Source organism: Odocoileus virginianus, chromosome 15, assembly GCF_023699985.2.
Source record: "Odocoileus virginianus isolate 20LAN1187 ecotype Illinois chromosome 15, Ovbor_1.2, whole genome shotgun sequence".
Taxonomy (NCBI): Eukaryota; Metazoa; Chordata; class Mammalia; order Artiodactyla; family Cervidae; genus Odocoileus; species Odocoileus virginianus.
In genome coordinates this window covers 59,706,264-59,778,352 of record NC_069688.1, presented here as the reverse complement: position 1 = coordinate 59,778,352, position 72,089 = coordinate 59,706,264, and the positions used below count along the sequence as shown (strand labels likewise).

Below are 72,089 nucleotides of genomic sequence, written 5' to 3'. Positions count from 1 at the left end.
AACAGACAAGTTTAGCCTTGGAGAACAAAATGAAGGAGGGCAAAGGCTAACTGAATTCTGCAAAAGAATGCATTGGGCATAGCAAATACCCTTTTCCAACAACACAAGAGATGATTTTACACCTGGAGATCACCAAATGGCCAATACCAAAACCAAGTTGACTGTATTCCTTGTAGCTGAAGATGGAGAAGCTGTATACAATCAGCAAATACAAGACCTGGAGCTGACTGTGGCTCAGATCATCAGCTTCTCATAGCAAAATTCAGGCTTAAACTAAAGAAAGTGGAGAAAATCACTTGGCCATCCAGGTATGACTTAAATCAAATCCCCTATGAATATGCAGTAGAGATAATGAATATGCAGTAGAGATAATGAATAGATTCAATGGATTAGATCTGGTGTCTAGAGTGCCTGAAGAACTATGATGGAGGTCCATGATATTGAACAGGAGGCAGTGAACAAAACTATAGCAAAGGAAAAGAAAGCAAGAAGGCAAAGTGGTTATCTGAGGAGGCCTTATAAATAGCTAAGAAAGAAGAGAAATGAAAAGCAAGGGAGAAAGGGAAATGTTCAGTTCAGTTCAGTCACTCAGTCACGTCCGACTCTTTTCAACTCCATGGACCACAGCATGCCAGGCCTCCCTGTCCATCACCAACTCCTGGATTTTACCCAAATTCATATCCATTGATTCAGTTTTGTCATCCAGTCATCTCATCCTCTGTCACCCCCTTCTCCTCCTGCCCTCAATCTTTTCCAGCATCAGGGTCTTTTCAAGTGAGTCGGTTCTTTGCATCAGGTAGCCAAAGTATTGGAGCTTCAGCTTCAGCATCAGTCCTTCCAAGGAACACCCAGGACTGATCTCCTTTAGAATGGACTGGTTGGATCTCCCTGCAGTCCAAGGGACTCTCAAGAGTCTTCTCCAACACCACAGTTCAAAACATCAATTCTTCAGTGCTCCACTTTCTTTATAGATTACCAAATATTTTTTGATTTTGAAAGAACAACCTGGAGAGAAAAGAAGGCCTTCTTCAATGAACAAGGTATAAAATTAGAGAAAACAACAGAAGGGGAAGCCTAGAGATATCTTCAGGAAAACTGGAGATATCAAGGGAAGATTCTGCCCAAACATGGGCACAATAAAGGATATAAATGGTAGAGACCTGGTAAACTGAAGAGATCAAGAAGAGATCAGGAAGAGATGGAAAGAATACATGGAAGAACTGCACAAAAAAGACCCAAATGTCCCAGATTGCTACAACAGTGTAGCAATCTGGAGCCACATTCTGGAGAGTGAAGTCAAGTGGGCCTTGGAAGCACTGCTGTTAATAAAGCTAGTGGATGCGATGGAATTCCTGTAGAACCATTGAGAAACCTTAAAAGATGATACCATCAAGGTGTTGCATTTAAAATGTCCACAAATCTGGAGGACCCAGCAGTGGTCACAGGACTGGAAAAGACCCATCTTCATTCCAATTCCCAGGAAGGGTGGTACTGAAGAATGTGCTAGCCATCAGATAATTGCACTCATCTCCCATGCCAGTAAGGTCATGCTTAAAATGTTTCATTCTAGGCTTTAGCATCATGTGAACCAAGAACTTCCAGATGCCCAAGCTGGATTTAGAAAAGGAAGAGGAGCCAGAAATCAAATTGCAAACATTCCTGGATCACAGAGAAAGCTAGGGAATTTCAGAAAAACATCTACATCTGTTTCATCGACTACACCAAAGCTTTGACTGTATGGATCATTATAAACTGTGGAAAGCTCTCAAAGAGATGGGAATACCAGACCATCTTACTTGTCTCCTGAGAAACCTGTATGTGAATCAAGAAGAAAAAGTCAGAACTCTGTATGGAACAACTGACTGGTTCATGATTGAGAAAAGATTACAACAGGACTATCTGTTGTCACCCTGTTTCTTTAATCTATATGCTGAGCACATCATGAAAAATGCCAGGCTGGATGAGTCCCAAGCTGGAATCAAGATAGGTAAGAGAAACATCAGCAACCTCGGATATATGGATGATAGCACTCTAATGGCAGAAAGTGAAGAGGGACTAAAGAGCCTTTTGATGAGGGTGAAGGAGGAGAATGAAAGAGCCAGCTTAAAACTAAATATTACAAAAACTAAGATCATGGCATCTGCCCCTTTACTTCATGGCAAATAGAAGGGGAACAGATAGATTTCCTCTTCTCTGGCTCTAAAATCACTGCAGATGGTGACTGCAGCCATAAAATCAGAAGATGTTTGTTTCTTGGCAGGAAAGTTATGACAAACCTAGACAGAGTGTTAAAGAGCAGAGACATTCCTCTGCTGACAAAGGTCCATACAGTCAAGGCTATGGTCTCTCCAGTGGTCACATATGGTTGTGAGAGCTGGACAGTAAAGAAAACAGAGCACCAAAAAATTGATGTCTTTGAACTACAGTGCTGGAGAAGACTCCTGAGAGTCTTCTGGACAGCAAGATGAAACCAGTCAGTCATAAGGGAAGTCAACACTGAAGACTCGTTGGAAAGACTGATGCTGAAGTGGAAACTCCAGTATTTTAATCTTCTGATGTGAACAGCTGACTCACTGGAAAAGATCCTGATGCTGGTAAAGACTGAGGGCAAAAGGAGAAGAGGGTGTCAGAGGATGAGATGGCTGGATGGCATCCCTAGTGCAATGGACATGAACTTGGGCAAACCCCGGGAGATGCTGAGGGACACGGGGCCCTGACTATCCATGGGGCCACAAAGAGTCAGACATGACTCAATGACTGAACAACAACAGCATAATAAAATATATATTACAAGGTCCAATACAGGGAAGCCATGAAATGCATTTCCTTATAAAAGTCAATCCATCTAGGATTCATTTCCATCTACCTGGGATGGAATAGACATGATCTCACCTAAAAGCAAGGTGGGTCGCCAAATGACTTATCACTCCAGTCAGTCTATGCCATTTTTTAAAAAAATTAGCACTTTTAATTTAGTCTTTCCTTGGAAAACAAACAAGAAATAATAAAGCTTTGTCATCCAACTGGCAAAACATTATCTGGAAATGAGGGTGATGCATTATTCTCTTCTCTTCATACTTGATAAAATGTCCATGTTCTCTATTTAGGTGATTTTTTCATAGCAGCTGGGAGAATTATGCAAATGCCAAGCAAATACAGGTGAGATTGTGCCCACAATGAGTATTCCATGGAGAAGTAGGCTTTACTGTCGCTTCCTTAAATGTTAGATATTTTTCAATTTAATACGTAACCTTTTCATTCTCATATTCTTATTATGGTCCGCTAGTTCTCCTATTTGTTATTTTTAAACACAGATTTTACTCAAACATCCTTCAATTCAATAGCTCTGCTTTCACTAAAATTCTCTTAGAGAACCGGGGAAGTTAGCAAATGATTCAAGCAGATGATCTGAATGATGAACATTTGACCTGTGTATTCTAGTCAAAAATCACGAGCTTTGTTCAGCTTTTGTCACAGTTTCAAGGTATTAACATTTTTTTAGACAAAATACCACTTAAGAGCCATGGAATGGAAAAGTAAAAATTATGCACAAAACGCTTCACTGTGCACAAAGAAAAACAAAAAGAACAATCATATTGAGATGAATTAGTGCCTAAAAACTTAAAAGTGAATTAAAATTAAGAGGGATTTGGATTACTTTTCAACTCTGAGGGATCCCTTACCCATCTTCTTCAAACAGAATCTGGTAAAGTGAGAATCTAGACTAGAGTGCACACATGTGGGTGGCATAGGAGCCCCAGGGCACCAGCTCAGCTTGTATTTCCCACTGAGTATGAGTGGGTTATGGGTTGCTGGAAGAGGAGGCAAAAGGTTGCCTTCTGCTTCCCCAGTAACATTCTTTCCTGTCTACTTCTATTGTTGCCTTTATCACCATCACTTCCTAAAACTGAAGTGTCTAATCAAGCTAGCGGTAAAAGACTGAGGCTTGAATCTGACTCAAGCACTTTCTGCTTGTACATCTTTGGACATATTAACTAAGCTTCCTTATGTTTTCTCATTTAAAAAAAAAATGAGGGGACAAAGTGAGGGTACACCTTCTAGGATTGTTGGCATATTTGTGCTGAGTCACGTCCCACTGTTTGCAGCCCCACAGACTAGACTGTAGCCTGCCAGTCTCTTCTGCCCATGGAATTTTCCAGGCTAGAATCCTGGAGTGGGTTGCCCTTTCCTACTCTAGAGGATCTTCCCAACCCAGGGATTAAGCCCGTGTCTCTTGCATCTTCTAAACTGTTGTTGTTCGGGGGTTCAGTGGTGTCCCACTCTTTGCAACCCCATGGAGTACAGCATGTCAGGCCAAGTCATTCATCACCTCCTGGAGTTTACTGAAACTCACCCGTCGAGTCAGTGCTGCCATCCGACCGTCTCATCCTCTGTCGTCCCCTTCTCCTCCTGCCTTCAATCTTTCCCAGCATCAGGGTCTTTTCCAGTGAGTCAGCTCTTTGCATCAGGTGGCCAAAATATTGGAGTTTCAGCTTCAACATCAGTCCTTCCAATGAACATTCAGGTCTAATTTCCTTTAGGATGGACTGGCTGGATCTCCTTGCAGTCCAAGGGACTCTCAAGAGTCTTCTCCAGCACCACAGTTCAAAAGCATCCATTCTTTGGTGCTCAGCCTTCTTTATGGTCCAAATATCACATCCATACATGACTACTGGAAAAACCATAGTTTTGACTATACGAACCTTTGTCAGCAAAGTAATCTCTGCTTTTCAATGTATTGTCTAGGTTTGCCATAGCTTTTCTCCCAAGGAACTAGCATCAGTTTCAATTTTAATTTCTTACATTGGCAGCCAGATTCTTTACTACTAGCGCCCCCTGGGAAGCCCTGTTGGAATAGTTAAGTGAGTTAAAATGTCTAAAATATCTAACTTAGTGTGAGCAGTTGTTAGGTATAAGAAAATGCTAGTTCCTTTCTCCCTAAAGGATACCAGTGCCTGTTCTTGTGAAGACCTCCATTCTCTCCCTTGCAAAATTGTTTCCATTTTATCAATCTAGTCACCTGGGATGCCTTCAATCCTCTATTTTCAGGTCCTTTAATTTCATGCCTGAATTATTTCAGTAGCCTCTTACCTTGCTCTGATCTCCAGGTTCTTCCCCCTCCCATTTCTTTTGTTCACTTTTGCCAAACTAATCTCTCTAAAGCGTCATTTTGACTCTGTCATTCTGCTGCTTTAAAATATTTAAAGAACTTCTAACAGACACGAGGAGCATTGAAAACTGCTCACTGGCATGGCAGACCAGGCCTCAACCTAATATAAACTAGCTGGCATTTGTTCCTTAGTATCTGTTAAGTTCCAGGTGCTTTGCATGCATTTCCTCTAATCCTTACAACAATATGGCAAGACAGGCATTATTACTCCCAATTTATACCAATAGGAAATAGAGGATCAGACAGGTTTTAGTACTGGCCAAAATTCAACAACCACAAGGTAGGGGTGTCTGAACTCACATCTGGTTCTGCTTCCCTGTAAAGTCAGCACATACTACCTCCCACACAATTGTATCCCCGCAGTGGACTGTCTCTAGACCATATTCTTATACTTCACGTGTTTCCAATTATTTGGTTACATGTTGGCATCGGCCATGAGCCGTGGGCTCTTCTCCTGGAGGGACTACGCCCCTTTCTTCTCAGTGTCTCTCAGCAGCCGCCTGGCACAAAAGGGACACCCAGGAAGGAATGTACTTTGAATGACGGGATTAGCAAATCGAAGACAAAAAGAAGGCAGGAGTGGCTTGAAGTGGGAAGGAGCAGCCAGAGTGCGGTGTGGGTGATCTTATTTGGAAATTGAGGCGCACACTCACTAAAAGGTGTGCCGGCAGTGTGGAATATCAGATGAGAGCGTGGAGATGGAAGTGTGCTCATTTCAGCTCCACCTTCGCTCTATTCCACAGCCGTGATAGCTCGCACTACTGTGTTTCAGGCTTTCTTTCACATCTGAAACTATACATTATACATTTTCCCTTGACTTCACGGTGTCGCTTCCCTGATCTCATTTCCCTGATCAGCGAGTGAAGCCAGGCCTCAGGAGTGAAAGCACTGAATCCTGACCAGCAGGCCACCAGGGAACTTCCTACACTATGGATTTTTTTTAATTACACACATTATGAATTTTGCTTCTCCTCATGTTGTATTCTGCACTTAATAGTTGTTGTAGACTTTATATGAACAAGTGACTTTATTACTTAAGGGTGGCTCATAATTACAGCTTTATTTTAGAAAGAAACAATGTTGTCTGCCCAGGGAAACACAAATAAGTTTTTGGTACTCAACTGTGCCACTCAAGGTCTAATTCTGACCATTCACAACATAGTCTCACTTAAAGCTTATTATATAAATATGAGTGTGTGTGATTTAATTCTTCTTGGGTGGCTGAGAAATCATGAGTACATTCATTTCTGCATTTAGGATTTATGGATATGTTTATAAAGAATAATTTCATATCAGAAAACAGGTAGAAAAGAGTCTAAGCAAATCAATTTAATCAGTCCAGTGACTCTCAAATTTGAAAATAAAAGGATAGATAGGCTCAAAACTTAGCTCTAATAAAAGGTAAGCTTACTTCAGGATTTAAAATTTGCAAATAAAGCCTAACCACATACTCATACAACAGTATATTGCTGAATTTGAGCAGTTTCTGTGCAGATGCCTATATTTTTGCATTTTTCTATGATATGAGTTTTCCAAGAACTAGATAATTGGCAGCAAACCCTCTCACTATTATTTGCCTTTCAGCAGCACAATGATTAGTGGAATAAGTTAGGCACAAGTACCCTTGGAAAACCAATTAATACTTTAATACTAGTCAAGAAGAGAATGCTGGCATTAACCTTACCTGAAAAGCAGTTCCCAGGCCTTGTTGATAAGTGTGATGATAAATAAAGGACAAAGAAACAAATGTAAAATAAATAAATAAATAAATAGGTAATGGCAGAAATAGCAATATAGAACTAAAGATTAGATTCAATGTTTATTAGGATTTGGTAATTCAATTTCAGTACTGGCATTTAGATTATTGGTTATTTTACATCGGAAAGAGTAGATAGGGTAAAAACACCACGAAGCAATAATGGCTATTTATCATAATAGTAAAAGTGATTTTATTTATTTTATTAGGCAATTTTCCATTCTCTTTACTAGAGGCAGTGCATGTCTGCATTGCTACATAATTGGTTTCGGCTGCTAGCCATCTGACAAAGTTAATTATTACATGTCTGTGTGGAGGTCCTAGGAGAGGTTCCAATATCTACAAAATTCAGTTTGAAGCAGCTCTATCAGGTAGCAGAGGGAGAATGAAATCTTTTTGCTTCTTTTATGCAAGAAATATGATCAATTTCTACTATAAACATAGTAGAATTTAGCGTTCCATTTAAAATAGTTCCATTTCTCCCTCCAAAAAGATAGGTAACATCTAAGAAATTTTTTTTTAATGCAAGCTGAAATGTTGGTCTTTTAACATGCTAATTTGCAAAAATATTTTCTTATTGGTCTCATATTTTGTGGTGGAAGAACTTGGCTCTTATTCTTGGTACCTACTCTCAATACAATTGTGAGTGTGTGTATTTGTGTGTGTGTGTCAACAAAAGAAATAAGTTTCTAAGTGTAAGCAATTATGGTTGCCAATTAAAAGAAATAAGGAATGTCCTCCTACCAGACAACCCTGGGAAAATAATAATACCACAAATATTTACTTAAGATGACCATATAATTTCTTATTAAATGCAGGCGGTCTTGAGAATAAAAGGAGATACTATTAATACTAGGCTAAAGTGTTAGTCGCTCAGTCATGTCTGACTCTTTGTGACCCCATGGACTGTAGCCTGCCAGGCTCCTCTGTCCATGAAAATTGCTATATTTATTTGTCAACTGATTAAATATTGACAATTTCACTTGGTTCCCCTTATGCTTATTGGGGTGAATTTGGGGCTTCCCTGGTTGCTCAGCTGGTAAAGAATATTCCTGCAAGGCAGGAGACCTGGGTTCAATACTGAGTTGGGAAGATCCCTTGGAGAAGGGAAAGGCTACCCACTCCACTATTCTGGCCTGGAGAATTTCATGGACTATACAGTTCATGGGGTCGCAGAGTCAGACACGACTGAGCAACTTTCCCTTTCCTTCACTATGCTTATTAAAAGACAAAAGAAGAAAACAAAAAAAGCCCTAAGTAAGCTGGAATGTTTATATACCATATATTTCTCTCTAGACATGTTTTGATTCACAAAGCATGACATAGTTCGTATCAGGCACAGAATCATATGACGCTCACTGTGTGTCTGAGAGATACCTGTTACCACTGGGCTCCTCTCTGCAATTACTGTCAGTTTAAAAATGGCAAGCTCGCCTATATTTCTTATCATACTTTTATGCAGTAACAGTTGCAGGTTAAAACAAATAATCTTTCTTTCTTTGCCGGTTGCCTCTCTCTTTGCCTATGTACTACTTTAAATGGTCTTCTTCCTTTCGCTCATACTCTCCCGCAATATATACTGTATCTAGTTCAGCCTTCAGCCATTCTCCATTAAAACGTACATGTCTTCTTGCCACAGGGTCTGGCTAAGTGACTGGCTATGCTTCGCTTAATCACCCAATCTTTTCTGACTCTAACACTCATAGACTGTAGCCCGCAAGGCTTCTCTGTCAATGGGGATTCTCTAGGCAAGAAAACTGGAGTGGGTTGCCATGCCTTCCTCCAGGGGCTCTTCCCAACCCAGGGATCAAAACCCAGGTGTCCCACATTGCAGGTCAATTATTTACCATCTGAGCCACCAGGGAAGTGATTGGCTATACAAACTATTAATTTATACTAAAATGCCAATGAATAATTCAAACCTAATTTGTTGATTTGCCTAGATGACACATTTGCATGTTAAGAGAACACTAATAGCCCAACGCCCAATGACGTTGAACAATTTCATATGCCAGCTACTAAAATATCTTCAGATGGAAGCACGTTTCACTATCTTCATATCAAATCTTATAGACAATTGACTACCAATATATGATGTCAGCCTTGTTCTTTCACGTTCTTTTCAATGCAGCACATAGGTGTGTTGTAGTTCATCCGTCCTAAATAGAGACTCAGCATGCATATCACATTCAGAGTGTCCCTTTAATACCAAAACAAAAATAACTGTTCATCATCATTTAACATGTTGGGCAACAAATTCTATTTCTCTTACCATAGACTATCATGGATGATTTCTATATCATACAAATAATTCCCAAGTGGGACTATATGAAGATGCAATCCAGAAAATTTTAGTTCCTAAAGTAATAAATCAGATGATATATTAGTTTACTAGGGCTGCTGTAACCAAGGTACCACAGACTGGGTGGCTGAAAGAGCATAATTTTTTCTCTTAACTCCAGGGGCTAGAAATCTGATGCAAGGTGTCAACAGAGCTGGTTTCTCTAGGCTTCTCTCCTTGGTCTGTAGATGGCTTTTGTTTCCCCATATTTTTACCTGATCTTCCCTCTGTGTGTGTCAGTGTCTCTCACACTTTTGCTTATAGGCCATCAGTCAGACTGGATAAAAGCTCACCTTAATCACCTTCAGATCAGTTCAGTCTCAGTCTCTCAGTCGTGTCTGACTCTTTGCAACCCCATGAATCGCAGCACGCCAGGCCTCCCTGTCCATCACCAACTCCCGGAGCTTACTCAAATTCATGTCCATCGAGTCACTGATGCCATCCAACCATCTCATCCTCTGTTGTCCCCTTCTCTTCCTGTCCTCAAGCTTTCCCAGCATCAGGGTCTTTTCCAACGAGTCAGCTCTTGGCATCAGGTGGCCAAAGTACTGGACTTTTAGCTTCAGCATCAGTCCTTCCAATGAACACCCAGGACTGATCTCCTTTAGGATGGACTGGTTGGATCTCCTTGCAGTCCAAGGGACTTAATCACCTTATTTTCCCCCAATTGCCTCTTTATAGAGACCCTACCTCCCAACACGTTTACATTGTGAGCTCTGATGGTTGCTATTTCAGCACATACCAAATTGTGTATGGTATGTAACAATTTAGCCTATAACATACGGTATCAAATCTTAATGGTCTTAACTATTCTTTCAAATAAAATCCATAGTTTAGTTTGAAAATTTACCACAATTCATCCCCAAATCTAGTTTTCAAACTAGACAAATCCTCTCTGAAATATTAATAGGCAGAGTTATTTTAAAGCAGCATCACCAGTCAATTCTCAGTGATTGCAAAAGACTCCCTAAGTCTATTTTGATATGTAGCCTCAAGTTTGTTTTACTATGAAAGATTGTTCTAGTAAGCTAATAGCATAATAGCATAAACTCTACATATTCAGTGCATTTTCCAGTTGACATTTGACTCAGGGTAAGAATGGTTGCACAGTAGAATGGAAAGAACTTTGGTAAAAAGGATTTCTAGATTTCAGGGCTCTCTCTAAGGTAATGCTAGTTATAGCCTGACCTGTAACTGACCTAATTTTTAACTTTCTTACTAATAAAATTAGGATAATGTTTCTACTTTGAGTTGTTTTGAAAATTATATTATATTTAATGTACTTGTTTAGATGTCCTTAGAGACTGAATTTCTAGACTTTTCAGGGGTAGCTGCAATGTAGGGAGTATTTTTTTTTTTAATTTTCTTCAGTGTTAAAAATGATAAAATTTAAGACTATTCTATAAGATTTCCATTCTAGTGCAAATGATCTGATATGCATAGTATATGAAATTAAATAATGATTGATTTTTTTTTACCATTTCCCAATAGTAGAAAAATATGAAGCAAGTAGTACACTAATATTAACATTGTATTGGAGTGCTTCAGTTATAAATCAAGTAATAAATGACATAACTAGTAGGCTGAAAAAAATTTCCAAGAAAAAAACCAATATTCCACAGTCCAAATTTAAGTGATAATAATATCAAGATATTTACTAAAAAATGATTTAAAAGCCATTTTGTTGTTCATGTATTACAGCAGTTTATTGAAAACTTTTCCTGTTGCTCATTCTTTGATTAATTCTACCATCTGGAGATACAGCTACAAATGCCCTTCATAATTAACAGATAATCCAAATAAGGGAAATATTTAACATTAAAATAGAAAAAACACTTGATTTCTATTGTTGCTTCAGTCACCAGCAGAGTAAGATTATTGATTACACACACACACACTCAATATTGATGACAGATTCCCAAAGTCTAAAAATGATTAGAAATTAGTTAATACATTATTTCCTTTTGCATCTTCCTCTTGTTCATTGATTCTGAAAACTATAACAAATCTTTTTATTGAACCACTTTATCCTTTGGAGGTTTTGTTTGTCTTCAGTTCTATTTTGGTATTCAAAGAGAATACCTAGCAGCACATGGATTATGAATTCTTGATTTCATTACATATTTATTAAAATCTTACCACGTGCTGTTGTAATTACTACATAACTAAGTTCAATGCAAACACACTGAACTTATTATTTTAAATTTGTTCATAAGTAACTCAGAACATACCTATGTCTATGTTTTTAGTAACAAAACTAGGCTATACATTTCTGTAGGGGGGGTTATACATATATTTGTATTATTGGTCATTACTCTTAAACATGTGGCACTATATTTAAAGGATGATAATTGCTTAAGACAGAATTACACCAAGGAAACAGAAATGCCTGAATCCTTTACCCATTTTTTCTCTTCTCAGTGTATCTGATGAAAATACATTCACAGGTTAATAGGGCAAAACACTTTTTATTATTTGTAAGGGTTTTGGTGTCAAACCATGATAGACCACACATAGAGCTATGCTGGACCCATGAAGAACATCTCTCCCTAAACTAAGTAGGCCTGAAAGTTCAAGGCTCAAAGTAGGGCATGTGCTTTTCTCTCTGTTTTCACATCAGAACCCAAGGTCTTAGATCTCCAGGCAGATCTAAGAACTGCCACCCAGAGAAAAAACCAAAGCAAGGTAGTGGGAGTATTAGATATAAGACAAATATTCCCCCTAATTTCAAGAGAGGAGTTCCTCTAGGCTGCCTGATCTAGATTTTCCAAAGGCAGATAAGATGAACAGAAAGAAAATGACAGTTTTTCAGAAGAATTTACCTAGGAAAAGTGAAAATTCTAGAAGGACCATTATTATCTGTAAATTACATAAGCAAGTGCACTTATAAGCACAGTAGCAAATTTGTTAGTCGCTCAGTCATGTCAGACTCTATGCTACCTTCCTCTGTCCGTGGAATTCTCCAGGCAAGAATACCAATACAAGAAAGTTGTCATTCCCCTCTCCAGGGGATCTTCCCGACCCCAGGACTGAACCCAAGTCTCCTACATTGGAGGCCGATTCTCTGCCCTCTGAGCCAAGAGGGAAGTCCAGTACAAATCCATAGCTGTATACTCTTCCTTAAGAGGGAGTGCTCTCAAGTCCCCAGTAGACATTGCTTGGGAAATACCAAGAGACAAAGAGGAGCTTAGAAGTTCTCCTCTCTGAAGACCAGCAACTATAAAGTCCATACTAATATGGAGGGGAGATTACCTAAACATGATAAGTGAATTTAATTCTGTACTTTCTTGAAGAGCCTTTATAGATCCATGAGTCTTAGAAATGTGTATATCAAGTCTAATTCTTTTATCTTTCAAGATTTATTGCTTGGATGTGCTACAATAATTTAACATTTCCTTGTGTATTCACTTTTTTTTCTGGCACAGCTTGCCAGTTCATTTCCTTGGAAAGATTTGGAAGATTATTCAGAATTTCTCATACTCTCTAGACAGGATAAATAAATTATATGATAGTGCTTTTGTAAAGTTAAAAATGAGAGCCAAATCTTTTTTATATAAGAGCAAATACACTTAAATACCCACCCAAAACTGTAATTTAATGCTCTCTTTAATTTCTAGCTATTCTGATTTAAGATCGAAGAACTTTAGCTCCAGCATAAGTTCTTCTAGTGAATATTCAGAGTTGATCTCCTTTAGAATTGACTGGTTTGATCTCTTTGCTATCCAAGAAATTCTCAAGAGTCTTCTCCAGAACCACAATCCCCAAACATTAATTCTTTAGTGTTCAGCATTCTTGATGGTCCAACTCTTACATCCATACATACTATTGGAAAAATTATAGCTTTGGTTACACACACCTTTGTCTGCTATGTGATGTCTTGGCATTTTAATACCCTGTCTAGATTTGTCAAGGCTTTTCTTCCAAGGAACAAGTGTCTTTTAATTTCATGGCTGCAGTCACTGTCCACAGTGATTTTGGAGGTCAAGAAAAGAAAATCTGCCACTGTTTCCACATTCCCCCCATCGATTTGCTATGAAGTGATGGGACCAAATGCCATGATCTTTGTTTTTTGAATGCTGAGTTTTAAGCCAGCTTTTTCACTCTCCTCTTTTATACTCATCAAGAGGCTCTTTAGTTCCTCTTCACTTTCTGCCTTTAGATGGTATCATCTGCATATCTGAGGTTGTTGCTATTTCATCTAGCAATCTTGATTCCAGCTTGTGAGTCATCTAGCCCTACATTTTGCATGATGTACTCTGTATATAAATTAAATCAAAATACAGCTTCAATGCACTCCTTTCCCAGTTTTGAACTAGTCAGTTGTTCCATGTTCAATTCTAACTGTTTCTTCTTGCCCTGCATATAGGTTTCCCAGGAAACAGGTAAGGTGGTCTGTTATTCCTATCTCTAAGAATTTCCCACAATTTATTGTGGTCCAGACAGTCAAAGGCTTCATTTTCATCAATGAATCAGAAGTAGATCTTTTTTTTTTTTAATTCTCTTGTTTTTTCTGTGATCCAATGGATGTTGACAATTTGATCTCTGATTCTTCTGTCTTTATAAATCCAGCTTGCACATCTGGAAGTTCTTGGTTCATATACTGTTGAAGCCTGGCTTGAAGGATTTAAATTAGTCTTATCAAGAAAGCATTGTTAATTTTTACTGCAAACCAGATCAACTTACTTGAAACATTTCCTTTTAAGATGTAGGTCTTCTCCAAAGGATATTTAATTGAGACTTCTTGAATTAAAAGATGATAATATAAGGCCACTAGCTCAGTCACAGATATGAGCTTTCTAATCTTGTGTTTAGCACTCACTTGATACTATTTTTTGAAGAGAAAGAGGGAAAAAGAGACAGAAAGAGGAAGAGGGTGAATATATCAAGTGTGGATTAGAAATGAAATAGGAAAATCACATGGAGAACTTGAAATGTTATATGTCTCTCTTCCAGGAACTGCATTATACATTCTCATCATCAAAGTTAAGCCTTCTCCAAAAGCAGGGTTTACAACATCTACTTTCTAGACCTTGTTTTCTCTCTACTATGAACTGCATATTTATATCTCCTCAAAAGTTACATTGTAAAGACCTAACCGTCCATGTGAGTGTGCTTGGAGATGGAGCCTTTTACCGAAGTAATTTAGGTTAAGTGTGGTTGTAAGTGTAGGACTTTAGTCTTCCAGGGTGTGTCCTTTAAAAAAAAAAAAAAAGGAAGGAATACTAGAGCTTTCTGTCTCAGCCAAGTAAAGGCACAGCAAGAAGGCTGCCATCTGGAAGCCAGGACTATAGGTCTTATCAGGAAGTGAACTGGCCAGCACCTTGATTTCAGAATTCCCAGCCTCTGGAGTTGTGAGAAATAAATTTTTTTTGTTGAATCCACCCATTTCTTATATTTGGTTATGGTAACCTCAACAGACTAATGCACACTGGTCTTCCAGTTCCAGTATCTCCACTCCAAAATTTTTTCATGGTTTTAACCCTTTTAACATCTCTAACAGATTTACGTCACATCGGTGATCCTGTGTCGTTTTCTTAGGTAACCTGGGTGATGCTACACAGCCTTGTCATACTCCTTTCCCAGTTTTGAACCAGTCTATTGTTCCATGACCGGTTCTAATTGTTGCTTCTTGACATGCATATAGGATTCTCAGGAGACAGGTAAGGTGGTATGGTATTCCCATCTCTTGAAGAATTTTCCAAAGTTTGTTGTGATCCACACAGTCAAAGTCTATAGCGTAGTCAAAGAAACAGAGGGAGATGCTTTTCTGGAATTCCCTTGCTTTCACTATGATCCAATGGATGATAGCAATTTGATTTCTGGTTCCTCTGCCTTTTCTAAATCCAGCTTGTACATCTGGAAGTTCTCAGTTCGCATACTGCTGAAGCCTAACTTAAAGGATTTTTTTTTCATTTATTTTTATTAGTTGGAAGCTAATTACTTTACAATATTGTAGTGGGTTTTGTCATACATTGACATGAATCAGCCATGGATTTACATGTATTCCCCATCCCGATCCCCCCTCCCACTTTCCTCTCTACCCAATCCCTCTGAGTCTTCCTAGTGCACAAGGCCCGAGCCTACTTAAAGGATTTTGAGCATAACCTTGCCATCATGTGAAATGAGTGCAATCATGTGGTAACTTGGGCATTCTTTGGCATTGCCTTTATTTGGGATTGGAATGAAACTGACCTTTTCTAGTTTTGTGGTCACTGCTGAGTTTTCCAGATTTGCTGACATATTGAGTGCACCACTTTGACAGCATCATCTTTTAGGACTTGAAATAGTTCAGCTGGAATTTCATCACCTCCACTAGCTTTGTTTGTAGGAAAGCTTCCTAAAGACCACTTGATTTCACACTCCAGGATATCCGGCTCTAGGTGAATGATCACACCGTTGTGGTTATGCAATTCATTAAGATTTTTTTTTTATAGTTCTTCTATGTATTCTTGCCACCGTAATCTCTTCTGTTTCAGTTATGTTGTTACCACTTATCCTTTATCGTGCCCATCCTTGCATGAAATTTTCCCTTGCTATCTCCAATTTTCTTGAAGAGAATGCTAGTGCTTCCCATTCTATTGTTTTACTTTTTTTTTTTTTTTTTTGCATCGTTCGCTTAGGACGGCCATCTTGTCTCTGCTTGCTGTTCTCTAGAACTCTGCATTCAGTTGGGTATATCTTTTTCTTTCTCCCTCGCCATTTGCTTCTCTCTCCTCAGCTATTTGTAAAGCCTCCTCAGACAACTACTTTGCCTTCTTGCATTTTTTTCTTCTTTTCTTTTGCATGGTTGTGGTCACTGCCTCCTGTACAATGTCTCAAACCCTCATCCATAGTTCCTCAGGCACTCTGTCTACCAGATCTAATCTCTTCAATCTTTTTATCACCTCCAGTATATAATCATAAGGGGTTTGACTGAGGTCATACCTGAATGACTTAGCGGTTTTCCCTACTTTCTTCTATTTAAACCTATACTTTGTAATAAGGAGATCATGATCTGAGCCACAGTCAGCTGCAGGTCTTGTTTTTACAGACTGTAACAGAGATTTCCATCTTTGGCCACAAAAAAATATTATCAATCTGATTTCAGTGTTTCCGCCGGTGATGTCCATGTATGGTCATCTCTTGTATTGTTGGAAGAGACTGTTTGCTATGACCAGTATGTTCTCTTGGCCAAACTCCGCCAGCCTTTGCCCCTTTTCTCTGTTATTAAAATATGTGAGGCCTTCAAGACCTCTTGTCTGCAGTGTTACAGCAGGTTTCTCTCTGGTCTCACGACTTTCACTCTTAACACTTCAAAACCTGTTCTGCACACAACTACCAGAGAGTACATATTTTTTAAATAAGGTTACCTTCCTGCTCTAATCTCTCCAATGCCTTGGCAAATATTCAGAATGAAGACAAACCTAATGGTCAACAATACTCTCTATGATCTGAAAGTGGAAGTAGAACTGTTGGTCGCTCAGTCCTGTCCCATTCTCTGCCACCCCAAGGACCTTAGCCCGCCAGGCACCTCTGTCCACAGAATTCTCTGGGCAAGCATACTGGAGTGGGTTGCCATTCCCCTCTCCAGGGATATGCATCCTAGACACAATTTATTTTGTTTTATCTTTCTTTATAATTCTTTACTACTTTTATAAACTTACTTAAACAATTTTTGCCCAATTCTTGCATTCTCTGTGGTACAAAATGGCAGACACTAAAATAGTTAGGAGAAAATAAAGGTGAACTGCTTCCTCACAATCTTAAAGTGTCATGAAAATTTCCAGACTAAATTCTGCAACTCATCCAAAGTTTTGTTAAATAAATAATTTACTAGAAAGCAAATACCAAAATAATTATAAATTGTTCTGTAAATTAGAGTCCCGGCACTCTGTCTTCTTAAATAATTTGATAGCTACCTTTTATTAAAGGCTCATCTGAGTAGACAGGATGCTTTTAGGCAAAGATAGTGATTCTTTATTTATTTATTTATCTTGTTGTGTTGAGTCTTAGTTGTGGCACTGGGCTTCTCTCTAGTTTTGGCGTGTGGACTCCAGAATGTGTGGGCTCAGTAGCTGTGCCTCTTGGCATAGCTCCTCCAGGGCACATGCGGTCTTAATCCCCTGAACAGGGGTTAAGCCTGCATTCCCTGCCCTGGACGGGGATTCTTAACCCCTAGACAACCATGGAAGTCCCAGGCAAGACTAGTAGACTAGTTCCTCTTTTGATGGAATCAGACAAGTAGAAATCCATCCAATCTGTAGAGCAGAGGACCATTTATGGACCAACTCTTCTCCCTTATCTCTAAAGCAAAGGATATTGGGTTTGCTGGATTCTTATACTGAGTATATAAATGTGGGTGACTCTCTAAAATATTTAACCTATCAAAACATTGTGAATACCTTTAACTTCATCAATAAGAATCCACCATGGTCATTACTAAAGCACTAATTCTGAAGGAGATGGGAATAGCAGACCACCTGACCTGCCTCTTGAGAAACCTGTATGCAGGTCAGGAAACAACAGTTAGAACTGGACATGGAACAACAGACTGGTTCCAAATAGGAAAAGGAGTATGTCAAGGCTGTATATTGTCACCCTGCTTATTTAACTTATATGCAGAGTACATCATGAGAATGCTGGGCTGGAAGAAGCACAAGCTGGAATTAAGATTGCTGGGAGAAATATTAATAACCTCAGATATGCAGTTGACACCACCCTCATGGCAGAAAGTGATGAGGAACTAAAAAGCCTCTTGATGAAAGTGAAAGAGGAGAGTAAAAATGTTGGCTTAAAGCTCAACATTCAGAAAACTAAGATCATGGCATCTGGTCCTATCACCTCATGGGAAATAGATGGGGAGACAGTGGAAACAGTGTCAGACTTTATTTTTGGGGGCTCCAAAATCACTGCAGATGGTGACTGCAGCCATGAAATTAAAAGATGCTTACTCCTTGGAAGGGAAGTTATGACCAACCTAGGTAGCATATTAAAAAGCAGTGACATTACTTTGTCAACAAAGGTCCGTCTGGTCAAAGCTATGGTTTTTCATGTGGTCATGTATGGATGTGAGAGTTGGACTGTGAAGAAAGCTGAGCTGAAAGCTTTTGAACTGTGGTGTTGGAGAAGACTCTTGAGAGTCCCTTGGACTGCAAGGAGATCCAACCAGTCCATCCTGAAGGAGAGAAGTCCTGAGTGTTCACTGGAAGGAGTGATGCTGAAGCTGAAACTCCAATACTTTGGCCACCTCATGCGAAGAGCTGACTCATTGGAAAAGACCCTGATGCTGGGAGGGATTGAGGGGCAGGAGCAGAAGGGGACGACAGAGGATGAGGTGGCTGGATGGCATCACTGACTCGATGGGCATGAGTTTGAGTAAACTCTGGGAGTTGGTGATGGACAGGGAGGCCTGGTGTGCTGCGATTCATGGGGTCGCAAAGAGTCGGACACGGCTGAGAGATTGAACTGAACTGAACTGAAGTCTTTATAAAGGCTTCTTTATATGTCTTTGTAATGAAGTACTATGATGATTATATAATCATATAATCATATAATGATGAGACAGTTGGACAGCACCATTGACTCAATGCACATGAGTTTGAGCAAACTCCAGGAGATGGTGAAGGACAAGGGAGGGAAGCTTGGCATACTGCAGTTCGTGGGATTGGAAAGAGTTGGACACAATTGAGAGAATGAAAAATAACAACAGTTTATAAAGACTTCTGTAACCAAACTCCTGTATTTGCCTCTACAGTTCACTGACAATTCATGAGGTGTAATATTTTAGTTTCAGCAGCTAACTGGTATAGTGTTGAGTTTTGAACAAGGTATCACATATATATTATGGCACTATTTCAACTTTTAAAAATTATAAATATTACAATAACTACATGAGATAATAATATAGATTTATTTCCTTGTTTAGTTTACCACTAAAATAAAAGCTCCTTTAGGAGCAAGCCTTTAGTGGTCCTGTTTATTTTCATTTTCCAAAGAAAGCTGAGCACCGAAGAATTGATGCTTTTGAACTGTGGTGTTAGAGAAGACTCTTGAGAGTCCCTTGGACTGCAAGGAGATCCAACCAGCCCATCTTAAAGGAAATCAGTCCTGAATACTCATTGGAAGGACTGATGCTGAAGCTGAAGTTCCAATACTTTGACCACCTGATGCTAAGAACTGACTCATTTGAAAAGACCTTGATGGTGGGAAAGATTTAGGTGGGAGGGTAAGGGGACAACAGAGGATGAGATGGTTGGATGTCATCACTGACTCTATGGGCATGAGTTTGAGTAAACTCTGGGAGTTGGTGATGGACCGGGAAGCCTGGCGTACTGCAGTCCATGGGGGTGCAAAGAGTCAGACATGACTGAGCAACTGAATTGAACTGAAGGGAATATGTGTAACAGTGGCTGGGCTTCCCTGATAGCTCAGTGGTAAAGAATCCACCTGCAATGCAGAAGACCATGGTTTGATTCCTGGATCAGGAAGATCCTCTGGAGAAGAGATAGGCTACCCACTCCAGTATTCTGGGGCTTCCCTTGTGTCCCCGCTGGTAAAGAATCTTCCTGCAATGTGAGAAACCTGGGTTCAATCCCTGGGTTAGGAAGATCCCCTGGAGAAGGAAATGGCAACCCACTGCAGTATCCTTGCCTGGGAAATACAATGGATGGAGGATCCTGGCAGGCTACAGCCCTTTGGGTCTCAAGAGTCAAACACGACTTAGCTACTAATTCACCACCATCATAACAGTGTGCAGCACATAATGAGGACACAATTTCTTGAAAGAAAGAGTGATAAATTAATGGGTAGATTAGATAATGGAGAAATAGTTTAGGTTAAATTTAAATAAATTCACTTTGTTCTACAGACTCGTCAAATAAATCTTGACAGTTGGTCACCACTTGGGTAAACCTTTACTCTGTATTTTTAAGTTGTTTTTCTTTGCTTTAATTGACCACAGATTCAAAAATTAAAGTATTCTCCTGGAAAGATACTTTTATTTGATCTTATAAAGCTCACAATGAATTTCCTGACCATCTTCTATATTTAAACACTTGCTCTCATATCTCTACTTACTTTTAGAATTGTTTACCTTGAATATTTAGAGCCTAGAAAATAATTTCTTATTTTCAATAATATCACTTTTTAAGAAGTTTTCTTAAATTTATGACCAAGAAGGTTAACTGTTTAGAAAAGATGATTCATAAAATAATATCATTGAATATGATATTGTAGAATTGGTAAAATGCCTTCTTACTGAACAATTGCCTACCTCAACTTTATTCCACTCCAACTTTCTCTCCCCATATTTGCCAAAATTTAATTATGATTAATATAAATTCTAATAACTAGATTTTATTTCAAAGTGTTACTATGCTCAAAATCTGTGTTTATTACCTAAAGAAACTAAAATTACTTCTCTATCCCTTACCTGAACATTATTGATACAATTTTCACATAGCAAGAACAGTATAAGTATACATATAGATTAATTTTCTCACATCATTAGGATTTACTCATTTTATTATAAATTAAGTATTTTTTTTTATTTTAACATTATCCTGAAAGGAAAAGAATGCCCTGTATTTAGCAATCAGGCAATCTAGATACATTCTAAAACTAAAATAAACAGACAGTTGTATTTTTCTTAGTGTCTCATGAATTTCTACCTGGAAAAAAATTTTCTATATTTGATGATGTTATGAATATATATACAATAAACCATTTAAAATATCAGGACTGGTTTCAGCACTTTTGATAATCACTTCCTCTGGTTACACACTATTGGGCTTGGGATTTGTTTCAGGAAGTAGCTTTACCTTCTTTTTTATTTTTAGTTTATTTCTAATTGGAAGATGTTGCCTTACAATGTGTTAGCTTCTACCTTGAAACAATATGAATCAGCCATAAGTATATATATATGTGTATATATATATATATATATATATATATATATATATATCCCTTCACTTTCCTCCCACTCACCCCATCTCACCCTCTAGGTCATCTCAGAGCACTGGGCTAGGCTGCCTGTGTTATATCTCAACTTCCCACTAGCTATCTACTTAACACATAGTAATGGACTTCCCTGGTGGTTCAGTGACAAAGAATTCACCTGCCAATGCAGGAAATGTGACTTTGATCCCTGGGTCAGGAATATCCCTTGGAGAAGAAAATGGCAACCCAGTCCAGAATTCTTGCCTGGGAAATCCCATGGATAGTGGAACCTGGTGGGCTACAGTCCACGGGGTTGCAAAAGAATCAAACACAGCTTGGTGACTAAACAAGAACAATAACAATGATGTATATCTATTTCAATGCCACCTACTCGATTTGTCCAACCCTCACCTTCCCCATTCTGGATACATGTCCTCTCTCTGTCTGGGTCTCTGATCCTTCCTGCAAATCGGTTTATCAGTACCATTTCCTAGATTCCAGATATATGCATTAGTAGACAATATTTGTCTGTCTACTATTATTATTAATAATAATATTTATTTAATATTTATTAATTAAATAAATATTATTAAATATCTGTTATTCAGAGTGGGTTTCCCAGGTGGTGTTAGTGGTAAAGAACCTGCCTGCCAATACAGGAGACATAAAAGACTTGGATTTGAAAGAGAAAAACAAATATCACCTTCCTTTTGATCAAAACCATCCCCAAGAAAAAGAAATGCCAAAAGTCAAAATGATTGACTGAGGAGGTCTTACAAATAGCTGAGAAAAGAAGAGAAAGGCAAAGGAGAAAAGGAAAGATATATGCATCTGAATGCAGCGTTCCAAACAATAGCAAGGAGAGGTGAGAAAGCCTTCTTAAGTCAATAATGGAAAGAAATACAGAAACAATAGGATGGGAAAAAAACAGATATCTCTTCAAGAAAATTAGAGGTACAAGGGAATATTTCATGCTAAGATGGGCATGACAAAGAATAGAAACACCATGGACCTAACAGAAACAGAAGATACTAAGAGGTGCCAAGAATACATAGAAGAACTTTACAAAAAAAGGTCTTCATGATCTGAATAACCAAGATGGTGTGATCACTCACCTAGAGCCAGACAACCTGGTGTTTAAAGTCAAGTGGGCTTTAAGAAGCTTTCCTATGAAGTTAGTGGAGGTGATGGGATTCCAACTGAGCTATTTCACATCCTAAATGATGATGCTGTTAATGTTGCATTCAATACTCCGGCAAATTTGGAAAACTCAGCAGTGGCCACAGGACTGGGAAAGGTCAGTTATCATTCCAATCTCAAAGAAGGGCAATGCCAAAGAATGTCCAAACTACCACATAACTGCACTCATTTCACACGATAGCAAGATCATGCTCAAAATCCTCCAAGCTAGGTTTCAGCAGTATGTGAACTGAGAACTTCCAAATGTCCAAGCAGGATTTAGAAAAGATAGAAGAACCAGAGATCAAATTGCCAACATCCTTTGCATCATAGAAAAAGCAAGAGAATTCCAGAAAACCATTTACTTCTGCTTCATTGACTATGCTAAATCTTTGTGCAGATCACAACAAACTGTGGAAAATTCTTCAAGAGATGGGAGTACCAGACCACCTTACCTGCCTCCTGAGAAACCTGTATGCAGGTCATGAAGCAACAGTTAGAGCTGGACATGGAACAATGGACTTCCTCAAAACTGAGAAAGGAATATGTCAAGGCTGTATATTGTCACTCTATTTATTTAACTTACATGCAGAGTTCATCATGTGAACTGCTGGGCTGGATGAAGCTCAGGCTGGAATCAAGATTGCTGGGTGAATATCAATAACTTCAGATATGAAGATAATGCCACACTAATGGCAGAAAGTAAAGAGGAACTAAAGAACCTCTTGATGAGGGTGAAAGAGGAGAGTGAAAAAAACTGGCTTAAAACTCAACATTCAAAAAATGAAGATCATGGCATCTGGTCCCATCACTTCATGACAAACAGATGGGGAAAAAATGGAAACACTGACAGACTTTATTCTCTTGGGCTCCAAAATCAGTGTAAGACATGTGACTGCAGCTATGAAATTAAGAGTCTTGCTCCTTGGGAGAAAAGCTATGATAAACACATACAGAGCATTAAAAACCAGAGACATCACTTTGCTGACAAAGGTCCATACAGTCAAACCTATGGTTTTTTCAGAAGTCACATATGGATGTGAGAGTTGGACTATATAGAAAACTGAGCACTGAAGAATTGATGGCTTTGAACTGTGGTGCTAGAGAAGACTCTTGAGAGTCCCTTAGACTGCAAGAAGACCAAACTAGTCAATCTTAAAGAAATCAATCCTAAATATTCATTGGAAGGATTGATGCTGAAGCTGAAGCTCCAATCTTTTGGCCACCTGATGCAAATAGCATACCCTTTAGCAAAGACCCTGATGCTAGGAAAGACTGAGGCAGGAGAAGGGAACGAGAGAGGATGAGATGGTTGGATGGCATCACCAACTCGATGGACATGAGTTTGAGCAAGCTCTGGGAGTTGGGGAAGGACAAGGAAGCCTGGCATGCTGCAGTCCATGGCGTCGCAAAGAGTCGGAGACAACTGAGTGACTGAACAACACTCTCATACAAGAATTCCTACAAAACTTAGAGGAAATCAATATGTATACTAAATAGTTTAATTTTTCCAGAATCCAGAAATGAAAAGGAAACTGAGTTTGTAATACATATTAATTAACTGGCTAGTACTAGTTGTGCAATTTTATTTTCAATATAATCTGACATTGTAAGATTTTACTTACTATTTTTAAGCTTATGCTTTACACAATTCACAGAAAGATGCTCTTATTTTTATTGGGTTCTAAAAGAGACAAGATATAATTACCATGAAGCTAATGATATTAAAAGACAATATGAATTTTTAAAATTTAATTATTTTTCTTATTTTTATTGAATTAAAGACTTTTACAACTCTTTATCATTTTAAAACATTTCATACACATATTTCCATATATTCCCATTATAGCATTTTTCCTCCTGCCCCTACGTTTCTGCTCCCTCTCTCCTCTCCCCACTGGTAGCCACTAATTTGTTCTCTATATCTGTGAGCCTGCTTTTGGTTCATTCACCTGTCTATTCTTTAGATTTCACATGTTATCTGCATCATACAGCATTTGTTTTTATCTGTCTGACTTATTCACTCAGCACAGTGCCCTGTTGCTGCAAATGGCAAAGTTTCATCCTTATTGTTATGGCGCAGGAGTTTTCCATTCTCTCTCTCTCTCTCTCTACACACACACACACACACACACACACACACACACATATATATATATACACCACATCTTTATCATTTCATCTGTTGATGGACATTTTAGTTGCTAAGAGATAACATGAATAAAAATCATGAATGAACCTCATAAACATACTGTTGAGCAAAAGAAGGTATATGCAATAACATGTTTGCTATACAATTCCTTTTATATCAAGTTCATTTACATGTAATGTTTAGAAGTTATTATCACAGTAACCTTGGGAAAGAGATTAGTGACTTGAAAGGAACATGAGATCAATCCCAAGATTCTGTTAAAGGTCTGTTTCTTTTTTATGAATGTAAATATGTTTATTTTTTGACTCTTTTTTTAAGTTTATTTTTATATTGGAGTATAGTTGATTAACAATGGTGTGTTAGTTTCAGGTGTATAGCAAAGTGCTTGAGTTATGCATATAAATGTACCTACTCTTAATCTGAATGTAGGCTATAGAGATAGGTTCACTTTGTGAAAATTCATTAAATTTGTGACTTGTACATATCTATAGCTTTTATGATTTTATTGAATATGTATCTTACATTTTTCTAGTAAAAGTTTGACCAAAGAGAGAGGAATAGGAAGTTGGAAGAGCTGTAGAAAACAGTCCGTGGCTTATCACTGGTTGAGTCCTTATCAGGAAAGAAAAGGAGTCTTTTTTCTGTCTTGTTCTGCTGTCCCTGCAGGCATGAGAGCTCCCCTGTCTGGTCTACCGGCTCTACTTAAGTGAGGTTTGTGCTTACCATTTTTTACAACACTAATCCCATTCATGAGAGCTCCATCTTTATGAGTGACACGTAGGCATCTCTTAAAAGCTCCATCTTTTGAGAATTTCATCTCGGGAATTAGGATTTCAACATACATGTTGGGAGTTGGGGACATATTCATGATTATAATTACCAATGCAATTATACAGGAACTCTGAGGCTCAGTCAAATCACTAATTAGATTTTGTTAAGAATATCTATTGAAAACCAAAAAAAATGTAGAATATATAAAATAATAGATTTTATTTGACCCTTTATTTATTGATATATGATATACCTTGTGCTGCATTATGTTTACAATTTTCAGTAAAAACATATTTTAATCATTTTGTGACAGAAATAAAGAATATCACAAAGCTTATCATGACACTACTTGAAAAAGTAAATTGACACTTGGATTTGGCATATTTAGTCAGTTTTTACTTCAGTGCTTAGAAAGAATGGTGTTAATCTCTCTTTTCTTGTCACTGCATGCTATATCAGGAACAGCCAAATTGCTTGTATAAAGTTCAAACTAAATATAAAATCATTTTGTACAGAACATGCCTTTACTCAGTGGTTAGGTGGCATTTTCTAAATGAGCCTTCTAAAAGTACTGGGAAAATTTTCTCCAGAAAGGTCCTTTCCTACCATTTAAAGGTCAGTTTTTCTTGAAAATTTTTCTACAAGAGGGCATTATTTACCTGCAATTGGGCTTTACTATTTCCACCTAAAATAAATGGGTATTTTTATTTATTTATTTTCATCATAAGCTGCATCTGCTCATTACTAAGGAGTGGCTATTAATACAGGGTAGTTTATATTAAAGACATTATGAGGAAAATTAGTTAAAATTAAGATATTAATTTGCTGTAGGAGCACTTTTGATGTTCTAGAATGGGTAAACTTTCTGTCCAGTAGTCTCCCATTATAATCAAGAATGATAATGCAGTTATTAAGAGAATGTAAAGAAGTCAAGAATGAGGAGGGTGAAAAATGAGAGTGAAAAGTCCAGTTTGAAACTCAACATTAAAAATACCAAGATCATGGCATCTGGTCCCATCACTTCATGGTAAATAGAATGGGAAAAAATGGAAGCAGTTACAGATTTTATTTTCTTGGACTCCAAAATCACTGTGGACTGTGGCTGCAGCCATGAAGTTAAAAGACAATTGCTCCTTGGAAGGAAACCTGTGACAAACCTAGACAGCAGATTAAAAAGCAGAGACATCCCTTTACTGATAAAAGTCTGTATAGTCAAAGATATGGCTTTCCAGAAGTCATGTATGGATGTGAAAACTGGACCATAAAGAAGGCTGAGCACTGAAGAATTGATACTTTTGAACTGTGGTACTGGAGAAGACTCTTGAGAATCCCTTGGACTGCAAGGAGATCAAACCACTCAATCCTAAAGTAAATGAACCCTGAATACTCATTGGAATGACTGATGCTGAAGCTGATGGTCCTATATTTTAGCCACCTGATGTGAAGAGTTGACACATTGGAAAAGACCCTGATGCTGGGAAAGATTGAAAGTGAAAGGAGAAGGGGACGACAGAGGATGAGATGGTTGGATAGCATCACTGACTCAACGGCCATGACCTTGAGCAAACCTCATGAGATATCAGAGGACAGGGGAGCTGGAGTGCTGCGGTCCATGGGGTCGCGAAGAGTTGGACATGGCTTGGTAACTGAACAACAGCAGCAAATGGATGGCAGAGTTCTTTGCCAGGCCAGAGCTGGTCTGCAGTCTTGATGCAAACAGGCTGCAACCCTTCCAGCAGCAGGCAGGATAGCTGAGCAGCAGCTGAAGACGGGGTCCCAGTGTGCTGTGGTAGGAGGAGCGCCATCCTGGCTGGGAAATTAGAGGACAGAATGCTCTATACGAGGAGACGCTCTTCTTCCTTCAATGTCCTTCCAGCACCCTCCCCAAAGAAAGGCTGACGTTAGACGAACTTTGGAGAAAAAAAAGCTTCAGAGAACTCAGTCCATTATAAGAAATACGGTCTAATGTTCCCCTCACTTTGACTAACCATTTTTTGCGGGAGTTAAATAGTATTTTTTAAGTTTTTTCTTTTATATTTCAGAGTAGTGGATTTACAATGCTGTATTAATTTCAGGTGCCCAGCAAAGGATTCAGTTACACATATTAACACATATGTCCATTCTTTTTCAGGGTCATTTTACTAAACTTTATATTTTTCTTTATATCTATCTATATATAGATAGATAGATAGTGTTGAAGTATAGTTGACTAGTAATGTTTCAGGGGCACAGCAAGGTGGTTCAGTTATACATATACACAGATATTATTACTGAAATTAGTTTCCTTTATAGGCTATTATGGGATATTGACTATAGTTCCCTGTGCTATACAGTAAAAGCTTGTTACTTGATGCATCTCTACTTTTTCAATTGGAAATATAGAACTTGATTCATATTACATCAAGCAAGTGGAATCAACATGTCATTTTTTTTTAGGCAAAAATTCATAAGTTTTCTAAAATATATATTATGCATATTATTTGCATATATGTATACAAAAGCTTTTCTACTATGCTTGATAAAAGCTTCAGAAAGAGCATAAAAAGAAGAGGAGGTGGAGATACTGGAAAACATAAACTAAATGAAATGGGAGCACTGAATATGAAATAGAAAAAGTGAAACAAATTAGATATAAGTAAAAGATATCATATAGTCCAATAAAACATGACTGCTCTTTAAACACATCTGTAACTCTGGAGGATAAAAAGGCAATACTTGGGCATTTGTAATTTTCAAACAATTTCAATATAACTCTGATATGCATCTGGATTTTAAAAAGTGATTACAGGTTTTTCTATTAAATTGTCGTCCTGGTCCTATAGAGTCTTATTCTTTTTCTGTTGACCAGTCATGATACCATGGCTTGAAGTGAGTAATAGTTACATAATCACAATAGTAAAAGATGCTTATCAGTTTTTACAATGAATAGCCAGATAAAAAATAAAAAATAATTATAATTGCAAGCCATAATGGAAACATGATTAACCTAACAATATAAAATAATCACATGCAATTGGGAGATCAAGCAGAAGCGCAAGTGCACACGTCTTCATCTGCCTAGACAGTCTATGTTTTTTCATTGGTGTATTTAATCCATTTACACTTAAGGTAATTATGGATATAGGAAATCAATCCTGAATATTCATTGGAGGGACTGATGCTGAGACTGAAGCTCCTATACTTTGGCCACATGATGCGAAAAGCTGACTCATTGGAAAAGACCCTGATACTGGGAAAGATTGAGGGTGGAAGGAGAAGAGGACGACAGAGGAGGAGATGGTTGGATAGCATCACCAACTCAATGGACATGAGTTTCAGCAAGCTCTGGGGGTTGGTGATGGACAGAGAAGCCTGGTATGCTGCAGTTCTTGGGGTCAAAAAGAGTCAGACATGACTCAGCGACTGAATAGCAACAACATGATCCTATCACCATTTTCTTAATTGCTTTGGTTTTATCTTCTGCTGGTCTTTTCCTTCCCTTGTGTTGTGTTTCTTGCCTAGAGAAGTTCTTTAGCATTTGCTGTATAGCTGGTTTGGTGGTGCTAAATTCTCTTAACTTTTGCTTGTCTGGAATGCTTTTGATTTCTCCATCAAATCTGAATGAGAGTTTTGCTCGGTAGAGTATTCTTGGTTGTGGGTTCTTCTGTTTCATCACTTTAAATATATCATGCCATTCCCTTCTGGCTTGCAGAATTTCTGTTGAGAAATCTGCTGATAACCTGATCGGAGTTCCCCTGTGTGTTGTCATTTTCCCCTTGTTGCTTTTAATATTTTGTCTTTGTCTTTAATTTTTGTCAGTTTGACTGCTGTGTGTCTCGATGTGTTCCTCCTTGGGTTTATCCTGCCTGGGACTCTCTGTGCTTCCTGGACGTGGTTGAATATTTGCTTTCCCATGTTTGGTGGGAAGTTTCCAACTATCATTTCTTCAAATATTTTCTCAGGTCCTTTCTGTGTCTTTTCTCCTTCTGCGACCCCTATAATGTGAGTGTTGGTGCATTCAATGTTGTCCAAGAGGTCTCAGGCTGTCTTAATTTCTTTCCATTCTTTTTTTCTGTATTCTGTCCTGAGGTAGTGAATTTCCACCATGTCTCTCCTCCAGATCATTTACCCATTCTTCTGCCTCAGTTATTCTGCAATTGATTCCTTCTAGTGTATTATTCATCTTTGCTTGTTTGTTCCTTAGTTCTTGTAGGTCTTTGGCAAACATATTTTCCATCTTTTCCACTATTTACCACTGGATCATCTTCACTATCATTTTTATGAATTCATTTTCTGGAAGTCTGCCTATTTCCACTTAATTTAGTTGTTTTCCTGGGGTTGTATCTTCTCCTTTCCTTTGGGACATAACTTTCTACATTTTTTTAATCTTTATTATAGTTCTGTAATTTTTTTTTCTTCTTGATTGTAAACCCCTGACTTCTATTTTCTTAGAGCACTTATTTTTAGAAAACTTGCAATTATATTTTTCCACCCTTTGATATGTTAATCATCTCCCAGACTCTTGCCAGTTTGACAACCCAAGAATGTCTTTTTCAAGGAAATGAGGGTCATTCCATTAATTATTATAATCAAGAAAGATAGTGCCCCTATCTCCCAGTCTCTGTGAAAGCACATGAGACTAATTGTGATCAGTAAGTTAGCAAACACATATGGCCTGATCTAACTGACAACTTTTCTCCAAATTTTCATCCAGTACCAGTCCAGTAGCTCACTCTAGTGTATAAAAACACTTTGACCTTCTGTTCCAACAAAGTTAAATTCAGCCTGTCTTCTCTTATGCAAGGGTTTTGAATAAAGCCTTCCTTGTTTATTTAAACCACTCAATACAACACTTTGACAGCATCATCTTTTAGATTTTAAATAGCTCAGTTGTAATTCCACCGCATCTACTAACTTTGTCCATGGTAATGCTTCCTTAGGCCCGCTTGGCTTCACACTCCCGGATATAAGGTTCTCAGTGAGAGACTACCCATCATGGATATCTGGGTCATTAAGACCTTTTTTATATAGTTCTTCTGTTTATCCTTGCCACCTCTTCTTAACCTCCTCTGTTTCTGTCAGATCCTTGCCATTTCTGGCCTTTAATGTGCCCATTTTTGTATGAAATGTTCCCATGATATCTCCAATTTTCTTGACGAGATCTCTAGTTTTTCTCATTCTATTATTTTCCTCTATTTCTTTGCATTGTGCAATTAAGAAGGCCTTCTTATCTCTACTTGCTATTCTCAGGAACTCTCCACTCTGTTGGATATATCTTTCCCTTTCCCCTTTACCTTTTGCTTCTCTACTTTTCTCAGCCATTTGTAAAGCCTCTTCAGAAGACCACCTTCTTGAATATTTTTTTTTTCCTTTGGGATTATTTTAGTCACCACCTCCTGAAAAAATCTTTTGAAAGTTTGTCTGTAATTCTCCAGATACTAGTCAACCAGGTCTAATCCCTTGAATCTCTTTGTCATTTCCACTGTATAATCAAAAGGGATTTGATTTAGGTCATACATGAATAGACCAGTGGTTTTCCCTATGCTCTTCAATTTAAGCCCAGATTTTGCAGTAAGGAGCTCATGATCTGAACCACAGTCAGCTCCAGGTCTTGTTTTTGCTGACTGTAGGGTTGCTCCATCTTTGGCTTCAAATAATACAATTGATCTAACATCAGAATTGATCATCTGGTGATGTCCATGTGTAGAGTTGTCTGTTGTATTCTTGGAAGAGGGTGTTTGCTATGACAAAAGTGTTCACTTGGCCAAACTCTATTAGCCTTTGTCCTCCTTCATTCTGTACTCCAAGGCCAAATTTGTCTGTTACTTCAGGTATTTCTTGACTTCCTACTTTTGCATTCCAGTCCCCTATAATGAAAAGGACATATTTTTTGGGTGTTAGTTCTAGAAGGTCCCATAGGTCTTCATAGAACTGTTCAACTTCAACTTCTTCAGCATTACTAATCAGGGCATAGACTTGGCTTACCATGATATTGAATGGTTCACCTTGCAAACAAAGTGAGTTCATTCTGTCACTTTTGAGGTTGCATACAAGTACTGCATTTCAGACTCTTTTGTTGACTATGAGGCCTACTCCATTTCTTTTAAGGGATTCTTACCCACAGTAATAGATATAACGGTCATCTGAATTAAATTTGCCCATTCCTGTCCATTTTAGCTCATTGGTCCCTAAAATGTTGATGCTCAGCTTTGCCATCTTCTGCTTGACTGTGTCCAATTTACCTTGCTTCATGGACCTAACACTCCAGGTTCCAATGCAATATTGTTATTTAGAGCATCAGACTTCACTCTTGCCAACAGACACATCCATGACTGAGTTTCATTTCTGTCTTGGCCCAGCCTCTTCATTCTTTCTAGAGTTATTTCTCGGCTCTTCCCCAGTAGCATATTGGACATCTGCTGACCTGGGGGGCTCATCTTCCAGTGTATTCTTTTTTTGCCTTTTCATACTGTGGGATTTCTTGAGGCAAGAATACTAAAGTGGTTTGCCACTCCCTTCTCAGTGGACCATATTTTGTCAGAACTCTCCACCATGGCCTTTCCATCTTGGGTGGCCCTGCATGGCATGGCTCATGGCATTTTTGAGTTACACAGGCTCTGATCCATGTGATCATTTTGGTTAGCTTTCTGTGATTGTGATTTTCCTGGAGTCTGTGGGGTTGTAGTTCTTCCTTCTTCTGTCTGTTCTCTGATGAATGAGGATACAAGGATTGTTCTATTTTTCTGAAGGGAGAGACTGGCTTTGGGAGAAAACTGAGTCTTGCTCTGGTGGGCAGTGCCATGCTCAGTAAATCTTTAACCCGACTTTCTGTTAATGCTTGGGCTGTGCTCCCTCCCTGTTAGTTGTTTGGCCTGAGGCATAATAAAACATCTTGATAATATAACACTCTTCTATTTGGTTTATTTTTTCTTTTGTTTGAACAAATAGCCACAGTCGGTATGCTCAGCTTTGAGCAATAAGAACAATTTTATTAACTTTGAAGTTTCAGAAAACATTTCACATGTATTTTTATTGATTGTTAATTACATCTAGTAAGACAGAAGACAGGCATTAATTTTGCAAAGAATTCACAGCCATTTTCTTGGTAAGTACTAGTAACTATTATGGCATAAAGCTATATTTTTATATATTAACTAAATTTTATAGTAAAAACATTTTGTACAACAGTAAGGAAACTGCTGCCCAGATAGTTGCAATATAAAAATTGATTATATTTTAAAAGTTCATTGAGTTGTCTGATACATAAATTGGAAAATACTTTCTCTGTAGAAAATAGTAAAAATGATATTATTTCCTAGGCTAGCCCAACAAGCCTATTTAAACCATACAGAATTTGAATCATACATTTATAAATATGGCTTGAATTCTGGGATCCAGGAGAAACTTTGGCTTCATTTATTGAGATGGTCAGGTTGTCCTAAGCCATGTAAAGTGAAATTCCCATTCATCTTCTTTACTCTCTGATTATTTCTTCCTAAAGGCCAGGTACACTGCCCTTTCAATCTACTTGATAAACCAACCCATTTCTATGCAAACTTAAATGCTTTTGGTTGCTAATTAAGTAAGTTTAGTATCTCAGCAAAATCAGAATTTAGTAAAATGTGATCCTCAAGGCAAGAGTTGTTGGTCATCAGTTACATTACTCCCTCTGGTTTGATGGGAAACCATGAGGAATTCAAGCAATAACACTGATAAGTGGATGAAAGAATAAAAGCAAAGAGAATATGAGAACAGAGAGACATGCAGTCAGGATTCAAGGACAGAACTGAAGTCTAAACCCCAGAAAGAATCCTGCCTCAAGAATCAAGGAGTTGAGTTGGCTTTTGAGCCCCTTACTGTACAGGTGACTGAGTAAGAAGCAGTTAGCTATAAAGACCCAGTCAGAGAAACCAGTGTCGAGAAAGATTTCAGTTGTGCAAAATAATTAAATGAAAATAAGACAGGCCATGTGCTTGAATTCCTCCTATCATAGTTTATTTCTCAAGGTTCCCAGTACAGAACTTAAAGGAATTAAGACATGAAGAAAACTCTACTCTCAAGTTCCTATATCATGTGCAAAGCTTTCCAGAGAAATATCACTTGAGACCTCAGAGCAATACCCATCCTGGGGCTATATTAGGTTCTTCAGTTCCCTCAAAGCAACAACCTAAAAATAACCATATAGTTTGTTCTTAAAAAGAAGTCTCTAGGTAGCTGCAACCTTTCAGCTAGCAGTAGGAGTAGCAGTGTAACAGAACGAGATCCTATAATGTAGTATAGCAGCTAGGCTTTGAGAAACTAAATTGGATCATTGTACCTAAAATCCCTAGCTTGCCCATTAGAAGTTGAACTCTAGAAACGTTAATGCACAATTAAGTTTTCACTATTTAAAAAGAGCTTCATCACACACCTTCACTTGCCCTTCTCTTTGCTCTCAATACACATGAATGTTTCCTTCTCGCATGTAGAAAATATTTTCAGTGATTTTCTGACTCCTCAGCAATGCAATACTATGCCCCTACTCCCCTAGTTCCTTCTTGGTAAATTATGTTAATTTTTCAATAGGAGATGGAGTACATTATCATCAAGCACCATTTATTCAGCCTCCTTACTTAGGAAGAAAGTTATGGGGCCATGTAAAATAATTTCTAGTAAGATACTTATGCTTACACATACATATATTTTTAAAATCTGTGAAGAATTAACTGAAGCGTGAATCACCTTATATTGAGAAGCTAAAAATGTATCAAAATACACATAACAATGGCTAATCTAAATACTATCTCCTATCAAATATATCACCATCGTCCAAACCTAGAACATATGCTGATATAAGCTGTGTTCCATCACAGTTAAGGGTGAAACCTTATTTCAAAATATCGATCACTGTTAATTTTCTGAAAACCCATCATAGGACCATAGGAGTAACTGATAGGCAAGTGACCGAGGAATACCAATTAGAGAACAAAGCCTTGAGTGTTCAAAGTGCTTCTCTAGAAATTGTTGCATTCCCCTAGATATTTAGAAAGGACACTATTAAGAGTGAGTGTGAGTGATAGTCGCTCAGTTATGTCTGACTCTTTGCAACTCCATGGACTGTAGCCCACCAGTCTCCTTTGTCCATGGAATTCTCCAGGCAAGAATACTGGAGTGGGTTGCCATTTCCTTCTCGAGGGGATCTTTCCAACCCAGGGAATTGAACCCCGGTTCCTGGCATTGCAGGCGGCTTCTTTACCATCTGAGCCAGCAGGGTAGCCTACTATTAAGAGACATTTCTAAGTATAAAGACAGGTCAATTTTAAAAGTATCAGCAGATACTTGCTTGACCTTATCCTACAATCTATGGACAATACATTAGACTATGTAATGAATCCATACACCTTTTCCAAAGGAATACCCAAGACGAAGTAGCAATAAAGTTATAAATGACAATCGTCAATCAGATGAAACATTTTAGATGAAGTTTACCTCTCTCGAAGAGATGGGAACTGGGCAAGTGGTCAGGATGGAAATACAATGTGCTTTTAAATGTGCATGAAAAATAATGTTCAGTTCCATGTTGCTGAACATAGTTCTGTTTTTGCCAAATAAATCCTCTATTTCAAATTACCGTCCAAATGCTTTATTAAAACTCTGTCTCTGGCCTTTGTTTTGGAATCTGTGACTTTTATTGTTTCCCTACTAGGCTTCCCTAGTAGCTCAGATGGTAAAGCATCTGCCCGCAATGCGGGAGACCTGGGGTTCAATCCCTGGATTAGGATGGTCCCCTGGAGAAGGAAATGGCAACCCACTGCAGTATCCTTGCCTGGAGAATCCCATGGACAGAGGAGCCTGGTGGGCTACAGTCCACGGGGTCGTAAAGAGTCGGACACGACTGAGCGCCTAACAAACTCTTTGCTGCCACCTCCTGATCGCTGTCCTCTGAAGCGCCTACTTCTTTCCGGCTGTCCCGACACCTCGGTTGCCCTTGGAAGTTGCGATATCCTCCCCCTGGTCCTTCTCGCTCTGACTGCCCTGTAGCCACAGAAACTGCCAGCGCCGTGGATCATGCCATGTGTTTCTGTTACTGGTGCAGTAGGGATGTCAACGCAAACACCCAGCTTTCCTTTGAGAACAACCATTCCCTTCACTTTGGAATCAATATCGTCACCCAGTAGCTCTTTAAGTTCTTTCTAAGGATAACTAACGTTTGTCATTTCAATCGAGCACCGCAGATCATGGTTACAAAGCCTGCATTTGAGTTGCTCAATCGCTGGTCTACCGACGTGACACCAGAGAAGTGGGCCAGGGCCGCTGCCGGGGCTTCCAGGGCTCCCTGCTCCCCAGTCAACTTCTCGGCTGACCGCTCGAAGTGACCAATCGCAGTGGGAGGCACAGAGGCCAAGAACCTGATGGCATCTTTGCTAGAAGCTTTATTATCTCTGTTGGAGAACGAATACCTATTTGCTTAAATTAATTCCCACTTTTTGCTCCACTTGGAATAACTGGTAGTCTTTGTGCTGGGAAAAGCAGATGCAAATCCCGGTCATTCCTACTCTACCTGTTTGCCCAGAACGATGAACGTAGGGACTTCACATCCTTTGGCGGAGAACTTTGAACAACCAGATGGACCTCAGGGATGTCTAACCCATGTGAAACAACATTGGTTGGAACCCAGACTCCAAAATCACCATTTCTAAAACCTTTCCGGGTGATTTCCCTTTGCTTCTGTGGAATGTCTCTGTGTAATGACCGGGCATCGTGCCTTACAGCCACATTCTGTGACAACTCCTGGGCTTCTTTCTTCATTTCACCAAATATGATAGTGCGCCCTTGAAAACCACTGTCTCCAATAACTGCTGCCCTCCTCCTCAGTGGTACTTGACAGCCAGAGGCTCTACAGTTATTGCCGTTTTCTGCATCTTTTTACCAATCAGGTCCATTTGTTCAAATGTAGATTTCATGTATTTCTTAGCAACATTACACACCCAATGGGGGCAAGTTGCAGAAAAAAGTAATGTTTTGGAATTGTCTTCTGAATCATTCTTGCATGCCATGGATAAAATCTCTTCCCCTTGATCAGCAAAGCCCTTGTCCAACATCTGGTCATCTCATCCAGGACAGCATGCTTAAGTTTGGTAAGATCTAGCTTGCCGCTCTGCAGGTGGTCTTTTTTTAAAGTTTATTTATCTTTTAATTGAAGGATAATTGCTTTACAGGATTTTGTTGCTTTCTTTCAAACCTCAACATGAATCAGCCATAGGTACACATATGTCCCCTCCCTGTTGAACCTCCCTCCCATCTCCCTCCCTATGCCACCCCTCTAGGCTGATGCAGAGCCCCTGTTTGAGTTTCCTGAACCATACAGCAAATTCCTGTTGGCTCTCTATTTTACATATGGTAATGTAAGCTTCTGTGCTACTCTCTCCATACATCTCGCCCTCTCCTCTTCTCTCCCCATGTCCATAAGTCTGTTTTCTGTGTCTGTCTGTCTGTTTCTCCATTGAGTGAGTGAAGTCACTCAGTCGTGTCCGACTCTTTGCGATCCCGTGGACTGTAGCCCACCAGGCTCCTCCATCCATGGGATTCTCCAGGCAAGAATACTGGAGTGGGTTGCCATTTCCTTCTCCAGGGGATCTTCCCAACCCAGGGATCGAACCCAGGTCTGTTGCATTGGAGGCAGATGCTTTAACCTCTGAGCCACCAGGGAAGCCCATTGGTGCCCTGCAAATAAATTCATCAATACCATCTTTCTAGATTCCGTATATATGCATTAGTATATGATACTTATCTTTCTCTTTCTGACTTACTTCATTCTGTTTAATAGCTCTAGATTCATCCACCTCATTAGAACTGACTCAAATGTGTTCCTTTTTAATGCTAAGAAATATTTTGTTGTGTGTATGTACAACTTCTGTATCCATTCATCTGTCAGTGGACACCTAGGTTGCTTCTATGTTCTAGCTGTTGTAAATAGTGCTGAATAAGACCAAAAACTGTAAAACTCTTAGAGGAAAACAGGCAGAACACCGATGACATAAATCAAAGCGAGATCCTCTACAACCTACCTCCTAGAGTAATGGAAATAAGAACGAAAGTAAACAAGTGGGACCTAATTAAGCTTAAATGCTTTTGCACAGCAAAGGAAACTATAAACAAGGTGAAAAGACAACCATCAGAATGGGAGAAAATAATAGCAAATGAAACAACTGACAAAGGATTAATTTCCAAAATACACAAGTAGCTCATACAACTCAATACTAGAAAAACAAACAACCCAATCAAAAAGTGGGGAAAAGACGTAAACAGATGTTTCTTCAAAGAAGACATGCAGATGGCTAACAAACACTTGAAAAGATGCTCAACATCACTCATTACTAGAGAAATGCAAATCAAAACTACAACGAGATATCACCTCACACTGGCCAGAATGACCATCATCAAAAAATCTATAAACCATAAATGCTGGAGAGAGTGTGGACAAAAGAGGACCCTCTTTCACTGTTGGTGGGAATATAAATTGATATCACCACTATGGAAGACAGAATGGAGATTCCTTAAAAAAAAAAAATGCGAGAAATAAAACCACCATATGACCCAACAATCCCACTCCTAGGTCTACACTCTGAGGGAACCAAAACTGAAAGAGACACATGCAGGTGATCTTTGATACAACCTGCTGTCCCAACCAGGATATCAATCCCATTCCTCGTGTGTTCAATTTGCCCTCAGTAGGATGTTCCACCATAAAAACAAGCCACTGCCAGCTTTTTTATGATGTCACTGAAGTCTCTGCTGACTTGACTTGCCAATTCCCTGTGGGTGCAAGAACCAGTACCTGAGGGGCACGCCTCTCTTCTGGTCTTGCAGTTCTCCCCAAAGTTTCTTAACAGAAGGGATATCAAGGGAAAATGTCTTTCCAGTTCCTGTCCGTGCCTGTGAAATCAAATCCTTTCCAATATAGACATGGTGAAAAGTCTTTGCTTGTAGAGTAATGGGAAGGTCATCCCACGGGCTTTGAGAAGTTTAACAGTTTCTTCAGATATGGGGAAATTAGAGGAAGTTCCTTCTTTTTGCCCCACAGTCATTTCCTGCTCTAACTCACTGTTTTCTTCACTGGCAGTCTCCTTGGATTTGGAGTCAGGTCCAGAATCAGGGAACTCATTCTTGAAGTTGGGGCTTTTCTCTCCAATTTCTACATTATTTCTTTTTCTTTCTTCATCATTTTGGGCTTAGGTGCACCAACTTTTCCTCAGAAGGCTCTTCATTTTTTATAACTTTTCTGGTTTTAGAAGAAGCCATTGTCTTTTCACAGGGCTCCTTTGACTTTTTTGAACTTTTTCTAGGAGAAATAACATCCTCTTGAGAAGGCTCCTCTATGTTTTTGGCCTTTTTGGATTTAGCAGAATTCATGTCAACCTCAGAAGGCCTTGCTTTCTTTTTAACCTTTTTAAACTTTGGGGGAAATCATTTCATCCTTTTCTTCTGCTGCCTCTTCAGTTTTCCTAGATTTTGGCTTCTCTTTTTTACCTTTCCTCTTTTTTAGCTTTCACAGCATCTCCACTTTTGCCACAGCTGTGTCTGACTCCAAATCCACATCCTAAGAAGTTTCCCTGGCATCACTCAGCACAAGTGTAGGCCAAGCGGTCTTGTCTATTGCATGGCGAGGAACAGACGTGGCCATTTTTTATTAAAAGAGAAGAAAGCCAAGCCCATGACAATCCTGGACTTGGTCCTACAACAGAAAAGGGATGTGAATGAGACAGAGACAAAATTTGAATGAGAGTGAATTCTCGCACTGTTGCAAAAGTTCTAGGCCCCACATCAGACTTCCCAACCTGATTATCTGATCCCACAAAGGGACTGGGAGTCCCCAGGGAATCTGACTTTGAAGGACAGTGGGATTAGATTACAGAACTTGCACAGGACTAGGGGAAACAGAGACTCTCGGAGGGCACAAACAAAACTGAGTGTGCACCAGGAACCCAGGGACAGGAGCAGTGACCCTGCAAGAGACAGAGTCAGACCTGCCTGTGAGTATTTGAGCGTCTCCTGCAGAGGCGGGGTCAGCAGTGGCCTGCTGCAGGGACAGGGGCACTGGCAGAAACAGTCTTGGGAGGTGAGGCTTGGCATAAGTCCTTTTGGAGGTCACTTTTAGCCAACTACATCTATAATAGCTTCAAAGAGACTAAAATTTAGCAAAGGAGGTGAAAGACCTGTATGTTAAAAACTATAAAACCTTGATGAAAAAATTTAAGAAGACAAAAATAAATGGAAAGATATTTCTTGCTCATAGACTGAGTAATTAATATCGCAAAAATTTCCATACTACTCAAAGCAATCTACAGATTCAATGAATTTCCTATAAAATTCCAAAGGCACTTTTCACTTAAATATAAAAAATAATCCTAAAATTTATATGGAATCACCAAAAGCTCTGAATATGTAAAGGGATCTTGAGCAATCTGGAAGCACCATACTTGCAGATTTCAAATTGTTACAAACTAATTTTTTTTTAAAAGTATGTTACATAAAAAAGGCACATAAGCCAAAGGGACAAAATAGAAGACCTAGATAGAAGCCCAATAACTATAGTCAACTAATCTTCTACTAGGGTCTCAAAAATACAATACAATGAGAGGAAAGGATAATCTCTTCAATAGATTGTTGGGAAAATTTGATATCCACATGTAGAAGAATGAAATTGGATACATAAACTAACAAAAATCAGATTAAAGCCCAAATCTAACATCTGACACCACAAAATTCCTGGGAGTGGGCGGGTGGGGAATATGAGGAAGGGGCTCCATGACACTGTTCTTGGCAATGACTTTTGGGATGTAACACACAGAGGCACATGCAACAAAAGTAAAAATTAACAAATGGGATTAAAGAAAAAGCCTAAAAATCTTTTGCATCATAAAGGCAACAATCAGCAAAATGATAAGACAATGTACACAATGGGACAATATATCTGTAAACCACATGTCGAACAACTGATTTTATCCAAAATATATAAGGGACTCCAATATCAAAATAGCAAATAAACAAATAATCCAGTTTAAAAAAATGGAAAGAGGTTCTTAATAGATATTTCTCAAAAGAAGATGTTAACAGGTACATTAAAATGTGCTTAATATCATTAATCATCAGGGAAATGCAAATCAAATCCACAGGACCTATTGCTTTATAACTATGAGAATGATTATTATCAAACAAAAGATACCAAGTGTTTGGCAACCATGTCTTGAAAAATAAGGAGCCCTGGTACACTGTTGGTGGGAATGTAACTGGTGCAGGCTTTATGAAAAACATATGGAGATTTCCCCAAATACTGAAAAACAGAACTATCATGTGATTCAGCAAGCCCACTTCTGGGCATTTATCCAAAGAAATTGAAATCAGGATACCTGTACTGTCATATTCATTCCAGGACTATCCACAATTGCCAACATATGGAAACAATCTAATATTTATCAGTGAATAAATGGATAATGAAAATGTTACACACACACACACACAAATACACACACAATGGAATATTACTCAGCCTTAAAAAATGGAAAATTCTGTGATTTGTGACAACTTGGATGGAGCTACATATGCTAAGTGAAATAAGATAGAGAAAAATAAAAGTTGTATCATGTCAGCTATATATGGAACCTAAAAAGGTCAAACTTCTGGAAGAAGAGAGTAGAATGGGGGTTACCAGGGGCTGATAAGAGGAGGAAATGAAGAGACAGTGGTTAAATGGCACAAAGTTTCAGTTATGCCAGATAAATAAAACCAAAGATCTATTCCGCAGCATCCTACTTATAGCTAATGACACTTTATTATAGATCTAAAATTTGCTAAGCCTGTAGATATTAAGTTCAGACCCTAAAAATTCCTCAGAGAACTACTAGAACTGATTAAAAAAAAAATGGAAGCAAAGTAGCAGGATAGAAGGTTAGCATACAGAAATCACTTCCATCTATTTACACTAGCAAGGAAATATCAGAAAAGGAGAGTAAAAAAGAAATCCATTTAAAAATCACATTTAAAAAAACTAATTACCCAAATGGGGAAAGAACTTGATACATGTATATGTATCACTGAATCACTTTGCTGAACACCTAACACAACATTTTATTAATAAAAAAACTATAGTCCAATATAAAATAACATAAATCCATGGCTGATTCATGTCAATGTATGGCAAAAACCACTACAATATTGTAAAGTAATTAGCCTCCAACTAATAAAAATAAATGGAAAAAAAACATTTTTTAGAAATTTAAGTATATAATGATAATAAAGCTGACCAAGGAGGAGAAAGACTTATATGCTGAGAACTATAAAACACTGGTACAGAAAACTGAAGATGATTCAAAGAAATTAAAAGATATCCCATACTCTTGGATTATAAAATTAATATTGTTATAGTAGCAATACTATCCAAAACAATATACGGATTTCATGTGATCTATCATAAAACCCAAGGCATTTTTCACAAAACTAGTAAAGATAATCTTAAAATTTATATGGAACCATAAAAGCCTAGAATTGCCAAAATAACCTTGAAAAAAATAGAAAAAAAACTGATATATAACCACCCCAGACTTCAGATAATACTGTAAAGCTACAGTAATCAAAACATCATGGCTTTCGCATGAAGACAGACATCTGGATCAATGAGACATCTCAATCAATGGAACAGAAAACAGAGCCCAGAAATAAACCCAAATGCCTACAGTCAATTAATCTTTGACAAAGGAGGCAAGAATATATTAAAACAGTAGAAGAAAAACAGTCTCTTCAGTAAGTGGTGCTGAAAATCAGTGAAGTTAGAACACATGCTCATGCTATACACAAAAGAAACTCAAAATGGCTTAAAATTAAAAAAAAAAAATAAGACATGACACCATAAGGGAGCATAAGAAAAACATTTGTTGACATAAATCATGCCAATGTTTTCTTAGGTCAGTCTCCCAAGGCAATAGAAATAAAAGCAAAAATTGACAAGTGGGACTTATTTAAACTTAAAAGCTTTTTCACAGCAAAGAAAACCATAAACAAAATGAAATGACAGCTTATGGACTAGAAAAAAGTATCTATAAGCAATACAATTGACAAAGGACTTAATTTCCAAAATATCCTAACAGCTCATGCAACTCTAATATTAGAAAAACTCAATCCAATCAAAACATGGCCAGACCTAAATAGACATATTTTCCAAAGAAGACATAGAGATGTCATATGAAAAGATGCTCAACTTTGCTAGTTATTAGAAAAATGCTAATCAAAACTACGATGTGGTACTGTCTCACACTAGTTAGGATAGCCATCTTTAAAAAATCCACAAATAGCAAGTATTGGAGAGGGTGTGGAGAAATGGGAACCCTTCAACATGGTGGGGATGTAAACTGGTGCAGCCACTGTGGAACACTGTATGAAGGTTCCTTATAAAACTTTTTTTTTCATTTATTTTTATTAGTTGGAGGCTAATTACTTTACAATATTGTAGTGGTTTTTGTCATGAATTACCCATGGATTTACATGTATTCCCCATCCCGATCCCCCCTCCCACTTCCCTCTCGACCCGATCCCTTTGGCTCTTCCCAGTGCACCAGGTCTCAAAATATGCATAGAAATGAATGAAAATGAAAACACAACAACCCAAAACCTATGGAACACTGTAAAAGCAGTGCTAAGGGGAAGATTCATAGCATTACAGGCCTACCTCAAGAAACAAGAAAAAAGTCAAATAAATTTCCTTATAAAACTTTTAATAGAGTTGCCATGTGATCTAGCAATCTCACTCTTGACATATATCTGGAGGAAGCTATATTTCAAAAAGATACATGCACCCTAATAATCATAGTGGCACTATTTACAATAGCAAAGGTATGGAAGCAACCTCGATGTCTACTGGCAGAAGGATGTATAAAGATGTGGTACCTGTACACAATGGAATACTACTCAGACATAAAAAATAATAAGATAATGCCATGGGTGAACCAAGAGATTATCATGCTAAGTGAAGTAAGTCAGACAAAGACATCTACTATATGACATCATTTATATGTGGAATCTAAAACACAACACAAATAAACTTATTTACAAAACAGAAACAGAGTCACAGACATGAAAAATATACATGGTCACCGAAAGGGAAAAGGAGTGGGGAAAGAATAAGATCTAAGATTAGCAAATGCAAACTACTATATATAAAATAAACACCAAAGTCCTACTGTATAGCTCAAAGAACTATGATCTGTATTCTGCTAACCATAGTGAAAAATAATATGTATAAATATGGATATCTGATTCACTGTGCTATACACCAGAAACTAATGTATGCAACATTGTTAATCGACCATACTGCAATTAACAAAAATATTTCATTAGAGCCAAACAATTGTGGCATTTTATCCTATATTTGTAACTTAAATGCTTTTAAAATGTGTATTGAAAATCTCTCAGTTCAGTTCAGTCCCTCAGTTCTATCTGACTCTTTGTGACCCCCTGGACTGCAGCACGCCAGGCCTCCCTGTCCATCACCATCTCCCAGAGCTTGCTCAAACTCATGTCCATCGAGTCCACGATGCCATCCAGCCATCTCATCCTCTGTCGTCCCCTTCTCCTCCCGCCTTCAATCTTTCCCAGCATCAGGGTCTTTACTAAGAGTTAAAGAATACGTTTATTTTTTGTACTCAATTCCTTCACCTCTTTATTTAGTATGATTAATGTCCCATAAAAGTCACCCATATAAGTCACATAGTTCAGTAGTTTTGAATGTTTGCAAATTGTACCACAGCCATCACTACCTCATAATTTTAGAACATTTTCATCACCTTAAAATGATGGGTGGTTGCTCCTCATTCTCATCCACATGTCAATCCCAAGCCCCACTTATCTACTTTCTCTTAAGGTTTGTCTATTCTGGATATTTTATATAAGCAAAACCATAAAATATGTGATGTTTTATGAATAGCTTATCATAATGCTTCACTTAGCATAATGTTTTTAAGGACAGTCCATGTTGTAGCATGTTTTGAAATTTCATTTCTTCTCATGATAAAATAATACTCCATTGTATGGATGTACCATATTTTATTTATCCAATCATCAGTTGGTGGAGATTTGGATTACCTCTTGGTGTTATTAATAATTTTGCTATGAACATTGTTCAGGTTTTTGTATAAAGATATATCATTTTTTTTCTCTTGGCTGTATATACCTAAGGATGAAATTTCTGGTCCTATGGTAATTCTGCTTAACATTTGAGGAACTTCAACTATATTTGCCAGAAACATAATTTTACATTCCACCACTAAAGTCAGAGCTTTCCACAGCCCAACCTAAATGTATTACTTTTTATTATCATGGCCATTCTAATAGGTTATGTAGTCATAGCTTACCGTGATTTTGATTTGCATTTTGCTATTAACTAATGTTGCTGAATATATTTTTACACTTTTATTGTCCATTTTCATCAGCTTTGAAGAAATGTTTGTTCTTCACCCATTTTTAATTGGGCTATTTATCTTTTATTATTGTGTTGCATATATTCTTTATATAATCTGGATACAAGCTCACTGTTACATATTATTAGTAGTTAAACATCATTCTTCTCTAAAGAGATGTTAAAGCCCTAACACTCAGCACCTCAGAATAGGATCTTATTGGTCAATAGCATTGTTGAATACACAATTAAATAATTGATATGATATCATGTTGGAATAGAGTGGGCCTTTAAACCATGTCAAACCATGGCAAAAACCACTACAATATTGTAAAGTAATTAGCCTCCAACTAATAAAAATAAATGGAAAAAAAAATGATTGGTACCTGTATAAGATGATGGCCATTTCAGATGCTGAAACAAATACCTAAAAATGTGTAAGTGACTATGAAACTGTGTAATGGGTAGAGGCTGTAAGAGTTTTGAGATACATAATATAAAAGTCTAGACTGTCTTGAAGACTGCTTGTATAAATATTGATAATAGAGGTCATTCTTGTAAAAGCTTAGAAAGAAAAAGTTTTAGAGAAAACGTCTATCTTCTTAGAAAATACATATGTTAAGACATACTTGTCTGTGGTTCTGTGTGCGTGTGTGCCTACATGTGTATTATTCATTGTCCAACATCTCCCTAATACTATGGTATAAAATATAATATGTGTATCAAATTATGTTTCTAAAGTCAAAAATAAAAGTTAAATTCTCAAATACACCAGCACCAAACAATTTCAGATAAGACGTGTACTTAGTTAGGTTGAATATGTTTAGACCTTACAGCCTAGAATTTACATGTATACACACTCATAGTCACACACTTACAAAAACACATTTACATACACAGTTGTGCATAGGTCCTAGAAAAACTCTTCATATGTGATGAGGAATCATAAAAGAATACTCCTGATAACATTTTTAAGTGACAAAATACTTAAACAAATGGATATTTGAGATAACAGCATCTTATAAAGCAATAAATGTTTGCATTAGAGCTATATGTGACTATGTAAGTGTTCTCCAAACTTAAGTTTGAGAAATAAAGCAAATTATAGATGAGAACACAATTTATGACACTTAATATAAGGTGTAAGTACATGAAAAGCTGGCCCATGTATCACTTATAAATATAATCATATGCAGTAAGAGTGTAAAGAAATTCGAGTTCAGTAGAGTGAGGAAGAGGAAAGCAATGGTTAAGAGTTAAAGAGAAGTATAGAGAGAGGCTTTAATTTTCTGACTGGTTCCAAAGTGTTTATCAAATTAATATCTGTGTTGGATGCAGCTAGTTTCCACAAAAATCTAATCTTTTCCTTCACAGAGTAAAATTTTGCCAGGATTATATGGAGACTACAACTGCCAAATTCCAAGCAGTAAGCTGTAGCTGTGTGACTAAAGTCAATAGTCAATAAAATGATTTCCAGGTCAAACCATTAACAGAGAAGGTATGCTTATCCATGATCCACATCTCCTTTCTTTTACAGTGGGCTCCAACCAGCACGTGCGATTGGTCCAGCTTCAAACATGGTGGAGGCAAAAACAGGAAAGAATTTTAGGACCTGCTAAATGTCTCTAAGCAGAACTATCTGCCAATTTGTAGTAGCTCCTTTGTAATAGTAATAGAAGAGGGATACCCAAACTTCTATCATTTATATCAGTTGTGTGTCTACACAATATTTCTTTATGTTTACCCACAATGTCTATATATTTTATATGTCTAAACTATTCTATAATATGAAATGACAAAAGTGTGGCACATAGAGTATTCTATTATTTCTAATTTTCTTGTAATTTACTATATTTAAAAATGGCCTTAAGAATCAAAATTTATCAAAGGAACACATAAGAAAATATTATGTTTGTACTATGAACATAATTTTTATATATAATTACATAAGTGATTGAAATTTTTATTGATTAGTTGCTAAGGTAAAAAAGCAATTAACTGTTAGAAAGATGAGTTCTTATTTCTAACTCATAAGCTGTTTCTCTCCTTCATTAACCTCTCAGCAAATTGATAGACAGATATAATTCAGTGAGTTAAACTGAACATGACTGCTCTTTGTTAAAGATAAATGCTAATAAAGCTTTGAAATATGTCTCCAACTAGTAAATATACCTCCATTGGACAATGCAATTTATTCCACTTTTTACAAGCAGTAAAAAAAGAAAAAAAAAAACTTACTAGCATAGTTTTTATGTTGTAGATGTTTTTTCTAACATAATTTTTATTCCTTTCTTTCAAAAACTTCCAATTGTTCATTGTTTGGAACCCTTGGGATAGACAAGGGGACCAATCTATGCTGTAATTATGGGGGTACTTCCTAAGGCTGAGTTTAAACACAGTCATTTTTTTTTCTTCAGATGTGGGTAAATACTCTAATGAAAAAAAAATGATGTTTACCTGGAAATATTGAGAACGGATATTACAAAGTGATACTGTTTTTCTGTTCTTTCAGAACAACAGCTGTAAGGGATGCACTGTGCTTATTGCATCCATCAGTATTCTGATAGGAAAACAGAAGCTTTCTTAGGCATTTCAAGCAGTAAAGATTCCAATACAGGTTATTAGAGGCTTACACAGCTTTTGAAGGACTGGAGAGTAAACATGAGAGACCATTGTTAGATTTTGAGAAAATCAGAAGTGCAGGATTTACAGGAAATCGTTTCAGTCATTTCAGATGCTGCAGAAACAATGTGGGAGATTCCATTATAACAGGATGTGGGGAAGGTAATGGCAAAACCCACATGTGTAAACGCTCTCTGCCCACACACCTGCCTACAAGCTGCAGAATAATGGCTTCTCCTTCTCTTAGGATTTTCAAACATCCTGAAAATGTGCTACTTGTTAGAACCTAACAGGAAATTCTGCTAACAGGAACCTCTGGAAAATATAGCTCTCAGACCCTTTGCTTGTGAGCTGGGGGGTGGTAAGGAAGACAGCAAGGATGATACTGTGTCACAACAGGAAATCTGGAAATAAGACTTGTCCTGTAACCATCTGGGTTTTACGTAGAGGAAAACCCTTTCCAAGTAGAGGTCCTGAGAGTCATACAGATCTGAGATGGAATTCTAAGAATATTCTTAACCTCAAGATTCAGCCTTCCCTTAGACTTCTCAATTATCTAAACAAATTCTTATACTGCATTAAAAGATCCTTCTACTTCATTAAAGTGTTTTTGGTTGGTTTGTTTGTGTGGGGTTTGTTTGTTTGGTTTTTTGGTTTTTTTGCATGGAAATTCCACCTGTAGAAACCAAGAGGGTCTTCATTAACGCAAACAGAAGTAGAACGATTGTGGACTGTGATCTTAATCAACCTGTCTTTTCTTTGATTATGGGAAGATAATGCCTCACAAATGGATGGTGCCTCAGCTTGGGCTGCCAAAACAAAATGCCATGCAATAGATGGCTTAAACAATAGAAGTTTCAGTTCAGTTCAGTCGCTCAGTCGTGTCTGACTCTTTGCAACCCCATGAATCACAGCATACCAGGCCTCCCTGTCCATCACCAACTCCCAGAGTTTACTCAAACTCATGCCCATCGAGTCGGTGATGCCATCCAGCCATCTCATCCTCTGTCGTCCCCTTCTCCTCCTGCCCCCAATCCCTCCCAGCATCAGGGTCTTTTCCAGTGAGTCAACTCTTTGCATGAGGTGGCCAAAGTATTGGAGTTTCAGCTTCAGCATCAGTCCTTCCAATGAACACCCAGGACTGATCTCCTTTAGGATGGACTGGTTGGATCTCCTTGCAGTCCAAGGAACTCTCAAGAGTCTTCTCCAACACCACAGTTCAAAAGCATCAATTTCTCAGCGCTCAGCTTTCTTCACCGTCCAACTCTCACATCCATACATGACCACTGGAAAAACCATAGCCTTGACCAGACGGACCTTTGTTGACAAAGTAATGTCTCTGCATTTTAATATGCTGTCTAGGTTGGTCATAACTTTCCTTCCAAGGAGTAAGTGTCTTTTAATTTCATGGCTGCAATCACCATCTGTAGTGATTTTGGAGCCCCCCAAAATTAAGTCTGACACTGTTTCCACTGCATCCCTTTCTCATAATTCTGGAGGTTAGAAGTTTGAGATCAAAGGAACCAGTGGGTTTGTGTTCTTACGTGTACTCCTTTCTGGACTTGTAGACTGGTGTCAACTTGCTATGTGCACACACAGGCATTCCTGAGGGTGTGCTCATGGAGGGCAAGAAAGACAGTAAGCTTTCTGGTGTCCCTTATAAGGGCACTAATCTTATCATAGGAGCCCACTTTATGACCCAATTTAACTTTAATTATCTCCTAAAGGCCTCATCTGCAAATAATAATACTGTGGGTCTTAGGGCTTTAAGATATGCATTTTGAGAGACTTAATGCAATCCACGATATTCCATCCCTCCCCTCCCCCACCAAATACATGTCCTCTCATATTCATTCTATTCCCACAGCAAGCGAAGGCTTAACACATTCCTGTATAAATTCATATAAAGTGCCATTTAAATATTATGTAAATTCAATCTGAATGAGATTTAAGATACAGTTCTTCCTGAGGTAAAACTCTTCTCCAGTGCGACCCTGTGAAATCAGACTGAATAAAAATAGATTAAAAATGGTCAAAATCCTAAGCAGACAATTTACCGAAAGGCATTTAAGCATATGAAAGGATATTCCACATGATCTGTTATTAGTGAGTTGGAAATTAAAACAGTGAGTTATCATTATAAAGCTGGAACACAGAAACACCAAATCCTGGTAAAAGTGTGGAGTAAAAGAAACTCATTCATTGCTGATGGCAATGAAAAATGGTACAGCCACTTTGCAAGACAGTTTGGTAGTTTTATACAAAATTAAACAAATTTTAGCATACAGTCTAGCTACCACAGTCCTTGGTATTTATCCAAATAGGCTGAAAACTTACTACGTCCACAAAATGTTCTGCATGCAGGTGTTTGTAGAAGCTCTAATTATAAGTGCCAAAGCTTGGAAGCAATAAAGATGTTCTTTAGTAGGTAAATGATTTAACAAACTGTGTTACATGCAGACACAAATATTTGGTGATAAAAGAAAATAATTTATCAAGTTATGAAAAGATATGCAGAACATTTATCTGCATATAATGAAATGAAAGAAGACCCAAAAACGGATACTGTGTGATTCCAACTATATAAATTCTGAAAGATGATAATCATGGAGACTGATCTTTCGATCAGTGTTTGCCAGAGATTGGAGAGAAGGAGGGAAAACAGTCAGATCGGGAAATTTTTAGGGCACTGGAAATAGCGGTTCTCTGTATGTTTATACAATGGTAAATACATGTCATTATGCATCCCTCAAAACCCACAGAATGCACAGCACTTAGAAGGAACCCAATATAAACTATGAACTTTGGTTGACAATGATGTGTCACGTAGGTTCATTGATTGTAACAAATGTACCATTGTAGTAAGGAATATTGGTAGTGTACATTTGTGAGGATAAGGGATTCATTCTATCATTCACTATACTTTTTGGTCAATTTTTCTGTGAACCGGAAACTGCTCTAAAAATAAAATCTACTTTTCAAAGGCTAACACCTTTGTAACACCCAAGTCCACTCCTATTTATGTACTTAAGATATTAAAGCACGCATTCACAAAGACTTGCTTGCAAATGCTTATAACAGCAACATTCACAGATGCCAAAAATTGGAAACGATCTAAGTGTTCATCAACATGTTATTGGATAAACTGAATCTGATTATCCATTGAATTAACATAATTAACCCATAAAAAGGAAGGAAATATTGATACATGCTACAACATGAAAGAGCTTAAAAAACATGCTAAGTAAATGAAGTCTTATCTATGCCATACATTGCATGATTATATTTATATGAAACATCCAGAAAAGGCAAACCTAGAAAAACAGAAAAATAGTGTTTTTCAGGGATGGATTAGGGATGGACTGCATACAGATAAGAGGAATATTTTGGAAGTGATGAACATATTCTAAAACTGAATTTTGATGGTTCCCCGACTCTATACATTTATTTAAAATATTTCAATCACACATACAAAAAGTGTGAACTTTATGGTGTGCAAATTTTTACTCAATAAAACTGTTTAAAATAACAGCAATTTTTCTTTAGCAATCTCCAAGCTTGATTCTAAAATTCACAGTAAAATTCAAAGGACCTAAAGTAAGAGGGGAAAAAAAAACTCTGAGAAAGAACAAAGTCTGAGAGCTAATACTAAATGATTTTAAGATAAAACAAAATTAAAGTAACACTACAGCACAATATTTTGCATCAAGATAGAGAAATAGATCAATGGAATTAAGTATGGCATCCAAAATATGTTCACATGTATATAGACAAATGGGTTTTGACAAAATAAAAAGCAATTCTGTAGATAAAGAAAGCCTTTCAGTATACTATACTAAAGTAATTGAATTCCATATGGAAAAGGTAAATTTTGACCAATATCTTGCACCAGATACACAAATTGACTTAAAACTGATTATATACCTAAGCATAAAAACCTGATGGCTTTCCCAAAGGCTCAGCAGGTAAAGAATCTGCCTGCAATGCAGGAGACACAGGAGACATGGGTTCCATCCCTGGGTTGGGAAGATCCCTTGGAGGAGGAAATGGCAACCCATTCCAGTCTTCTTGCCTGGAGAATCCCATGGACAAAGGAGCCTGGTGGGCTACAGTTCAAAGGGTCTCAAAAAATGAGATGTTGACTGAGCACAGAAGCACAAAAGCTAAAATAATGAAACTTTCAGAAGAAAGCATGAAAAAAAGTTTGTGATCTTTGATTAGGTGAAGAATTCTTAGATATGATATTGAAAACAAAACCTATACAAGAAAAATAACCTAGACTTCATTAAAGTTAGAAACATCTCTTCTTTGAAAGACATTCATAGGAGAATGAACACAACTGGGAAAAAACTTTGCAAAGCATAGATATAATAAAGAATTGTATTCAGATTAAGTAGAGAACATTCAAAATCAAACAAAAATGATGACAACAAAACCTAAAAAATGACCCAACGTTTGAGCAGACAGTGTCAAAGAATATTGGATTTCAAACAAGCACATAAAAAAGTGCTCAACACCATGAATGTAAAGGAAAGGAAAATAAAAAGAAAAGAAAACCATAAGATACTGCTATGTAACTATTACAGTGTCTAAATTTGAAACACCAACTATATCAAGTGTTGGCAAGATTGTAAAGAAAATTGAACTCTCACACACAGCTGGTACAGATCCAAAGTTATATAACCACTCTGGAAAACAGTTTGGCAGGTTAACATGCTAAGCATACCCCCATTATTTCTCTTCTATGTATTTTCCCAAGAAGAAAGATATGTCTATACAAAGTCTTGTGCACAAATATTAATAGCTATTTTATTTGAAATAGACAAAAGCCGGAATCAGCAAAATTGTTCCTCAACAGGTACACAGATAAATTACCGTATATTTACGCAATGGAATTCTACTCAGCAATGATAAAAAATGAGCTATTGATATACAACTTGGATGGGTGGGTATCAAAATAAATATGCTAAAGAAGTTAGATAAAAATATTATACACTGTATTATTGCACTTTTATAAAACTTTAGAATGTACAAACTAACCTGTAGGGATAGCTGATCTCGTTTTCCCATAGAGAGAGGATTTGCCAAAGAATGTTAAAAAAAACTTTAGAAAGTGATAGATGTTTATTATCTTCATGATATTGATAGTCCCACAGGTGTATAAACACATAAAGCCTATCAAATTTAAAGTTTTAAATCCATGCATTTATTTTATGTCAGTTACATCTCAATAAAGTGATGAAGGAATGAGCAGCACAAGATAAATTTAGAGAGGAGGTTGGGACCCAAATTAGGCAGGCTCAGCAAAGTTTGTAAGAATTTTAAATTTTAATGAGAAAGGGAAATTTCTGAAATGCTTTAAGAAGGCAGGACATATTTCAATTAGCATATATTTGTTGATGAAATTAGAACACAGAATGTGACCCAGGAAAGATCATTTTGCTTGACAAGTAGCGAGATCATACTGATGGAAGACCGGTACAACCCACCAAGAGTTGCTGCTGTGAAACATGAGCCACCAAAGGGTTTGGAGCGCCCACAGAGCAATAACAGATACATTAATTAAAGTAAGGAGGCTAATAATTACCAATGCAAGGAGAGCATTGGCTAACTACAGGGTTTTTACACCAATCGTATATGCATGCGAGGGCAGAGAGAACTAAAGACAGGTAGAGAATGATCAAGGCTGGAGTGTTCATAGAAGAAACTGCCTAAATTCAAAATTCTGATAATGCCTTTCTGTCAGTGATCAGTGCAAAGAAATAGAGGAAAACAATAGAATGGGAAAGACTAGAGATCTCTTCAGGAAAATTAGAGATACCAAGGGAACATTTCATGCAAAGATGGGCTCAATAAAGGACAGAAATGGTATGGACTTAACAGAAGCAGAAGATATTAAGAGGAGTTGGTAAGAATACACAGAAGAACTATACAAAACAGATCTTCATGACCCAGGTACTCATGATGGTGTGATCACTCACCTAGAGCCAGACATCCTGGAATGTGAAGTCAAATGAGCCTTAGGGAGCATCACAATGAACAAAGCTAGTGGAGGTGATAGAACTCCAGTTGAGCTATTCCAAAGCCTAAAAGATGATGCTCTGAAAGTGCTGCACTCAATATGCCAGCAAATTTGGAAAACTCAGCAGTGGCCACAGGACTGGAAAAGGTCAGTTTTCATTCCAGTCCCAAAGAAAGGCAATGCCAAAGAATGTTCAAACTACCACACAGTTCTACTCATCTCACACACTAGCAAAGTAATGCTCAAAATTCTCCAAGTCAGGCTTCAGCAATATGTGAACCAAGAACTTCCAGATGTTCAAGCTGGTTTTAGAAAAGGCAGAGGAACCAGAGATCTAATTGCCAACATCTGCTGGATCATCAAAAAAGCAAGAGAGCTCCAGAAAAACATCCATTTCTGCTTTATTGACTATACCAAAGCCTTTGATTGTGTGGATCATAACAAACTGTGGAAAATTCTGAAAGAGATGGGCATACCAGGCCACCTGACCTGCCTCTTAAGAAGTCTATATGCAGGTTAGGAAGTAATAGTTAGACCCAGACATGGAACAGAAGACTGGTTCCAAATAGGAAAAGGAGTACTTCAAGGCTGTATATTGTCACCCTGCTTGTTTAACTTATATGCAGAGTACATCATGAGAAACGCTGGGCTGGAAGAACCACAAACTGGAATCAAGATTGCTGGGAGAAATATCAATAACCTCAGATATGCAGATGACACCACCCTTATGGCAGAAAGTGAAGAGGAACTAAAGAGCCTCTTGACGAAAGTGAAAGAGGAGAGTGAAAAAGTTGGCTTAAAGCTCAACATTCAGAAAACTAAGATCATGGCATCTGGTCCCATCACTTCATGGCAAATAGATGGGCAAACAGTGGAAATAGTGGCAGACTTTATTTTGGGGGCTCCAAAATCATTGCAGATGGTGACTGCAGCCATGAATTTAAAAGGAGCTTACTCCTTGGAAGGAAAGTTATGACCAACCTAGACAGCAAATTAAAAAGCAGAGACCTTACTTTGCCAACAAAGGTCCATCTAGTCAAGGCTATGTTTTTTCCAGTAGTCATGTATGGATGTGAGAGTTGGACTATAAAGCCAAAGAATTGATGCTTTTGAACTGTGGTGTTGGAAGAGACTCTTGAGAGTCTCTTGGACTGCAAGGAGATCCAATCAGTCCATCCCAAAGGAAATCAGTCCTGAATATTCATTCGAAGGACTGATGCTGAAGCTGAAACTCCAATATTTTGGCCACCTGATATGAAGAACTGACTCATTAAAAAATACCCTGATGATGGGAAAGATTGAAGGTGGGAGGAGAAGGGGACAACAGAGGATGAGATGGTTGAATGGCATCACTAACTCAATGGACATGAGTTTGAGTGAACTCTGGGAGTTGGTGATGGACAGGGAGGCCTGGCATGCTGTGGTTCATGGGGTCATAAAGAGTCGGACACAACTGAGGGACTGAACTGAATTGAACCCTTCTCTCAAGTGCCTCACAATCCCCAAATATCTTTTTAAATCTTCTTTGTCCTACCGTATTCTACTAAGTCTATTTGGGCAATTTTTGTTTGATTTAAAGAGATACCTAGTATGACATCAATTTTACACTAACAATCATGTTTCTTAATACTCTATTTTTTAGTGTAAGGGACTTGTCATGGAAACATACATCAAATTGAAATTTTTTTCTTTAAGAATATAAGAACATATAAAAAGTTAAAATTAGCAGTAAGCCAGAAGAAAGAAGACACTGGAATGTAGAGATTATGAACTAGAAAAAACACAGATGAGTAAAAGTGGAATTTCAGTAATTAATGACAAGTTAAACAGATTATTAAAGGTTTCTGTATAGTTTTCAATACTTAGGTAAATCAGCTACATAAAGCCAATGTCTTGACTCATCCATCAGTAGAATAATTTTCTATATTCTCTTTCCTGCCAGTTTACTCAGAATACTGTTTTTTCCCAACTGCAGAGAAAAAAAAAAAGACATGCCTCCTAATGAAAGCCATTTGTAACGTGAAAGTATCTTTACTTAAGAAGAAAGTTAAAGGTTCAATAAGGTAATTAGGAAGCTAAAAATGCTCTTTAAAATACAACTTTTGAAGACTTCACTTGAAGTTCTTTTCATTCAAAGTAGATCATTTATGTCCTAGGCATATGGAATCGATTTCTGTCCTCAAATATATATGCAAGGTCCTACTTCTCATCAGACCTAGGAATTTCAGGATTTGACTTACAAAATAAGAGCTAACATGTTAATCCTATTGCCATTCCATTCACTACTGCAAAAATCTGCCTTTCCCAATAATGAAGCTAGAAATGTTAATAATGAATGGTGTGTTTAAAGAAAAGAAATTTTCTAATTAGAATACAGGACCCCACCAAATACAGATACAATTTGGATCTCCACTTAAAATAGGAGAGCATCCATTATATTTTTAATGACATCTAAGAGCTGTGTTTTAGGTAGTGAAGGGGATTTTTCACTATATTAATTGTGTTTAAAAGAACTAGCATTGAGCTGAAAGATCTGGAATAATCAATGTAATATTTAAGGTTAAGAGCACAGTTAGAAGAATGATAACACCTAAGAGTTTACTGTAAGGCTACAGTAATAAAGACTCTAATTTGGGTGGAAGAACAGACAAAAAGATTAATGAAATGTAGGGATCCCAGAAACTGACCCATGTATATGGTTAACTGATGCTTTGCAAGGGAGCAAAGACCATACAATGGAGTATAGACAATCTCTCAACAAATAGTGTAGAATAACTGGACATACACATGCAAAAAATATGAATCTAGACACAAACCTCATATCCTTTCACAAAAGATAACTCAAAATAGAATACAGAACTAAAAATAAAATGCAAAACTATAAATTTCTGAAGTCATGGTGAGTTTTTTTTAGATACAACACCAAAGATGTATTACATGAAAGAATTGGTATGATGGAATTCATTAAAATTAAAAAAATTATATTATATTATATTATGTTATACATATATATATATATACATAAAAATTTAACATAATTATGAAATAAAGAATTGGAGGATCTATACTCCTAAATATTTAGATGTTGCACTGTTTATCTCCACAAGATTTTATTTGATACAGAATGACACAAGGTTTCTGGAAATATACTAAAAACTGTTAGATAGTTTTGTCTATGCCAAAAAAGACGGGGTGGGGAGAAAGACATCCTGATTGTGAGGGTGGTGGTTCCCCCTGAAGGAACTGACTGTAACCACAGCTCCTTCTTGCTGTGGAGAAAATGAGTGGTCTTTATCTTCTTTCATAACATAATGATAATTGTATTAGATTATCTATTATAATTATGAATAATTATTATGAATTATTAATATGGATATAATTACATTATGTTATGATTATAGTTGTAGATTATTATTATAATGAATTATAATATGCAAATTTAATATATATTATATATATCCTAGATGTATATTATATATGATACATATATATATAACCTATATATATGATATATATGATAGGGTTAGGGTTAGGGTTAGAGTATATATATATATCCTCTAGAGTATATATATTATATATATATATATATATAATATATAATATGATGCATCATATTATATATATATGATTATATGATATATATGATTTATATTATATTATATATTATATTATATAATATGTATTATACAAATTATCTAATTTATATTATATATATAGTATATATATATAGTATTATATATTATATAAATATTATATATGGTATTATATATTATATGTATGATTTATATAATATACATCTTAATATATTATGATGTATATTATATATAATGTATATTAAAATATATATTATAATAATGTAGAATATATATCATTTGTATATTTTGTATATATTATTAAATATATTAATAATATATATCATCATATATATTAAAGATATATTAAAATATATAAAAGTATATATAAAATATATAATATATAATATACATGTTAAATATATATTATATATCATATGATATATCACATATTATATATTATTATATTATTTTAATATTATTATATTATGTTATAATAATATGATATATACTATTTATATATTTATATATATATTTTAAATTCCTTTAACCATAGTTTGATTGGACCATCTTTTGATTGGCGAATTTGGCCCATTTATACCTAAAGCATATTCAAAAGGTATTAAATTTTAAAATAATTGAAAGGTATGTACTGTTCCCATTTTGTTGCTTGTTTTCTAATTGTTTTTAAAGTTCTTTTCTATTTCTATCTACTTCTTTTAACTTTTCCCCTGTGGTTGGTGATTTTCCTTAACATTTTGTTTTATTCTTTTCTGTCTTTCTTTCTATGCATCTGCTAGAGTTTTGGTTTTTGGTTTCCATAAAGTTTATTGATATCAACCTATTGTATCTACTCGCTTTAAAAGGACAGTCATTTAAGTTCAAGCTCGTTCTTGAAGTTCTACAGTTTTACTCTCCTCCAACACATTTTATATATCCTCACCTTTTACAGCTTTATGTTTATCCCTTAACTCTTTACTTTAGTTAAAGTTTTTTTTGTCTCTTTTATATTTTAATCTTTATACTAGTTTAACTGGTTGATCCACCGTCTTTATTGTGCATTTACTTTAAACAGTGAACATTTTTACTTTTACATATTTTATTATTTCTTTCTATAGTCTTATTTTTTTTTCTTAAAGATGATACTTTAACATTTCTTGTAATGTCAGTTTAATGGTGATAAGCTCTTTTAGTTTTTTCTTGTGTGGGAAACCCTACGACTCCTATTCTGCATACTCATCTTGTTAGGTAGAATAAACTTGGTTCTAGGTTTTTTAAATTTGTTTGTTTGGGTTTTTTTTCCTTTCCTCTCAGCACTTTAAATATATCATGCCACTCCATCTGGCTTGCAAAGTTTCTGCTGAAAAATCAGCTGATAAACTTTTGGAGTTTCCCTTGGATGTGATTCTTTGTTTTTACTTTGGGACATTTGAAACAGTCTTTTTATCTTTTAACTTTTGTCTTTTTAATTATGACATGTCTTGGTATCAGTCTCTTTGGGTTTACCTTGCTTTGAACACTTTGTGCTTCCTGGACCTGCATACATTTCCTTCAGGTTAGGAAAAATTTCAACCACTATTTCTTCAAATATATCTTTTGTCCCTTACTGTCTCTCTTTTCTTCATGAGATCCCTATGAGCCAGAAGTTAGCACACGACATTGTCTCAGAAGTCCTTTAAGCTATTCTAACTTCTTAAAATTTTATTATTCTGATTAGATAATTTCCACTATTCTAAGTCTCTTATACATTCTTCTGTATCATCTAATCTGCTGTTAAATTCATTGAGTCATTTTAGTTATTGTATTATTCAGCTCTGATTGGTTCTTTTTTATATTTTCTAGTTCTTTGTTGAATCTCTGATTGTGTTCCTTTATTGTTTTTCCCTTCGTTCAGTTAGCATTTTATGAGCATTTTTAAAAATTTCTTTATCAGGTAAATTTCTTATTTCTGTTTCTTTTTTTTTTTTTTTTTTGGTCATTTGGAACACATTCCTCAGTCTCCTCTTTTTGTCTGACTTTCTCTGTCTCTATGAAATCAGGTGAAACAGTAACCTATTTCAGTCTAGAAGATGCGTCTTTCTCTGAGAGCATCCCCATGCAGTTTGTGTGTGCCCAGTGACTTTGACTGGAGAGCTGTACCTGAAGCAAGCATGGACCATATCTTTTCCTTAAAGGCAGTGGAGACCACTGCCTTGGCAGACGGTAGGGCTGGAGCTGGAAGGACTAGATCCAAAGCTGGTGTGACCTGAGGCTTCTCCCCGGGTGCAGTGGAGGTCACTGCCTTGGTCAAGGCTGGGATTAATGCTGGAGGGGATGCAGCTCTGATCCAGAATGCCCCTTGGTAGTCAAAAGGAACTGTGGCCTCTCCCTGGCTCAGTGCGGGCTGCCACTTTGGTTGTGGGTGTGAGTCCAGGGCCCGAGGGCCTAGAGTCACAGTCCAGCTTTTCCCTGGTGTGGTTGAGTCGGTGACTCAACAGAGACAGGACCAGAGCTAGAGGGTCTGAAAGAGGAGCCTTGTGTAAGCCTTGGGTTCTTTCTATTGCAATGACAGTTGCTACCTGGCAAGGTGTAGGTCTGGAGCTGGGGAAGCTGGAGTCAGAACCTGGGGCAGGCTGCGGGCCATCCTAGGGCAGGATCGGTAGGACAAGAGCCCCAGACAGTTTTCAGTCTGTGTCTGTGCTGGGACTGGGAACAAGCAAGTCTATGCACGTGCTCTCCATTTCCTACGGCTCTTCAGTAAGTCCCACTGACTTCCAAACCAGACAAGGGGGCTCATCTTCCCAATGCTGAATCCCAGGGCTGGGGTTCCCAATGTAGGGTTTAAACTTTGTTTTCCAGAGATGATTCCTGAGCCTGTGGTATCCTCTTTCTCTTCTGAGTCTCCCACTAAGTGCGTGGGTGCCAGCTAAATTGCTTGTCCTCTGGTCCTACCAGACTCCTTCTGGTTCTTTCTTTATATGTTTCATTGTAGATTAATTCTCTGGTCTTCATGTCATTCTTGGAGCAAGCTATTCTATATGTAGTTGTAGTTTTATTGTGTGCATGGATGGAGGTGACTTCAGGGTATTAGTTGTGTAAGTCACTCAGTCGTGTCTGACTCTTTAAAACCCCATGAACTGTAGCCCACCAAGGACTCCTCCAGGCAAGAATACTGAAGTGGGTTGCCATTACCTTCTTTTGGGGATCTTCCCAATCCTGGGATTGATCACAGAACTCCTGCATTGCAGGCAGACTCTTTAGTTTGAGCTATTACTCTGCTATCTTGATCCCACCTCTTGCCTAACTATAACACATTCAACAGGTAATTCTCCCTGCCTCAACACTTTTTTTTAATACACTTTGTAGAAGGTTAAATGAAATTCCTGAAATGCTACCTGTCATTGTAGTTTGTTCTTTTCTGCTCGCATTTGGCATAATGTGATAATATCACTGTTACAATGATAATTTTGAATCTAATCTAGTGCATAGGAAAGTAAATTTTTTGAGAACTATAAATTTATTGTGATACACACACAAAGTTTTGTACTGTTGGTGAGAATCAAGGAATTAAATGATCCCAAAATAGTCACAGACTTTATGAAGTCTAATATAACATAAAATGGTGGTTGCAATATATGAACACTGTAAACCATCTTGTAATACCCAATTGCCTTTGTATATACTGAAGAAAAAAACTGTGTGTACTGGTTTAAAGTGATAAGTTTTCTAATTCCAGAGGCCTTATTGTAGTTCCAGCTAATTTATATTTGACTTTCATCATTAGATCCTAGACTTATTATTATTAGATCTAGAAATATTAACAATTCTGCAGGACCACTGTGACACTGGAAAGATTTTTTTACATCATGGTTTCTGCATTTTAAGAGCCTACAGTTTTAACTAGCCCGTCCCAGAACAGACAAATGAAGGAAGAGTACATATATATACATATATATATTGTTATGCCCGATGTCCGAATCCCCGAGCGGGAAGAGAGAAGGCCTCCAAGACAATGCAACTCGCAAAAAGGGAAGTTTATTGCTGACTCGAGTCAGGGCTCCTGCCGCATCCAACACAGTGGTGCGGGGTCAGAGAGCCCCGAGCCCAAGCTGTTACACAAATTTACAGGTGAGCACACACCGTTGGTAGTTGGTTTAAGCAGACTGGTTACAAGTTTGCAAAGCAATTTCATTGGTCAAACACACTCAAAACTTTCATGCGCGGGACTTTCCTGGGGGTTTCCTCCCTGTTCCTAATTGGCAAACAGCGGTCAGTGTTAAGCTGACTGGTTGTATCCAGGTGGCCTGATAATCTTACCACCCGGAAGTAGGAAGGCCTACTCCTAATCTAAGATGCCTGCCATGGCGTTACTTCTGCTCGCCTCACAATATATGCATAAATAAGAGACTTTCCTGGTGGCTCAGACAGTAACGCATCTGACTACAATGCGGGAGACTGGGGTTCAATCCCTGGGTCAGGAAGATCTTCTGGAGATGACCTTCATCTCCAGGAAATGGCTACCTACTCCAGCATTCTTGCTTGGAAAATCCCACGGACCAGACGGAGAAGCGTGGTAGGCTACAGTCCATGGGGTCGCAAAGGGTTGGACATGACTGAGAGACTTCACTTTTTTTTTTTCTTTTTCACTAAATAAGATCAGCAAAGTCATTTTTCACATCAAAAATAAATTTCCCAAAATTGTGATTTTAAGAAGGTATAAATAGCCAACATTTTCAATTTAATGGTAAGGCAATACAGGGAACTTTGAGTATAAGTTCATCAAGTTCAAGAGATCAGCTTGTTTTCAGCTAAATTGTCTTAAAAAACATTTCAAAGAAAGTTTTTTCATTTAATTCATCAGGGTCTCCATTCTTCTTTGAGGAAGTAAGATCTGGTACTTTAAAATTCATTTTTTAACTTGATCTATCCCAGAAACCATATTGCCTAAGAAAACTGGGGAAAATAAAGACAAAGAAGAGAATATGGAAAGATCTCTGGAACATTCCTTTACAGGACAACTGCTGTTACATGTAAGGAATTTGTCATTCATTGTTAAAAAGAGGATCCAGCTGTTAAAACTGAGTGTTATCCAAAGACATGAAGACTATACTCCAAAGAACAAACAAATCTACCTGAAAGGATTATAACAGTGTGGAAGAAGAGCATAAAAATTTATTAGTTGGGCAAGTGGCTAAAAGAACACTCTAACAGGTCGAACTGAATGTTACATTTGCTCTGAAGATGATAGTAAAGCTTGTACTGAAGCTGATATTTATGAGGTGTTTAAAAGCTGTCATTCTTACAAGATTTCCTTTTATTATAAGCCATATTTTTATGACTCTGAAAATGGCAATAAAATAATGACTTCATAGAATCTCAGAGTTCTTCCATGAAACACTTTGACACACCCTTCATGGGCTAAATTTCTCCAAAATAAAACCAATGGGAAATGAGTTGGTGGGGATGAGAGGTTCCCAGACTTTAATCTGTTTCTGATTTTTTTAACAACTCATTTTTGGAGAAAACTAGCAAATCATTTTAGGACGGGTGAAAAATGGAACAGATTATAGTTCCATTATTATATAGTCTAATAATAATCTGCTTCATTACACTGCTTTCTATTGAGTACACAATATAATTTTTATCAGTCTTTCAACAGAAAGAAATACTGTTCATAATGCCAGACAACAACTTGAAGAACATCACATCATACATGATTTACTACTGAAAATCATGGGAATAAGCTTGGTTCCTGGTATTCATTAAAATACTATTTCTATTTAAAAATGATTGATTCTCAGTTTCCTTGTTTTCTACAAATTTTTGTATTTCATTTCTACATATTTTCTTCTGCTTTAAGATATTTAAGATTATGCATACATCCATATTTTTTAAAAAATGCTTATTGAGCTTTTAAAATTAGAAGTTATTGCATGTACATTTTAGAAACTCTGGAAAACACAAAAATTAAAAGTATAAAAGTTTTAAAAATAAATAGAATCCTTTCTTCCACTATAAAGAGATAAATACTATGATGGTTAATCTTATGTATCAACTTGGCTCTGCTCTGGTGCCAAGTTGTTTGGTTAAACACTATTCTAGATGTTGCTATGAAACTATTTTACATTTGAAATAATTGCCTTTAAGAAAAGGGCATTTTCCATAATGTGTATGTGACTCATCCAAAGAGTTGAAGCCCTTAAGAGAAAAAACAGGTTTTTCAGAGAAAAAAGGTTCTGCTTCAAAATTGTAATGTAGAAATCCTATCTAATTTCCCAGACTGCAGGCTTCACCTCTGGATTTCAGACTCAAGACTGTGACTTGACTTTTTGCCTGTTCTATGGATTTTGGACCTACCAGTCATCACAATTACAGGAATCGATACCTCAGAATAAATCTTTCTCTCTCTCTCTCTCTCTCTCTATATATATATATATATATATATATATATATATATATATATATATATATGTATATGTATATGCAAAGTGTTGTATTGTGGTTGAGAAACAAGGAATTAAATGATTTCAAAATCTTCAGAGAATGTATGAAATATGTATATGTATTTATATATATATATATATATATATATATATATATATATAGAGAGAGAGAGAGAGAGAGAGAGAGAGAGTGTGTCACTGCCCCTAGCTATCTGTTTTGTATGAAAAGAGGAGTATCCTGGAGTAAGAATAAATACAGATTCATTAGCCCTGGAAAAGGGCTTTGTTGGTGAGTCAGATACCTAGAGGAAAAATTGGTGGAAGGAATATCTGTGAATGTATCTATCTGAAGGAGAACCAAGTACAAGGGTCTTAGTATCATATGTTAATGCCCACTAGAGTGCACCTATCACTACGGGACATTAAAACACTGCATAGACAAAATGACTCAACCAACTGAACTCAACATGCTTTGCTATCAGCTTCCCCAGTACTATCCAAACGCATTTATGTAACTATGATGGCTGTGATGAAGGCAAAGTATGGAGTCAATAGCCATAAAGCCAAGATAAGCACAACAACTGCTCAACATCTAATGTGCTCATCACAGAGACAAAAGCCAAAACCCAACTACAGTATCAACACTTAAGGTCAGTACCAAATTACTGGTGGTAAACTGACTTACATCCAATTCACTCTATCCTGGAAGGAGAAAAGGTTTACCTTAGTGCATGTATTGTCTCTCTTTCCTGTGTCTAGGGCCTCAGCTAGTCCCAATATACAAAAGTTTAAAGTATTAGGGCCACCTCCACATTTAAGAAACTATCGCCTAGAACAAAGAGACCCCCTGCAATAGCAACAATTGAACTGAACAAAGTTAAAGAGTCAAGAAAGACTTAATCAAGGATATTGCAATGAGGAGAACTTGGCCTTAATCCTCTGTCAAAACAGAAGACAGAAGGGATTTTAAGTGTTGGGATGAGTTAGTGGGAAAGTATTGGAGGGCATTAATGGGGCGGGGCATTTAGATTGATCAATGGGATATGTTGAACACATTGAGTTATTCCTGAATTCACAAAAGATTTTCTCTGATAAGTCATCCGTGTTTGCTAACTGGCATGCATAGAAGTTAGGATTCTTCCTTCCCACAGAATCTGGGAGATAGGGGTCCTATATGCTTCAAAAGAATGGCTCCGAGTATTTGAAAATGACTTTCTGGGGTTGTAAAATTGGTAAGAGGCTGTCAGAAAATATACATGTCAAAGGGACAGATTATAAGTGTTCTAAAGTAAATTCTCTAACAAAAGGGAGATTAGGGCCTGGAAGTGAAGTAAAGTAAAAGTCGCTCAGTCATGTCCAACTCTTTGTGACCCCATGTAGCCCACCAGGCTCCTCTGTCCATGGAATTCTCCAGGCCAGAATACTGGAATGGGTAGCCTTTCCCTTCTCCAGGAGATCTTCCCAACCCGGGGATCAAACCCAGGTCTCCCACATTGGACGTAGATCCTTTACCATCTGAGCCACTAGGATTTGAAGTCTATCTAAAACTTAGTCCAGCTGAGAGGAATATTAAGGCTCTCTTCAACACCAATTTATGGCAAAGGAGATGAAGCAGTGGGCATTTGAACAAGGTATATACTGATTCTGTCAAATAAACTGACAGCAGGATAAATCAACGGAATAACCTTTTGACAAAACCCTTAAAGTACAGACTTAAAGATAAGATCCTGCGGGAATAGGGGAGCATCTTCTAGTATGACATATATATCTTAAATCAATAAACTTCATACGGTGCTGCGTCCCAAATTAGAGTGTATAGGCTCAAGAACCAGGGATTAGAAGTAGGAGAAGCCCAGCCTACCATCATCCCAGAATTTGTCCCTGGAAAGTCAATCCTGTGGGCGCAGAAATCATAGTTCTCAGGAAACGCAGCTACAATGGAGCACAGAGTTGTCCCCACTGAGTGTTAAGCTGCAGTTGCTCTATCATTTCCGGCTTCTCCTGTGAGGAGACCCGGAGGCTCATCCTGGCTTCCGGGGTCAATTGTGTGCCTTCCCCTCAACGTGTGATTTTGCATTAGTAGCTTGAAATTAGGCAAGGTGGAAATTGCAAGCATTACAGATCTAAGCTTCACAGTCCTGCTCCCAAAGTTGGCTCTTCAACATTTCCCAGCACACCACGGACAGCAGGGAAGGAAAGGAGACTTCATCCTCGTGGGAGTAATTGGCCTTAATTATCAGGAAGAGGCAGACACTCCATCGGCCAAAGCAGCGGTAACTCCTCGAACTCAAAGTGCCTTGACCTTAACAGAGGCCACTACGAGTTTCCTAATCACTTTCATGTGTCAGAGAACCAGTTCTTCCTCCCACACGTTGCTAAGAAAAGCCTTTGGACACATTCACCACAAAGACTCTCAACCTTTTGGCCCTAGAAAATAGATTTTTTCTCTTCCTATTAAAAAAGAAGAAGCAGAAGAAAAAAAAAAGCAAACAAAAAAACCACCACTCATTTTCTCCACAGCAGGAAGTTGCTGTGGGAACGGTCAGTTCCTTCAGGGAGAACCACCACCCCCAATGTCAGGATGCGTCCTTTCTCCACCCCCGCCCCTCTTTTTTGACATAGACGAAGCTATTCTAATAGTTTTCGATATATTTTCTGAAATCTTGTGTCATTCTGTATCAAATAAAAACTTGAGGAGAAAAGCAATGCAACATCTAAATATTTAGGAGTGTAGATCCTCTAAATCTTTAAGACATAGAAGGTAAACCCACTTGTATTACACTTTGTGACTCACTCCACTTGAAGCTGTTTTTCCTAAATTAGTTGAGTAATTATATTACTTTTTGGCAACTATCTTGATAATTTTTCTAAAACAATGGAGGTCTGTTTTAAAAGTAATTGACTTGTTGATCTTCAGACTCAAAAAGGCCATAATTACCAATGCACTTGGAGAAGGAAATAGCAACCCACTCCAGTATGCTTGCCTGGAGAATTCTAAGGACAGAGTAGCCTGGTGGGCTACAGTCCATAGGGTTGCAAAGAGTCAGACACAACGGAGCAGCTAATACTCACCAATGCACCTGCATAGAAAAATGTTCTTCTTTATTGACATTCCACTGCACACACATTTTTCCTCTCTAAAATGTGTTTCTTTATGTTAAGACATCTTGGAGCATATTACAACACTTCCTAGTGTTATACACATTTCCCCCTAAAGTGATCATATCGACAAATTGCAAATGATGATATGCCAGAATGGGATATATGAAACTGATATCAATTTGCTTATCAAATGGATTCCCATACACAGTTTGTCTATAAAATTACACATTATGTACAGAAAAGTAGTAAAAGAAATTCAACTAATATCTATGAATGTCCAGTGTTTTTTTAAAATAAATACCTAAAAATAATATTATTTTGATTCCAAAAGTAAGCAGAATTCTAAAATTTTGCTACATCTTATGAAGTGGACCTTTATAAGAGAATTAAAATTTCATGTTCTTCACAACTGTGTAATGAGATCACTTTTTCCCCTTCCCACTTCTAACCAAATTCTATCATAAAAAAGCAACTGTATACCAGTGATTATTTTTCCTGCTTTTTGATTCCTATGCCCTTATACATAACTTCAGGGGGGTGTGCAGGAGACTTGTGCCTTCCAGGTTCCAGAAAAGATCGGGCCAGGGCAGCAGGAAGAGCTCTTGATGCCTGTTAGGGACTTAATTGTCCACGTGGGCTGAACACAAAAATCATATGTTGAAGCTCTACTCTGCTCTGTATTTGGAGATAAAGCTTATAAAGAGGTATAAGTTTCAACAAGGTCATAAAGGTGAGGCTCTACTTCAACCTGTTGTTCTTAAAAGAAGAAGAGACACATGGGTTACATGTACACAGAGAAACCCCATCTGCACACACAGCAAGTAGGTGGCCACCTGCAACCCAAGGAGAGAGGCCTCAGGAGAAAGCAGAACTGCCAGCACCTTGACCTTGGACTTCCAACCTCAAGAATGGGGAGCAAATAAACTTCTGTAGCCTAAGTCACCCAGCCTGTGACAGTTTCTTCAAGGTGTACATGATTCCAATTACATCGAGGAAGTCTTGAAGGGGACCTGACCTTTAGTTTTGGGTGTTGAATGAAGGTGGAAGAGGCACATTCTGAGCAGAGTTTTGTATGTGGAATGTTATGGGTGGAACTCCCCAAGGCAGTTGCGTGTGCCCAGATGACAGCCAACTTCAGTGCAATGGGTATCCTTGTCTTGAAAGATATTTTCCAATTAACTGTGCATCTAGACCCAGTGTATTGGGTACGTGGGAGAGGCTTCCAGTTCAATGCAGTCTTCAACATAGAAGCTACATAGTGGAGAGAAAGCTTTAAGAAGGGGAGGGTCTCAATCTTGAAGAACTTTAGAGTCTACATTCCATAGATCTTGTTCACATGTGAGGAGGGTGATAAGGCTTTCCCAACCAGCTTAGGTCTTCTCAAACATAGACCTATGCCTCACTTGTGGCGAGGGGAGCCACACACGAGCACCAAGGGGGAGGAGGCCTTTCACACTGGACAAAAGCTTTCCAAGTGCAATGAGCAACCGAGAGCCTTCAATTACAGTAGATACTTGCTCAGCACCAGAGAATACACACCAGGTAAAATGCTTATAAATATGGTGACTGTAGAAAATTATCTAACCATAAATCCATATGCCATAAATCATACACTGGAGAGTGCACACTAGAGAAACACCAATGAATGCAGCCTTTGCAGGAATTTCTTTAACTTGTGTTTCTATTGCAGCCACCCCTGTCTCAGCTAGACCAGCTGGTGGGTCTTCAGAGTATGACTTAGTAATCTTAAAATTCTTAGAGAACTCAGATCAATGCCCCCTGCCTCTTCAGTTCCTGGGGGAATCTTGAGTACTTGGAGCCCATTGGGATTTCTAGTCCCTCCTCCCTACTGTTTTCCTCATAGACAAGGTCTATTTTACCTCTTCTATCCATCCCACTGGTGAGAGAGGGATTCCTACTCTAGGGTTAGGAGGATGGTTGGACACATGACACTCAGCACTGGACAGATGCGACTGATAGAATTAAAGTAACCAAATATACTCACAGTGAAAGGGAGAAGGACCCTGCATGCCACCCCGGACCACACTGGGGCTGCATTGAGTAACCGAGTGAACAGCCAGGGAGTGTAAGAGACAGGCTCTGTAATATCAAGAGGATGAGGTGACTCGTGGTTCCCATGGAAGGATGGAATTGAGCTGTTGGAATAATTCTGCAGATTAGCAGGGACTACACTTGTCATGCAGGCACTCTGCATAGTCTCCTTGGTAACAAGGGTTGTTTGGATGGGGACTTTGCTCATGGCAGCAGAGTGGGAGGGGAATCTGTCAGTAAGCCATTCAAGGCCCTCCTGGTTTCATCAGCTATCAAGGCAGTACATAATATTGGGCCTTGCTTTTGGGTCTTACACTGCACCATCTTAGTCAAAAGGGCCTGAACTTGATTCTGCTTGTAACTTACAGGGAAGGTTTACCTTCTTCATGGACACTTTGGATTTGTCTGGTTTAAACATCACTCAACTGGAGAATAATCTGCTTCACGTTGTTCTGGCTTCTATGACCATAAAAGGCTTACTTTAAAAAAATCAATAGACTTTATTTTTAGAGAAGTTTTATGTATACATGGATAAAGAGTTCCCATGTACCACTTCTCTCCTCTGCTCACAGTTTCTCCAAAAACATCTGACATTAGGGTAGAACATTTGTTAAATCTGATGAACTAATATTGAACTATTATTGTTACCTAAAGTCTATAATTTACATTAAGGTTCTCTGTGTTGTACAGTTCTATGAGCTTTAATAAGTTCATATGTTCATCACTGAAGTAGACAGAATAGTTTTACTATCATAAAAATACCATGGGCTCCACCTATTAATCTCTTTCAGTTCTGTTCAGTCGCTCAATCGTGTCTGACTCTGCGACCCATGGACCGCAGCATGCCAGGCTTCTATTACCTAAGGAGCTTTGCAGGTGAGGAATGAAAGCAATGAAAACAGGGAGTTTTCTCATATCACACAGATAGTGTGTATGGGAGATAGCTTGAACTCAGTCTCTTATTTCAAAGCTTTTATCTGTAACTACTCTTCCATATCTTCTTTACTGATCAGATCATCTGTCAATTTAGATTTATTATATTATTAGCCTTATATCTCTAATATATGCTGTTCATCTATCCCATGGCTTTTCAGTCTATGAGTTGAAGTCATCAAATTTACATCACCGTCCCTGTTGTCACCTCTAATCTACAGAATGTTTCATATTTCCAGTTGAGGGTTTAGTAGACACCTAAAATTTAAGGTATTCCTTTCCTGAAACTTTCTCCTCCAAACCACTCCGATTTGAATTATTTCACTATCATCTATCAATTCTGAAGTTAAAAAAAGCACTGTTACCATCTTTTATTAGTGTCTTTCACTCTTTAAATTACATCCATTAGCAACTCTTATTGATACTAGTTTCAAAATATTTTCCAATATAGTAATTTCTGGTTATTTCTATTAATACTTCTCATATGCAGATCCAAACATCTTTTGCCTGGTCATGGCCATATTGTCCTAATTGTTATATTTTTTAATTTTTGAAATGTAATATATATGTAAACTGTAAAATGTATAGCTATGTGAATTGTGTACATATTATGGGTCGAGATAAAGAAACTTTAGCGTTTCTAAGTTTCCTTCATTTCTCTTCCCAGACAATATCATTCTTCCCACCGATGTGCCCATTATCCTATAACTTCAATCACCATAGATGAGTTTTCACTGCTCTTAAACTTAGAATGGAATCATGTAGTGGGATTGTGGGGTCATATCATAGTTTTCCTTAAAAATGAATATCCATAGGGTTCTCCATAGTGGCTGTATCAGTTTACATTCCCTCCAACAGTGCAAGAGGGTTCCCTTTTCCCCACTGTCTCTCTGGCAATTAATGTTTGTAGACTTTTTGAGGATGGCCATTCTGACCGGTGTAAGGTGATACTTCATTGTAGTTTTGATCTGCACTCATTTCTCTGATAATGAGCATTGCTGAGCATCTTTTCAAGTGTTTATTAGCCATCTGTATGTCTTCTTTGGAAAAATATCTGTTTAGGTTTTCTATTTTTAATTGGACTGTTTTTTTTCCTGATGTTCAGTTGTATGAGCTGCTTACATATTCCTGAGATTAATCCTTTGTCAATTGCTTCATTTGCTGTTATTTTCTCCCATTCTGAGGTTTGTCTTTTAATCTTGTTAATTATTTCCTTTGTCTGCAAAAAGCTTTTAAGTTTAATTAAGTACATTTTGTTCATTTTTGTTCTATTTCTATTACTCTAATAGGTGGGTCAAAGAGGATCTAGCTGTGCTGTATGTCAAAGAGGGTACTTGCCTATGTTTTCCTCTAAGAGTTTTATAGTTTCTTGCCTTCCATGTCAGTCTTCAATTCATTTTGAGTTCATTTTTGTGTGCAGTGATAGAAAGTGTTCTAATTCCCTTCTTTTGAATGTAGTTGTTCAGTTTTCCCAGCACTGTTTATTGAAGAGGCTGTCTGTTCTCCGTTGAGTATTCTTGCCTCCTTTGTCAGAGATAAGGTGCGTATTGATGTGTGGGTTTATCTCTGGGCTTTCTGTGTTGTTCCATTGGTCTATATTTCTATTTCTGTGCCTGTACCATACTGTCCTGAGGACTATAGCTTTGCAGTATCGCCTGAAGTCAGGAAAGTTGATTCCTTCAGCTCTGCTTTCAGGGTCTCTTGTGTTTCCATACAAATTGTGGGATTTTTTTTGTTCTCTGAAAATTGCCATTGGTAGTTTGATAGAGGTTGCACTGAATCTGTAGATTACTTTGGGTAGTATAGTCATTTCCACAAGATTGATTCTTCTAATCCAACAATACGGTATATCTCTCCATATGTTTGTGTCATCTTTGACTTCTTTCATCAGTGTCTTATAGTTTTCTGCATCCAAGTCTTTTATTTATTTAAGTAGGTTTATTCATAGGTATTTTCTTCTTCTTTTTTCTGCAGTGGTGAGTAGGATTGTTTCCTTAACTTCTCTTTCTGATTTTTCACTGTTAGTGATTAGGAATACAAGGGATTTATGTGTATTAAATGTATATCCTGCAACTTGACTATATTCAGTGATCAGTTCTAGTAATTTTCTGGTGGAATCTCTAGGATTTTCTATGTATATGGGCTTCTCGAGTGGTGCTAACGGTAAAGAACCCACCAGCCAATGCAGGTGGATGTTAAAAGACACAGGTTTGATCCCTGGGTCAAGAAGATCTCCTGGACAAGGGCATGGCAACTCACTCCAGTATTCTTGCCTGGAATCCCATGGACAAAGGAACCTTGCAGGCTGCAGTCCATAGGGTTGCACAGAGTCAGACATGACTGAAGTGACCTAGTATGCACGCATGCATGTATAGTATCATGTCATCTTCAAACAGTGAGAGTTTTACTTCTTTACTGATCTGGATTCCTTTTATTTCTTTTTCTTCTGACTGCCTTGACTAGGACTTTCAAAGTTATATTGAATAACAGTGGTGACAGCGGGCACCCATGTCTTTTTCCTGATCTTAGGAAATACTTCCAATTTTTCACTGTTGAAAATAACGTTTGCTGTAGGTTTGTCATATGTGGCCTTTATTATGATGAATTAGGTTCCTTCTTTGCCTACTTTCTGGAGGGTTTTTGTTTTTGTTTTTGTTTTTTACCATAAATGGGT

General features: G+C 37.6%; 1 pseudogene; it reads right to left on the bottom strand.

Moving 5' to 3' along the window:
• Positions 1–34,870: 34,870 nt before the first annotated feature.
• On the bottom strand, positions 34,871–38,863 carry LOC110152136 (nucleolar RNA helicase 2-like; annotated as a pseudogene).
• Between the last annotated feature and the right edge of the window lie 33,226 nt (positions 38,864–72,089).